At 36.1% G+C, this 71,911-nt stretch overlaps 5 protein-coding genes across 13 annotated transcripts; 2 read left to right on the forward strand and 3 right to left on the reverse strand.

The window, feature by feature from the left end:
• Positions 1–2,872: 2,872 nt before the first annotated feature.
• On the reverse strand, positions 2,873–8,792 carry LOC132623261 (histone chaperone ASF1B-like). The gene is made up of 3 exons (XM_060337992.1): positions 8,460–8,792; positions 3,648–3,763; positions 2,873–3,554 (listed from the first exon to the last, which is right to left on the reverse strand). The coding sequence occupies exons 1-3, from the start codon at positions 8,566–8,568 to the stop codon at positions 3,198–3,200; spliced, it is 582 nt and encodes a 193-aa protein (XP_060193975.1). The 5' UTR covers positions 8,569–8,792; the 3' UTR covers positions 2,873–3,197.
• A 1,438-nt stretch (positions 8,793–10,230) lies between these two features.
• On the reverse strand, positions 10,231–29,386 carry LOC132622464 (DNA ligase 6). 8 transcript variants are annotated; one of them, XR_009575909.1, is made up of 21 exons: positions 26,850–29,384; positions 26,597–26,714; positions 24,037–24,118; positions 23,213–23,315; positions 22,990–23,086; positions 21,742–21,844; positions 20,480–20,599; positions 20,080–20,127; positions 19,105–19,202; positions 18,922–18,987; positions 17,175–17,334; positions 16,170–16,277; positions 15,703–15,752; positions 14,019–14,053; positions 13,863–13,924; positions 13,612–13,773; positions 13,453–13,541; positions 12,974–13,285; positions 12,793–12,874; positions 12,577–12,676; positions 10,682–10,708 (listed from the first exon to the last, which is right to left on the reverse strand). XR_009575909.1 is itself a non-coding variant. In XM_060337068.1 (19 exons), the coding sequence occupies exons 1-19, from the start codon at positions 29,167–29,169 to the stop codon at positions 10,400–10,402; spliced, it is 4,230 nt and encodes a 1,409-aa protein (XP_060193051.1). In that variant the 5' UTR covers positions 29,170–29,376; the 3' UTR covers positions 10,231–10,399. The 8 variants fall into 8 exon arrangements, 4 of the variants coding, with proteins under 4 accessions (XP_060193051.1, XP_060193052.1, XP_060193055.1 ...); XR_009575908.1 differs by having other exon boundaries at positions 10,681–10,708; positions 12,793–13,285; XM_060337068.1 differs by lacking the exons at positions 12,793–12,874; positions 12,974–13,285 and having other exon boundaries at positions 10,231–10,708; positions 26,850–29,376.
• A 1,590-nt stretch (positions 29,387–30,976) lies between these two features.
• On the forward strand, positions 30,977–34,778 carry LOC132622841 (ATP synthase subunit beta, mitochondrial). Its single transcript, XM_060337510.1, has 9 exons — positions 30,977–31,668; positions 32,343–32,418; positions 32,578–32,666; positions 32,927–33,044; positions 33,141–33,244; positions 33,331–33,489; positions 33,596–33,820; positions 33,906–34,217; positions 34,405–34,778. Exons 1-9 carry the CDS (start codon positions 31,213–31,215, stop codon positions 34,516–34,518), a joined length of 1,653 nt encoding a protein of 550 aa, XP_060193493.1. The 5' UTR covers positions 30,977–31,212; the 3' UTR covers positions 34,519–34,778.
• A 511-nt stretch (positions 34,779–35,289) lies between these two features.
• Positions 35,290–38,806, reverse strand: LOC132624847 (loganic acid O-methyltransferase-like). The gene is made up of 4 exons (XM_060339579.1): positions 38,491–38,806; positions 37,874–38,201; positions 36,744–37,102; positions 35,290–35,874 (listed from the first exon to the last, which is right to left on the reverse strand). The coding sequence occupies exons 1-4, from the start codon at positions 38,560–38,562 to the stop codon at positions 35,503–35,505; spliced, it is 1,131 nt and encodes a 376-aa protein (XP_060195562.1). The 5' UTR covers positions 38,563–38,806; the 3' UTR covers positions 35,290–35,502.
• A 4,086-nt stretch (positions 38,807–42,892) lies between these two features.
• Positions 42,893–51,838, forward strand: LOC132623793 (integrin-linked protein kinase 1-like). 2 transcript variants are annotated; one of them, XM_060338606.1, is made up of 11 exons: positions 42,894–43,385; positions 44,003–44,095; positions 44,393–44,476; positions 44,680–44,747; positions 44,841–44,961; positions 45,281–45,354; positions 45,441–45,503; positions 49,062–49,153; positions 49,243–49,331; positions 50,673–50,785; positions 51,512–51,838. In XM_060338606.1, exons 1-11 carry the CDS (start codon positions 43,116–43,118, stop codon positions 51,648–51,650), a joined length of 1,206 nt encoding a protein of 401 aa, XP_060194589.1. In that variant the 5' UTR covers positions 42,894–43,115; the 3' UTR covers positions 51,651–51,838. The 2 variants fall into 2 exon arrangements, with proteins under 2 accessions (XP_060194590.1, XP_060194589.1); XM_060338607.1 differs by lacking the exon at positions 44,003–44,095 and having other exon boundaries at positions 42,893–43,385.
• The last annotated feature ends 20,073 nt before the right edge of the window (positions 51,839–71,911 follow it).

Below are 71,911 nucleotides of genomic sequence, written 5' to 3' on the forward strand. Positions count from 1 at the left end.
TGGTTAAATGTTACGTATTGGGAAGATGTTAAGGAATGTGTTGAACTCTTAGAAATTTTTTATAATGCAACTCTTGCTTTTTCTAAACGATTTTATCCCATGGTAACCGGAATTTTAGTCTACTTAGCGGAAATAGCTAGAGTTTTACAAGAGTATAAATATAAACCCGGTTATCAAACGGCTATTTTTGATATGACAACAAAATTTAAGAAGTACTTTTTTTCCATCCCAACTTTATTTATATTGGGTTCTCTTTTAAATCCTTGTTTAAAAGTGTCTTATACTAAAACATTGGTTAATCAAATTTATACATTTTTAGAAATTGAAGAGGGAGTTCAACCATCTTTAGCTGAAGCCGAACTCGCTATTGATGCCGAGTTTAGAATTTTTTTTACTCATTATTCTAATTTGGAAGAGCATGCTACACCCGTTGCTCCACGCCGTACTACTTCTCAAAGTAGCAAAAAGGGCTTGTCGGGTTTGTCGCATTTAAAAGTTTTACATTCACATCCAACTCCTTCTTGTAATGCAAACTTTGATGAATATAACTTTTATTTGATGTAGCCAAATGTGGATATCAAGGAACTAGATGATTTGGACCTTTTAGCATGGTGAAAAAATTACAAGGCAAGTCATCTGATACTCTCAAGAATGACTCGAGATATCCTTACGGTTCAAGTATCAACCGTGGTTTCGGAGAGCGCATTTAGCCAAGGAAGACAACAAATTGGAGATCACAGACACTCATTATCCGGCTTTATCTTGCAAGTACTAGTGTGCATTCGCGATTGGATTAGATCGGAGCGATGCAATCAAAACTTAGAAGCGGAGGAAGGCGAAGAGGAAGAGATTGAAGATTTGATAGCAAGTAGAGCGGACCAAATGGAAGACTTTGAAGATATCTCCATGACCGAATATGATATGGGGGAAATTAACCAAATGATTGAGAATTGGTGATTTTATTATTTTACTATTTCTTTACAACTCATGTATTATTTGCAAGTTAAAAAAAACTACAACTTGCAAATAAATGTTATCCAAGAATGAATAAAATATATGTCTCATTGAGCTTTCTTCTATTTACTTGTGTTCATATTTTTACTTATATTAAGTTAGGAATATACCTAAAATATACTAAGAATATACTTATAATATACATCTACTTAAATTAAAAACTAGAAAGTTATATACTTGAAAAATAACTAAAATATACTAAGAATATACTTAATTTATAAAATACGAATTTATAAACTTAGAAAAAAATTAAGCTATAAATAACTTAAGTTATAATATATAAGTATTTATATATATATATATATATATATATATATATATATATATATATATATATATATATATATATATATAATATGCAAAAAATAAAAAAAAGAGGTTTTTGACAGACCGGTCCGGTTTCGGTTATTTAACCGGTAAATCGGAACCGGTGGCCGATTCCGGTTTTTAAACCGAAAACCGGCCAGTTTGATAACCGATTACCGGTCCGGTCCGATTCAAACCGGTTAACAGGCTTAGGCGTCACTAGGCTTTGGGTTTTTTTTTGTTGTAACATAAGATAGCATTTTCTTGATGTCTCGAATTAAGTTTTTATTATGAAACAACTTCTTTTCTTTTCTTTTTCTTTTTTTAACATTAGATAGAGTACTAAATAAAGACCTCCATAAGGATAATTAGAGTGTTCAATAATATTGCATTGTCAAATCCTTTCATTTCTTGGTTTTAATTTTTTTTTTTTTTACAAAAAATAGCATTTTCTTGATGCTTCAAATCAAGTTTTATTATGACACTTGTTATTTCCTTTTCTTTTTCCCTTTTTAACATTATAATAATGATACTAGACAAAGACATGCAAATTGATGTTGTCCAACAAACTTGGGGCAAAAAGCCACACACCAATTGTAACCTAATGGGGTATATCTTTCTTTTCCATTGCTTATAGGTTTGACGAAACGCGCTCCACACATGTCAAGTTGGCTTTGACGTCTGAAAATGAGAAATGAAAACGACATTACCGCAAGAAGTGGGCAAATTTTGATTTTTGTGTCATGCTCATGCTTATTGAAGGAAACAAATATCCCGAGCCAAGTGGATATCTATATTTTTCTTGAAGGTTTCTACCCCATTTTGTGCCAGCTTTTCCTCGAGGTCATCATATATATTGGATTATCAATGTAAACGCAAGTTAATCGAAGAAAGTTGGCTTCGAAGTCATTCCAAAATAGGAGTCCAGAGGTTGTTGATATGTGAACCAACTAGATAAAAGCACTTCAATCAACATCAATATGTACCAAAGAGGCAACATCTGCATAATCATGTCTTGTTACTCCTCTTTTTTTTTTTTTTTCAGTCAAATAAAACACATCACTTCTTAAGAGATCCTAGATAATTTGGTGTTGATTAGTTGAATACAACTTTAGATGATATGCCTTGAAAGCCAATATAAAAGAAATATGCACAGATCTTGGCTATTTCTTTCATTTCTTTGTGACGTCAAAATGCTGGTTATGCCTTTATAACATCTTAAAAAAAAAAAAATCATTGTCCCTGATGGATAATATGTGAGTTTCGGACTAAGGATGAATAATTTGACTGTTCGTTAGATGGACCATATGTTCCATTAAATCACTTAATCCAATCGGAAGAAAAAAAGGACATGAAATGAACCACAAATATTGGATGAATTACTGACCCTTAAAATTAGCATACTGCTGAGGAGGAAGAATGAACCAACACTCATCTCGCGGAAATTTTCCTCATCTGATTAATGCGATTCAACTGATGCATGCCAACATAAAAAGATATCATTGCTTTGAGCGGAGCCTTGCTGATTGTAATTCAAATGCACAAAAAGACAGTCAGAATCATCACTTGATCAGTACCATAAGTTCATTGAGTCTGCATATCAACATTTTGGACCAAAATACAAAACCAAAATTGGCATCTAGTCTACATACAGTTTCTTCTACACCCTAAAAACCAGCTTCGTTAAATGCTTCAAAATGCAACTGGACTTTGATACATATATAACAAGAAAGAGAAAAAGGAAAAAGAAAAGAACAGGTTTTGATGATCAGACTTCAGACATCATCCACGAGAACCCAGGATGAGATATCACTTCCACGACAAAATACTGTCAAACAGAAACAGAAGGCATTAGACAAAAAGTTAACATCTTCATATTAGGCTCCATCTTCATCTGATTTACTCTTAGGCAAAGGCAATTGCCCTTCGTTTCGATCTTCTTCTTCAACCACATTGTCAGGTGCAGGGGCTTGTTCCTCTCTTTCACTATTTTCAGGGCGAAAGTTAATAGGGAACTTTGTTACTCTAGGTTTGTCCGTTAATATATTCCTTTGAACCCTATCAATTAGGACTTTCTGTGGAGGCTCTTCCCTCAGCTTCTCATCATCATAATCATTGTTCACATAGTAGCCAACTCGTACAAATTCCTGCCCCAAATATGAGCAGGTCAACAAGAGCACAGTAACACCAATAATGTCTTCTTCACGAATTTTTGAAGGATCTGGAGGGTCCGCCTAGCATCAAAGTTTGGAAAATATAACATAAATTCAATGAGGCAGACAAAATATTAGTTCCACAAGGAACAATTGGAATCCAGGAGATAATACCTGCAAGACAAAGCGGTAATTTCCAACATTTACGGGGCCAACAAGAACGCTTTCTAGAAGTTGGTCATATGTCTCATCCTCAGCTGATCCAACATATATGAGCTTCCATTCCAAATCTGCACAAGGCCACGAGCATATGGCAGAGATTATTGGATGCAACCAACATCAAATAAATCATACTTACAACATCAACAGAAACAACTAGGCCTCACTTCCAAGCTAATTGGGTTCAGCTACATAAGTCCTCACTAACCATGTCTCTCCATTTAGACCCATATCAATCAAATAAATACATTAAAAAATAAATAATAATAATAAAAAAAAAAAGGTGATACACTTGGTAGTTTAAATCTTGAAAACAGCCAGAATATATCCGGCTGGCAAAAAAAAAAAAAAATCAGTCTGGTGGAGAATTTCTATCTGCAAAGAATGTAGCTTCTATTCAAGGGTTCAACCAATCAACAGATCATTTTACCGAAACTTTGATCCTAAAAAGATAAAAGGGAACTGTGTTACCGAAACAAAAAGATGCCGAATAGGGTGGCTTTATTAAGCAAATATATGATCTCCCAACAGGTGTAACTACATGTAATAGCACATGAAAGAAGCAACGTATGCATCTAAAATAGAAAATCCTCAGCGGCAGTAGACTCTGCTCCCCCTAATTTTTAGCATATGACAAAGATATTTATCTCAATTAATTCAGCAGAAGCATGTATCTCCCAAAGTGATCACTGTTTGCAACAGACACACTCACAAAATTAAATTGACAGAAGCACCTGTAAGATAGAAGGTGCCCTAAAAATGCTAAAATATTTAGTCCATTCTCTCCCCTAGTTAACTACCTAAAGAGTCTAAAATGCTGGGACAGATGATTGAGGTCCTAATGATCATTTGCTGTTCTGATATGGAACCAAATAAAGCCAACCAGATTAGGAGAACTAACATCCGCCTTTGGTTTGACTTTACGGGTGAGTAAGCAACTGAACTACACTATCCAGAGGCGAATTTAGGTGTGAAAAAAAGGTCATGTGAACCCTTAGTCACCCGATTAAACTCGGTATATTATGTGTATAATTCTTGAAATATATCTAGTATTTCCTTTTGGAACCAATGCTACAAAAGGTTTAATGGTGCACTTGGTTGAAAGTTAAGTTATTTACCTAGAGGTTCAAGGATCAATTCCCCCTTTATGCATTTTCTTTCTCCTTTTTTTAGAAGTGCACCCATCTTCTACAAATCCCAGATTCGCCTCTGACACTATCATCTATCTGTTCTTTGAATTGAGGATTTGATGTCTGCCTCCTGGCAGATTAAAATTTCCCAGAGGGGATTATCCATACCATGGGTCATAAACTAATTCATCCCCTTCCAGACTTTTTCCAACCTCCGCCAACTATCATACCACTACACCAACTCCTATGAATTTTCTACAAAAATAGGAGATTTGATTGATTCAGAATGAAGGGACTCACTTTGCCCGTTACGAGTAGGTAACCCGTTCCCTGTCATTGTTTCAATTGCATTCCATATCTGTTCAGCGAGATTAGAAAATCACCGTCAATACCTCGGTCTGGGTCCAAGATAATCCTTTGTTCCATAGCCCTGGCGCTATTTAGTATTTACAACTAGCCAATTAAGAAGTCTCAGATGTATTAGCACTTTACTTTGTTATATTTTTATCTATAGCTTAATTGAAACTCAATAAGATGAACACCTGGTTTTCCACCCTGTATCCCACAAATGAAGCGAGGGATAAAGACATATTAATCCCCATATCCAGTTTTTCACCCAAATACGCATTTTTAATCCCCTCACAACAATCGATTTCACAAAAAACTTCTATCCAGATCCAGTCCCTAGTCTGATGGTATTATGTTACCCTCTAATCCCTTCAACAAATCAAACAGCCACAAAGGAAATAATGCAAAATAGGTTATCTGATTCATCTTATGCATTAGGATGCAGAACAGCAGAAATGCAGAAATGGAGGACTGTTGAATGTATTAATGCTGCGCATAAAACATGCTATTAAGTATATTATCTATACTATATTAAACGCACGAAGGGCCTTAGAAAGGTTGACTGAACTTTTTGCCCTTCATTAAAATACTCTACAATAGATAAAATTGTCATTTACTATTTTCCTCATTAATATGTTGTAATTATACATAAAAACTCATATTATACTATATTTTTTGGAAAGTAAAAAACTTCACCGCTAGTTTTGGTATATTTTTTTAGAAAAGTAAAAGAATCCACCACTTCCTAATATGTAGGACTTTATGCTAATACTTATATTACTTTCCACTCCAAATTACTTTCCAACTCAAATTATGGTAACACTTACATTATAAAGACATAAGTACGACATAAGTACGACATAAGTACTTTTTTTAGGACATAAATACTCCTCCGTTTACCAAAATGGTTTCAACTGTGTCTCTTTCATTTATTTTTTTTTAAATATCAGAATTCATTTATTTATGTTGTTTTATTGTAAAATTATGTAGGTACTGACGTTGTAAATGAATCAACATATTTGAGTCCAAAGGAATATTTACACGAAGAGGGTTGCTTTTGAAGTTTTCACACGTGTCGTCAATCTTGAATCATATTCAAGTATTTGTTCATAATAGTTTTATTCCATTAATTTGCTTAGTAATTTGTTTTAGTTGGTTTGTTCCGTCTATATATTCGACTTTTTCTTATATTATATTTAGTTATTTACACGGGGAGGGCTGCTTTTAAAGTTTCCACATCTATCGTTAGTCTTGAATCATTTTCCACATCTATCGTTAGTCTTGAATCATTCTCAGGTATTTGTTCATCATAGTTTTATTCGACTAATTTAATTTGTAATTTGCTTTAGTTGGTTTGGTCCAGCTATATTTCCGATTTTTCTTATGCTATTAGTATAGGTTTTGTTTAGAACAGAAGTGTATTTTAAGTTGGATAAAATTGTAATTATGCACAAAACCTAATACTATATATTTTTTAAGAAGTAAAAAGCTCCATTATTTTTGGTAAACTAACAACTGCCATAGGGAATATCTCTTTTTGGGAAAGTAAAAAACTCCCGTTATTTTTGGCAAACAAAAATTACCGTAGGAGTCCTTTTTTATAACACTAACAGCAAATATTTTTGGAATAATAAAGAATCTTTTTGCCCTATGATTCCTTTTTTGTAACACTAATAATACATATTTTTGGAATTATAAAGATTTAATCCAAAAGTCATACGTAGGTAAACCAACTAAAACTACAAAAAATAGATTATATTAGAAAATTTTATTATTTAATAATTTTTCTTAATACTAAAGACTTTGAAATCAACTAAAATGTTACTTATTAAACCTTTCATTTTTTTGAAATAAGAAGTTCCAAATATTTAAAAGTTCAAAATCGATCCAAATTGTACCATAAAATATATTCTAAATGAATTGTACTCACAAATAGAAACTCTCAATATTCTTTTATATATTAAGTTATTTCACTATTAAATGAGCATGAATTATCAACAGAAAGTTACCCAGTAAAATCCGTTGCTAATCTTATTTAGCGATGGATTAGTAACGAATTATCAAAAATATTTTCAGCTACGAGCAATTTAGTGATGGATCAACGACAACGTTCGTAGCTAAGTTTCATTTTTTCCCTATAGTGTTTGTTGTCAATGAGGTACAGGATTTGTTCACGCGCAAAGCACGCACACCAAAACTAGTACTATGAAATTCCTATAGCAGTAAATAATAGCAGTATGTTATGTACTTATCAGTTATAGAAAGGGAAAGCTTGAACTCTAAAGTTCCCTTTCTTGAAGCTGCTGCTGGAACTAACATCACGACACCACCTCCCCCACCTTGAACCAACTAGAAAGCATACTTTAAAAGGACATTGGCAAGATGCTTCATTGCTTTTAGGCACACGCAAATAATCTAAAGCATAGCAGATACATATTGCTAGAGACGATAACCGTCCAGTAGTTTGATGATCAAATAACCTCAAAAATATTTCCCTGCACACCAAATCTTTCGGCATTGTTAAGTTTCCCAGGTGACTCATAATCTTAGACTCAATCCAGGTACAAAGTGTGTCAAAGATTCCAACATGAAGAACCCACAAATTTTATCAGCTCCTAGGGCCGGTTACTCCCATAGTTTTCATTCGATTTCCTCCGAGCATTTGAAAATATGTAACATTGCTTATATAATGCTACCAATTACAGCAAAATATGATTGAAAGAATCACCTCACTAACAAGAACCCCACATCAACCAAATTTATGCACAACCTTTTTGTATATGATGTGATCTAGAAATTTAGCACGTGACTGCTCATGTGAATAGCCATTTACCCCAAGTGGTTTAGCTCATTTTAGCAAAATTACTTACGGTGTTGGTTAGCAGTGCAATTTAGCTTCTCTAGTAGAGATTAGCTAGGTCTAAAAATTACATCTTTTTTCATTCCATTGTAACTATATCTTTGAAGAAATGAAATAGTATTAGCCCTAGCTTAGCTCTTAGTTCTATATTTACTAATAAGTTGAGTGAGCCCCAAATTCCAGATTGTATCAGTATCTTTAAACTGAAATGCCCTCAAACCCTAAAATTCCAGATGTAAGCTCAAGCTCGACACATTTTATGTGACATCAACAAACAATTGAAGATATTCAAACAACCAGAAAATGGATCTGTAACCCACAATTTTCCAATAGCTTATAGATAAACTAAGGCCTCGAGTGAAATACGGAAATTAGTCAACTTTGTTGTATATGAAAACAAGCGCAATAGGTGAGGGAGAGGAAGAGTACCGTCTTGGAGAGGAGTGACGCACTCATAAGATATTTCAAACTGGAAAGGGGCCAAAAACGACGACGGGTTGTCTAATACCGCAACATTCGTGATGTTCACCGCACTCATTATTGATAACAACCCTTGGAATTGAAAACCTTTTGTCACAGAGAGCAACCTCTTTTCACCGCCATAACCAAATAAAGAAGAAAGCAGCTACTCAATGGGATGCTTCTTTTATACCGTATGTACTACCGGGCGTAGCAGGTTTCTAGTATTGGCGGGAGTTCTCACCTGGGTCATGTGGCATTTTCCTGCCCTACTCTATCATGCATGCCACCTTCAAAGGGCAAATTGTATTCAATGATTTATAACAAGGGTTTTACGGGTAATTTGGAATAAGGCGGGATATCTCGCGATAAAGTTTGGGATTAAGATATTATTGAACATATACTTAATTTCAGAATAAATTTATCCTTTAAACTTGATATTACAATATTATTTTATTTCCACCTGAATAGTGAGATAAATTAGTCTCAAAATTATAATCTCCTATAACACGAATTATATTTTAAATTATTCACCTCAATTATTTTACTGGTAAAATTTATAATTTTACAAGTTTTGACCTTTTAGTTCAAAGGTTTGATTTTTCTTCGAGACAATGTAAATTTTTATTTGCAATCATTTATCTACGCTAAATAGTTTATTTCATTTTAATTTTATGCACAAAATTAAGATCAGTAAGACATTATTCCACTGAATTTTTTTGCAAAGATAAATATTTATTATTACTCTATTCGCTATAGCACACCGCCATTGCCATCAGCTTCTAGTACACCAACCACCAACTCCTACAAATAGTCACTGCTAGGCAGCCTTTCACTTCAACTAGCCACCGTCATAAAATCACCTCTTTCGCCAACCTTCACCATGCAACCGTTACCTTTGACCAGTTCCAACATCAACTTTCAGTGCACAAAGACCGCAAATAACCGCATTCACTACAGCCACCACTACCAGTCATCATAGCATAACTATCACCTTTGATCACCATCGTACAGCCAGTCAGTCACCACCAAACAACCTCTTCTATAGATAACCCTCACTACCAAATGTCACCTCAGTTATCTTTTATATAGTATTCCGTCGAACAAACAATTTTACATCATACAAAACAATATTTTCTCGAATTTATTTAATTTTTATTTTATTTAAATTTGATACTTACTAATCTTTAGAAAAGAAAAATCATATATATGTTGAAAGAAATTGTCTTAATAACACAATTTTTAGTTCTAGAGATAGTATCTCTTAATGATAAAACATATATTGACATCTTAATCTCAAAAAAGAAAATGTAAGCATTACTTTATCTTGTGAGGATATTTCTTATCGTATGTTATACGGTTCGAGTCCGGCCCCTAGCATAGTCCGAACTGACCCCTTTTGTCATGTGCTAGCAGTTACATTGCGTGTTTCTTTGGATCAATAGATGCTTAATATCATGGGAGCTTCCAGTTCTCCTTCTAGGGTAAGCCAACTGCAAAGTTGAATCTGCAGGTAACAGAATCTTAGCATTTCTTTCAGTAAGATACAGAAGTGCAACAATCTATGACATTGTTTCAGCTTGTTAAACAATCTGCATGGATCTATTTTGTTTCCAACAATCTTGAGCTTGCACACGCACATAGCTATATGGAGAGCAAAACACACAGACGTTGAACTTTGGGACTCTTATCACAGCATAGGATGGCACCCCACAGTTCTGTACACATCGTGATGGTAATCTAAGCAAGTTCAGCTCTTTCCATAGTATATGCAGCAACACAAAGTTATCAGACACTACTGTCAGTGAACAATTCTATTTAAGCATTTACACGGGTGAGAGAGAGAGAGATAGATAGAGAGAGAGGGAGAGGGAGAGGGAGCTTCCTTGAGAATAAAACAATATATACAACTATTTTTCAAGATTCACATTCACTTTTCTAGTCTGAGAGTGGAACATGTCGGCTATATCTGCAGCTGTGCTACATTCCTCAGGTTTTCTATCTGACAAACACTGGATGAACCTGGGAAATCTGACAGAAATACCACGAGATGGATGGACTAAACCAATGGCTGCATGATGCACTGGTGACACCGTGAAGTCAGCACCCCGTATCTCCCACACAACTTCTGGAGACAACCACATATCCGGCACTTCTGCAGTTCGATAGTAGGGTGGCTTTTTCTGGAAGATTCTGTCCCCATCGAAGAAGTCTCTCATCTGAAAATGTTAAGTCAGCAAGTCCCAATTAGTTCTACTGAGTGCTCTGAAAGCAGATTTTCTTCCACTGTTATAAAACCATTTAGTGCCTTCTCTTTTTTTTTTTTTTTCTTAAAGATTTTTTTCTTAATTTTTCTTTTTTCTTAAAGATTCTCTTTTTATAGTATTCTTAGTTTTTCCTTTCCATGGTCATTAACCCCACATAGGTGATTTGAATTCAAGAGATGCACATTGATGATAAATACTACATAAATATGTTGCTGAGAGATGAAGGCCTACTGCATACACCATCTCTAAATGCACACATAAGAACTTGATATACGGATACATATTGACACATTCGTACACAAATGTCAACAAAAAGAAAAAGCAAAGTTACTTTAAGGGCAATGGTAAAAGCATGCTTCTATGTTGAAGTAGATATTTTTCACGAGACAACATTGACATGCCGAGTTTTCATTTACTTGTCCAGCTTACAATAGTTTACTTAATTCACAAGAATTTGAATGGAAGATAAAAGTTTTCAGACTACATAGAGCGTTTGTTCTGCTAAAGCTCTTCGCAATTCCCATAAACATTTTCGTTTGCTAAAGCTCTCTTGTCGTATACTTACCTTTTATTCTCATAACAGTGGTGTCTGGGCAAACTTACGGACACCTCGACTATATCAACCTAAATTTGGTACCTCCCATTAGCACAGGTATCAAGTAACTATGTCCACCAATGCTTACGCAAATGGAAAGAAATCACCTAGTGCTTTTGGTCCCATTGAAAGATAGCTTCATTCACCCCCCCACCCACCCACCCCCAACCCCCACAACAAAAAAAAATAAAAAAACCCCAACACACACCTCTCAAGTATAAAAAGATTTTAATTCTACTCTCTGTAATAACGCATGTTTTTAATACTCTCTTTTCAATGACGTCTGTCCAGGCAGCTTGCACGCACCTCGACTATTCCATCAGTACCTGTTACCTTCCACCAGCATAGGCAACGAGTGATTCTGTCCGCTGAGGCTTAGGCGTAGAAACGAGATCACCTAGTATTCTTGCCTCTGCTGAGATTTGAATCTGAAACCTCATGATTTTCCTCCCACTTCACTGATCACTAGGCCACACTCAATCAACTATTAATTTGCTAGAACATTTTGCGCATCCAACTTAAACAGAGTCTCTGGCTATACCTCAACAATAAGTTGGATCTTCTCAGACTAAGGGGTTAGAGACATTGAATACAAAAAACCCCACCTGTCACCTAAAAAAAGGTGACATAACGCTGTCGCAGTTTTACTAGATAGCCAACTCCTCTTACGTAGTGATCTATGTGCTCTATTTTGTGTTTATCGATAAATTTGTGAACCACATTCAAACTCAAAAACCTTGTGCACCTCAATATTTCAACAAAGCAAAGAAACAAATGATATAAATAACTGAGCTTCTTTAAATGAACAACTCCCAGTCACACAGTGACCTATGTCCCGATTTTGTCTTTATCTATAGATTTGTGAACCAAGGTCGAGTCAATAATTTAGCATGCCTCAAGGTTTCAAAATGAAAGATATCACCAACCAATGGTCCTCGAAATTCATAAAAACAGAATATGACTTACTAGGAGTAACAATATAAAAGGTTAGAGCAGAACAAATTTTCTTATAGCCAGAATAGGCTATTCTATAGACAAAATTGACTCAACGTAAGAAAATTCTGCAAGCATAAGAAATGGGATGAAGATCCAATAATTGAACTCCTATATCAAATTTAACTTGATTAGCAACATGAGCTAAAGGAATTAAATTAGACTTACATGCTATCAGAAGACAAATTCTTTTATAAGATCAGAAGACAAATTATATCATTATGGCACTCACCTCTACATAGAAGGAATCAGAAAACCCAGACATGACCCGGCAGACACTCTGGAATTCCTCTGTGTCAGGGTTGTAGCAGGCCATAAGGAAAGGACTATACCTGTAATTTAAAAGATGAATGCATAAATCATATGAAAGCATTCATGCACCAGAATCCAATGCAATTTATCAGCAGTGATAAGAGAAACAAATAAGGGAAGGGTGATGTTGTCTTACTTGTCCATACAATATACGCATTGCATATAGGAACACAAATTCACTTTTTTTTTTTTTTTTTTTTGTTAAGGTTAGAATGTTCCTAACCAAAAAAAAAAAAAGGTAACAATATTATATATCCTTAATACAACAGTTGTGCTAAGAGCCAAAATTGCAGTTAAAAAAGAGCAAAAGTATATACTTGTCCTCTTACAAGGATTCCATGATATCTAGCAATGAATCTACTTCATCTAGAAATTCTTCTTTACACCAAAAGTGAAACAAAAGCAAACGATTCATCTTGATCTTCTGAGGATTATTCATACAATGCACATCTTTGTAGCACTGAACTGTCAAAATGACAAACAGTAGCAGCAAAAATCCAACTTTATTGGTAACACTAGAAATTTCTGTACAGCACAATCATCTTTAGAATAGAAATTCCCACCAAGCTGTCTCAATTAATTTGGTGAAAATGCTCAAATTCCTGGGGATTTGCAGTTCGATTCCTTAACTGTCCACATAGTACATCTTTAGAATAGACATTCCCACTAAGCTATCTCAAGAACCTAAATAAGATTCCTGGGTGAAAAAAATGCTCAAATTTGTGGGAAATTGCAGTTTGATTCGTTAACTGTCTGCATAGAAGAAACCAAAAAGGAAAGAGAAATTGGTCAATACCATCCTGCTTTTCTTCCATTCCCGTACCAAGCACCAATTGGAACCAAGTCCAGGGAATCATTTAATCCTTCAACATAGTCTCTCTTGACCTGCAGAGAAGTCCAGGATTAGAACTAGAACTTTCATCTTGATGTAATATATGATTTTTAGAGGCAACACCTTTAACCATGCATCAGAGCGCTTTGATGGTGTGTACCCAGCATCTACATCAAGGGATTTCACCATGATCCCTTCACATGAAGAATGTAGTGCATCATCAAGAAAGCTGTTCATCCTAGCTAATGTGGCTTCATTATCTGTACAAGCATCATTGCGCTCTACCTAAAGAAGAAAGGTAAGCTACTAAAACACTGGCACTAGAATGCCCATACTAACCAGCAAAATAAAAATAAAACCAAGAAGAAGCTTACGGTCATTTCTGTCACGTACTCAAAATAACCCACTTTGACGTCACCAAATAAATCCTTCAAATCTGATTTTCAGACATCAACATTTAGAAGAATTAAGAGGACAGTAATATCATTTACTAAACTTCTACACTTGTGGGAAGAAATAAAGATGCATACATTTTCGCCTTTGACGGAGCGGCAGATTCAACAATCTGCAGACAGAGTTCTAACAGTTAAAGGCTAGCCTCCTCCCAAAAAAAAAAAAAAAAACAACAACAAAGACGCGAATGTCTCAAATGAAACATTAAAAGTGAGCAATATGAATCAGCTCGATACACATTTTGTTGAAGGACTCTATCTAGCCATAAAAGCCTCACAGTACCTGAATCAGCAAAATTTTGAAAGAAGCAGCCACATGGAAAGGTCTCCTCAAACCTCACTCCCAGGTTGAAGTAGAAACATGAAGGTTACTTTTCATATAGCGACATCACTGTCCAAACTAAGATCATGCACCTTTTTCAAGACTCTTGATCTAATTAAGAAAACTTTTTCCATCCAAAAACGAATGACACACTTCATAGTACGACGGTCGAATTCAACTCAAGTTGACTTGGCATTAGTTTTTTCTTGGTTCAGAGCAAATTTGTTTATTACCACATATAAAATAACATAAATCTTCCTACAAAACCAAATAATTTAGAAACAAAAATATTTTTAACATATTCAAGAACACTGTAATCAATGATAAAAAATAGTTCGGCACTTTGAATAGTAACTTTGCCATATAAATCAGATAGAGGGAGTATATTTTCATTTCTACTAGCTTCACATACTCTCTTCCCTTTCCATGTCTCATTTTTCTTAAGGATCGGATTTAACTGCCATCTATGTCTACAAATGTTAGAGCCATCTGAGTTGTGTAACCTAGAAGTCTAACTGCCCAACATTAAGGATAGAGCCATCTGAGTTATGTAACCTAGAAATCTAATTGCCCAACATTAAGGACTTCTTAATGAAATAAGATTACATTTTCAGTGTTATCTTTCAACACACACACCGAAAAAAAAAAAAAAAAAAAAAAAAAAAAAAAAAAGGCCATTGGCATCCTTGCACTGGATAAGTTAATCCGTAATATTTCTTCATTTATGGGTGGAATGGAATAGAGCTTGCTTTGAAGGAAAAATAGACCATATTTCTAGAATCAAGAACAAGTGTTTACATAATCTTTTCTTGTGGTGTAATAGTAGTTCTATTAGACATAATCAGCATACGGATTTCTTGGACTTGTTCGGAGGCAGATAGAGGAGCAGTCATGATGTCCTAGAAGTTTTGTTCTGCACTTCTGTTGTCTTGTAATGTTCGTACCATCTTGGTACCTTTATTAATAAAACTTTTACCATTTCCAAAAAAAAAAAAAAAAACATAAACAAATTGGCCATTTTGTTTAGAGTTATTAACTAGTAGCTCTTACCGCATGTTTTCCCCAATTCCACTCGGATAGAGAAGCAACAGGAATCACTACCACTGGTTAGTCAATGAGTTACCCAAAGTAAATCATTGATGATTCCTAGGATTTCCAGTCAAAATCTGGAGCAATGTTACAGTGAAATCTTAATGTGTTATAAGTTGGAGACCTTCTATTCACGCCACATACATTTGTGACTCATCACCAAGTAAATCCATTTATATTAACTGCCCCTAACTCATTAACGTGATGTTTCTCTCATCAATCAAAACTGGTGAGTGTTCACCCACGCACAAAAAAAGATATTATGTAATCAGTATTAGTGTAAAGGATAGCAATGTATAACATCAGGCATAGAGATCCAAAAACAATTGGAGAAATGGTTATAGTAATTACTGTTCTCCATTTGCAAACATGATATCGAAAACAAAAACGCATATCTCAACCTGCACAATGAATGGGAAAAGGAAGAGATGTCAGATACTAAAGAAGATCATTTTTACAAAGAGAAAACATCTTTAGGGAGACAGTGCACCACAGCCGCTGCAGAAAAACTTAGACGATTTGGTTTTATGCCCTTTGTTTATAAAATCTTATAACTTGATGAAAAGAAGAAGAAAAAAATTATCTGATTTAGTGTTGAATAATATACTTACTTTATTATATACTAAACACATCATGTGAAGAAGTTGCTCATTAATTTAGGATATGAAAAAGAATGAGGGGTCAGTCTGCTATGATAATTGCAGACATGGAGAAGGAGGGTAAGCCATCATCTTTCCATACACAACATCCTGCTGATAAATCAAATTTCGGAGACATCAGAAGGCTAACAACATCCTAATTGAGAATATTGACAGGACCTTAATTTTGTCTAACGCAATGATGGAATCTTTGGACCCTCTCTCTCGTGAAGATAGTTCTTGGAACGACATGAGCTTTGAACCATTTTGTCTATCAATTGCAACAACCTGAAAAAAATGGAGATCACTCCATAAACACCACAAGTTCATCAATAGCAATTAGTGGTTACTATTTCAGCCCACAGGTTGCAAGTACACGTCAATATGTCAAGTGGAAGCACACGAAGCACAGACATTAGACATAACATTATTGGTTATGATGGACACAGACACGGGCGCATTCTAGGTGAACTCCAGACACATGTTAAAACACATTTTATATCTTCCTTCATTCGTCATAGGACGAATGTGTCCTTTAATATGATACAAGTGCCCCTTGATTCGGACACGAGGTCCCATACTTATACCCTACATATGCCTAAAACTAGACAAGAATATAGGATTCTCAGTGAATTCAACCAAATCTTAGAAATAAAAAATCTCAAGGCCTAGCACATGCCAAGTTCCCCAGTTCACCACTTTTCGAACTGAACAATGACTAAAAACACAAATCGAACTTACAGAACAACCATTATTCTGGCCAAAAAAAGAACAAGGTCCGACCTTTTAATTCCCTCCTAATTAGTTATTGTTGTGTTTCAGAGTTAGTCTTCTCTTATTCTATTTCTTTTTCTTCTCAGCTTCTTTCACCCTATGACTTATGCTTATTCATTGCTATTATTTATTTCTATGGGCTGATTTTTCTTCTTAAACTGCTACATTATTTTTCTTTTCATTTGGCTATTATAATTTTTTTGCTGTGTCTTAGATATGCTTTACTCAGTATTTGATGTTCCGAAGCTCTTTTTTTTTTTTTTTTTTTTTTGGGGGGGGGGGGGGGGGGGGGTGTGGAGCAAGCATCTTGTAATCTGTATAGCCTCCCTCTTATTTTTCGAAATTTTCATGGCTTTGTGACAACCCCCAAATCCGTCTACTTAAAAGTGGAATCCCCCCATGAAGAAATACCTCTGCATCCAAGATAAATGTTGTTCCTCTGGGACCACATGATTCTGTAATTATGTTCACCAAATCCGGGAATCTAGATGTTGTTTCATCCCCATTCCGTGAAAATACGCGGACCGAACCATCAGCTAATTTATGAATCTGTGCTCGCTGACCATCATATCTGCAAATAGAGATCTTCGAAGATATAATTATATTCCAACATTCAACATCAAAAAGAAACACTTCAACATGGATAAAGCATATTGTAAGAATCTCTCTATAGATGTCTGCCAATTCATTCATCTATCTTTAATGCATAATTAAACAACAACAACATACCCAATGAAATCCCACAATGTGGGGTCTGGTGAGGGTAAAGTGTACGTAGACCTTACCCCTATCTCGGAAGATAGGGAGGCTGTTTCCGAAAGACCCTCGGCTCAAGAGAAAACACGACGAGAAAAGGTCAGATAAGCACAAGCAGTCCAAAGCAAAATGAAAATGAAACTAAAGAAAGCGAAAAAGTCATGATAGAGCAATCTAAGAAAAAGAAGCAGTGGTTACCACAGATAAATAAGATAATCGAAGTACAAAAAACAACATATAGTAGCAAGAATCAAAGGACAATAGACTATAGATCAAAACTGCGACTACCTACTAGCCTTCTACCCTAATCTGAGTCCTCCATAACCTCTTGTCTTTAATGCATAATTATTCAGATGAAATTCCAAGAAAGCTGCAACATATAACTGATATTAAAAATGATTGTTCCAAATCTTGGGTGATAACCCGCTAAAGCGAGAATTTCATGTGATAACTCAGGCACAAAAGTGTTGACTTAAAATGAAAGCACAAAAGAGGTAAAGCATCAAAAAGCGTCATTTCTTTTGAGCTTTTTGAACATAATTGACTCGTAAAAGACAATAGGCTACTAAATAGAGGACCGTGATACTACAAGGAGAAGCTTCACAATTCAAGAAACATGTGTTCCCAACAGTTCCTTTTCCCACAATGTCCATTTCATTACATCGAGGGATTACCTAACATGCCGAAGTACTCATATTTAAAAGTGATTTTAATTTATTTATTTTAAATAAGAGCACACCAGGAGAGATAGGATTAGGAATGAAGATATCCGGGATAAGGTTGGAGTAGCATCAGTGGAGGACAAGATGAGGGAAGCGAGGCTGAGATGGTTTGGGCATGTGAGGAGGAGAGGCGCAGATGCCCCAGTGCGGAGGTGTGAGAGGTTAGCTATGGATGGTTTCAGAAGAGGTCGGGGTAGGCCGAAAAAGTATTGGGGAGAGGTGCTGAGACGGGACATGGCGCAGGTTCAGCTTACCGAGGACATGACCTTAGATAGGAGGTTTTGGAGGACTCAGATTAGGGTAGAAGGCTAGTAGGTAGTCGTTGTTTCGATCTATAGCCTATTGTCCTTTGTTTTTTGCTACTATATGTTATTTCTTGTACTTCGATTATCTAATTTATCTGTGGTAGCTGCTCCCTTTTTTCAGACTACTCTATTTTGACTTATTCGCTTTCTTTAGTTTCATTTGCATTTTGCTTTGAACTGCTTGTGCTTATCTAACCTTTCTCGTTGTATTTTCTCTTGAGCCGAGGGTCTTTCGGAAACAGCCTCCCTATCTTTCGAGATAGGGGTAAGGTCTACGTACACTTTACCCTCCCCAGACCCCACATTGTGGGATTTCGCTGGGTATGTTGTTGTTGTTGTTGTAAGAGCCAAATGTCAGGTTTTGTTAGCGGTTACTTGTATTCACACGTAAAGGCTTTGTTCTGAAAGAGCTTCAGCACTTGAGGGGCACCATTAGTAATCCTATCACAAACAAAAATTGAGAAAGTATAAGATGTGGCTGTGTCATGAAAGAAGCAGCAGGATGAATTGTAGTACAGCAACAGTGAAATAAACACAAATACACAATAAGATATGTACTTTGCAAGCATTGGTTTGATGGGTATGCCTGGTGCCATTGACAATGTATTTGAAGAAAACTCAATCCCCTTCTCCATCAAAGAAGGAACAAGAACATCCTGGTCGAAACAGAGTACTAAATAAATTAGCACAAATGACAATCATTACATAGTCTAGGCAAATAATACTCAAATACTAATATGCTCCTGGAGAAGGATATAAGTGAGACTTGAAACACTTCATTATTTTTAAGTAGCTCATTAAACATTACCGAAGCAAAAAAGATTTAAAAAAAAAAATAGTCATTGTTTTCAACATTTGGAAAGCACAATTGAGTGATTTAGGATTCAGGAGAGCAATATGAAGCACTGAACAAGGTAGCAACATTGAACTGACAAGGAGAGTAATAAAAACAGAGCATTAGAAGAGCTTCTAAAGGAGATATGGTGAATGCTTCGGACGCAAACAAGGCCTTCACCGCCCCTTGGTGGAAACAGAATCTTGTTCCTTTAGTAACTTCTGCCTGACCTGGATATTAGTTGTATCATGTGTATCTTCTATCTTCACTTGAAAGTCATTCTTTTTCTAACCCAATGTAATCCCACAAGTGGGGTCTGGGGAGAGTCGAGTGTACGCAGCCCTTACCCCTACCTTGGGAGGTAGAGAGGCTGTTACCGATAGACCCTCGGCTCAAGGAAAAGCAATTCAAAGCAGTCCGAGACTTTGAAAAACATAAAATTGAATTAATGTCACCCAAGTGAAGATAGTAAAAGAACAACTTTCCATAGACCTGGACTTTATAAGCGGTTAGAGAGGGCAGAGATTTAGATTAAACTTTTAAAGTTAATAATGCAACACTTCAATCTAAAAATAAATAAACTTTTCGATGAGATGAGATGGTCAACCACTTCAAAACAATAATCAGAAACACAAATCACAGCTTATATATTCGTGAACACTTAAAACAAAGAATACCACTTGATGAGTGAAGCTTACCAAGCTGGGAAGGATGTTATATGCTTCAACTACGTCTGCTGAAAGTTGCTAACAGCAAGGAAATGAAAAAGTACTAGTTAGTAGGAAAACCACTGAGACAACATAATGAGTTAGAAACAAAAGGGAAAAGCACAAGATATGGATAGTAGAAATATAAATCAAAGAAATCAAGACATTGTTTCCCACTTCAATCAATAACAGAGCAGCTCAGCAGTCATAAACATCAACTGCCAGACAGTTTACTCATGTCCTCAAAGGAGCAGCATCTTCAAGTGTAGTCCAAAGGAAAAGCATGGGACCCAAGGTGAAAACGTTCAAGAACAATGGACCTTCTTACAGAATGAAACAAAAGACAGATTACTGATCATCCCGTCAACCTCAAGAGGAATAGAATACAAACCTGCAGACATTCTTTCAGGTTTTCGACCAGTCCTTCATAAGGAGTAGAATTGAACACAACAGCTTGAGCTAATGCAGGAAGAACAGTTCTCATCATGGCTCCAATGCGCAAATTCCGAACCTAATTTGCAACAGAAAAGGTAAATAGAGGTGAAATAGTGAGAAAAAGGCAAGAAATCTGCCACAAATCATTTTCCACTATAAGTCAACAAATTATGTACTTTGAAATTGGCAGAACAAGAAAAGGAGCTTGCTTAGGTCTTTTATTTTGATTAATGTGTTCTCCAGGGGTAGCTAACTCAACATTAGTCTGAAACCTGGTAAACTCTATGACCATGCAACCGAATCCACGAAACCTTTTTCTTTTTTAATACCGAGAACTCCACTAGAACCAGTGGCGCCAGGTTCGGAACCCGGTGGATAATGAACCCGCTCCTCTATCTTTCTCCACGTAATTACCAGGCTTTTTGCAGGGTTCAAACCCGTGACGTGCAACTACCCACATATCACACACTCCACACTTACCACTTGCCGGGGGGCTTAATCCACAAATCTTACTCCTCTCCTAACGCCGACACTGAAATAATACCAATCAAGAACTGTGGATGGCAGCTAGATTCACTAAAGATGCTTAATATTTTTCAATATCCAGATGCTGTATGGAAAGCATAAAGGAAGTTGTGGAAGTGTGTGAACATCTCATCTTAAAGCTTAAGCTGTTAAAGAGAGAGCACTTCTATTATTTAATTATATTCTCAAATGCCCCCTCACATGCGGGCTTGATTCTTTTTCTTCAAATTCTTTTTGATAATGGGTGGCGGTGATATTCGATCCCAGGACCTCTGCCTGCTTTGTTACCATGTTAAAGTGTGTGACCATCTCATCTAAAACCTTAAGCTGTTAGAGAGAGCACACCTTTATTATTTAATTATAGTCTCAGTAGAAGCAAACTTTCAACTGTGCGTATGTAAAGAAGTTTTTAAATTAAACCATGCTTTAACAGAGAATGAGGGAAGAAAATCCACTGTAGATTAATATGGATTTGGTACAGAGATTGGACTTGAAAGCTCAACACTCCAGTGATTGAACTGTTCTATTAGGTTGAGTTTGCCAACAAGGGCAAGTTAAATCAATCTAGAGGCAACTGGTTGAGGGGAACATGGAAAAAAAGATGATCTAGAAAGTAATCCTATTATACATTTATGACTCTACAACACCGAAAAACGGATTTTAATTCCTTGAAGACTGAAAGCTTTAACTTACCAAAGTTCTCACAAGAAACTTCATCTCCTTCTCTCTACACGAACACATGAGTTTGACAATAAGGCTTTTCTTTCGGATCGCGCTCCCACTACCTGCTTGCAAACTGATGGATTGTATAAAGAAATCATAGTTGTCATGGAAAGCTTACAGCATAACAAGAAAAAAAGTATGGTAAAAATGTATTACAGAGGTAAATTGATGAAATTGCTATATCTCAATATGTGTATGTTCAAGATAAAACTATCCTAGTTGTATATTTGCAAGTAAAACCAAAATACTAAAAAAATGCAGGACTCCAGGTTTTACCCTTTATCCTGTGTTTATGTATATATATATATACACAGATGTGATCTACATTTAACCTCGTGACACAAATATTATAGCAATATAAACTAGACTCCATGTTTTTTTCTTGTTACAAATGACAGGTCTAACAGACCACAGTTAGTGTTATCTAGGCCTCTCAATACACATTTTGATAACCAAACCAGGTCAATTACCTGTAACAAAATTTATAGGTATAACGAAAATGAACGGAAATATACTTGTAAGTGGATAGGCATCTCCCCCTCAATACAATAGAATCTTGATGAGGTACTTTTCAGAAAATAGACTGCGAAAGTTGGTATACTTCCAAATATATAAAGTCAATCTTACATCTAAAGTAAAAAAGAAATAGTCCAACTGTTATGCCCTATGTTGCTCGGATTCTTCAAAAATGTTGATGGGTGTGTGTCGGATTCTCCAAAAGTAGTGTATTTTTGGAGGATCCGACACGGGTGCGGTAGCATTTTTGGAAAGTCCGAGCAACATATGTTATGCCGTCCAGTCCCCAAACAAAGAAAAAGAAGTCACAAAGACAATGATCAGAACCAAATAACGAGCTCTATGACCATGGACAGAAACCATTTACATCTAAAACTTGTAACATTTTTTTAATGTTCTATCCTCTTTCATCTTACACAGACTTCATCCCCTGAATAAGATAAAATTCAAAAGCATACTGATAGAACCTTGACATAAAAGAAGGATAGTGTGGCCTGAAATTCAAGAAAAGGATTTGCATTAAATACAAAGAAAAGATAGGAAAACGATGCAGAAATACAGCAGTCTACGTGGTTGGGGAAATAGGCTCTGGTCTAGGAGTCAAACAGAGTCAATGAAGAGAATCCATCCTGAATAATAAAGGACTACACGTTCTCATCAAAAGATCAGCAATGAAACCAGAAAGAGGAGTCAAAATCATACCTTATCCTTCTAAGAGCAGCATATACACCCCTAACTGTAAGTGCCACCGGAGGAGCAAGTAATGACTGTGTTTGTCGGCAAAGTTGAGCAACATCACCTAATAAAAAAGACAGTCAACAAAGTCTAACCCTGTAATGGAAGCAGCCAACCAACCAAAGCAAGGAGAAAAATGAAAATGCATGCTATCAATTGCCCAGCAACCTAAAATGATAAATGCTCCTACCAAGATCACCCAGGCTGTTGTATAGTTCTCGTACTTTCGATTTCTTTGTTCCGCATGCCTCTTCTAGTGCTGCTACAACAGTACTACCCCCAATGCTCAATTCCTGGATCATGAAGATCAAAGTTGAAACACTGCTCTTGAAAATTGAAATAATAAAACAGAACAGAAGTAACAACATGATGTATAAGATCATGCACAGATATTTATTTATTTTTGGTAAGATCATGCACAGATATTTTTTTGATTGATAAGATCATGCATAGATATTTTTTTGATTGATGAGAGCATGCACAGATATCCAACGAATTTAATCACAAAAATGAGGCTTTGACGGTAACCATTTGGTACTACAAACATCAATAATATTATTTTTCTTATCAAAATAAACAAGAAAATATTTATTGATGTTTGTAGTCAGTAGACCAGTACATGGATTTTCAGGAGTTGTTAGGAAGGAAAAAGTAGCAGTTTGTTTGGTTGATCTCTGCATGAATTTTTGTATCCTTCTGTACCATCTTCGTACTCTTCCAATAGAACTTTACTTCATAAAAAAAAAAAAAAAAAAAGATAAAAGAGACAAAATTGCAGTGGAAGAAGAAAATTTAAAAGCAATGTTACCATATGACAACTAAAGCCATGGCCGGAACTTAAGGTTGTCAAGTCACAGAAGTAGCCAATAAATACATACTCCCGGGCATCATTAGTAAAATCAAAATAATAGATACACAAAAATAGTAAGAAGAAAAATGCATCAAGATATTTGCAACAACTCGAGCAGTGACCAAGAGGCAAAATCATACAGACAATAAGGGCATTAAACTAACCATATTTTCATGGTCGGGAGCTATCTTGTTTGTGCACAAGTACACTGCAGGAAGCACATCCTCTGGAGACAAGGCCAGCAAGCTGCCAATGATCAGTAATTCATCAACTGAAACTGTTCAATAACTTCAGAGGTTTCTCAGAAGAAACAGCACTTTCTTCTGGATTAGACGGTGGACAATGATTGGTCTAATCCGAAACCCCCACCCCAACCCCAATCCACCAAAAAAAAAAAAAAAAAAAAAAGAGGCTACTGATGTGAGATTGTATTATTTTACTGGCAGTGGTGCTGCAGGGGCAGAACCTCAAAATCAGGCGTAAACTACCAATTTAACCATCATTCATCCTACCATCCCTGCTCCCCTCCCCCTCCCTCTCCATCTCCCCGACCTTTTTCCCAAACAAATAATAGAGCAATGTTCCTTTTCAGTTTTGAGATGTTAATTTGCTTTGACAGCAAACATGATACGATATCGACAGGCACAATTCATTCAAGACACTCCATCCAAGGTCAAGTCAAGGAGTTCCGAACCTTACAAGCAATATGGATACAAAGAGAGGCTTTGGAGACCCACACGAGCCACCTACGACGTGTGGAAGATTGCTTGGAAGGATGATGAAGATGGAAGCATGAGAATGGAAGCCACAAAAAGTGGCTAGAATTGCACTTGGACGTGTGAGACCCAATTTTGGGCTATTTTCGCAAGAGGCCACTTTTGGGCCTCAAATGTAATAGGCAAGACTATAAATAGATGCCTTAGCCTCATTTCATTCCTAAGCTTGAATATTGATGAAAACTCTTTTTTTTTTTGGTAAAGTAATAAAATTCATTAGTAAAACATCAAGAAGATGCAAGGTTACAGATGGGAAAAGCTGACAGGCTTGGCAAAACCTATAGAACAATCTAAAGATATCCTATCTCTACTGAACTAGAGAAAAGGAGCTGATAAAATCTAGAAAGTTACCCACATTGTTTACAGGGGCAAAAAAATGCCAACTAAAAAAACTAACTAAACACCTAGACTTTAGAGAGCAAATAGGAGTTGAGATTCCTTCAAAGCATCTGTTGTTTCTCTCCTTCCATAGGGTCCAAAAAATTACTGCTGGGATCATTCTCCAAATTCTTTTAATGGATTTGTCAACTCTCCAGAGTATCCATATGCATCTTTGATGTTGAAGGGCATTACCCATTGTAGACCAAGCATAGAGTAGAAGAAAAACCAGAGGCTAGCTGCTGCAGGGCAGTGCAAAAATAGATGGTTGACACTTTCATTGGTCTGCTTGCACATGGTACACATGTTAACAACTATTACACCTCTCCTTCTAAGATTGTCTTGTGTTAGGCATGCTTCTTTCAGTGCAGTCCAAGTGAAGCAAGTAACTCTGAGAGGCTGTCTGGTTCTCCATACAAGCTTCCAAGGCCAAACCTCTAAAAGGCTATTTTGAGAGCACCAGTTGTTGTAACATTCCTTCACAGTGAAAATCTTTTCCTTAGAATTGCCCCAGAGTATTCTGTCCTGAAAATCTGCCACCAAAGTACTTTGTCCCAAACTTTCTAATAGAGAAAGAAAATCATCAACTTCCCAATCCTGTAAGTTTCTCCTTAAAATTGGTGTCCAACAGTTGTTAACTCTATATTGAGCTAATGTTGCTTCTTTGTTAGAAGCTATCAGAAATAGTGAGGGAAATAAATCTTTTACTAAAGTGTCCCCAAGCCATTTGTCCTGCCAAAATCTGATCTTGAGCCCATTTCCAGCCTTGAATGAGACAGCCTGGAAGAATTCCTCTTGGAGACTACTGATGTGTTTCCATACTCCAACACCATGTGGTTCATTGCTTTTCTTTGCAGTCCAGTGGTCTTGAATACGATATTTAGCTTTGATGATTTCCTTCCAGTACCCTGCCTCATTTTGACCATATCTCCAAAGCCACTTGATGAAAACTCTTTGAGTGATAGTTTGTTTAGATAGTTAATCATAGTTATCTTAGTTAATTGTAGTTGTGGAATCCATTGTTGGAATTGCAAACCTCGTCCTTGAATTTCATTTGGAGTTGCTCATTTGTGGATTCAAATTAGTGTCTCCTTCTTGAATTCAATTAGCATAGGTTCGTTAGTAGGAGTCGATTAGGAGGGTTTGGGTTTCATATACCTAAATTTGCCTATAATTCCCATACTAATTGGGTCTTACTCTATCTCGCTTCTTCTCATCTAAATTTCTTGCTATTTGGTTTGATTCGTAGAGTTTCACTCTAAATATCGTATCAAAGCATATAGTTGTATGAAAGTTCAACCCAAATAGAAGCCAAGTCGTCTTCATCAAAAAAACAAAAAAATTAGAAGCCAAGTCTTGATCCAATAAACCAAATGTAGAACAGAAGGTATCAAAACATTCCATGCTTAAACTATAACCTGACAATTTTATAACCTATTAAAAAGATAATGATACCATACCGGATAATTATGTCAACAACATGCTGCCGTGTATCTAATATGATAAAATATAATGAGCCATCTTAAACCTACAACAGACTAGAGATTAGAAAGAGTAATAAGCAACAAACCTGCGAAACATATTGCACAACATTGATGTTGCTTTTATCTTGCCTTTTTCTTCCTCTACCAATCCAAAAGTTCGTGCAAGATGTATGTATGGAGCAGCCTGCCCCTTACTCCAGCAAGCTGGAGAATAGAATCAAAGAAGGGGAAAAAAAAGCAATATTTTACTAGAGAACAAATTTCAGTTAGGTGCAAAAATTTGGACTGCTGGAATACATCCAAAAATTACATAATTAATTGTAATTACAAGACACCAACCATGTTCCACGGGAGAATATTTCCCGGGTGGAAGTGATACATAATTTACAGCATTATCCGCAACGGGAACTCCACACAACAATAAATCAGCATCATCTCCCAACATTTTGGGCAATTTATCATCTTTGGGAGAAGGGCAAACCTCTTTAGCACATAGAGGTTGCTCCAATTTGATTGTTTTAGGAATCCCATCTCCATTAGTCTCTCCTACATCTTTGCATTCTGCAAAATAAATATCAAGTGCCATACTTATGTCTCCTTTAGTCTTCACTAGTACTGTGGTAGCATAACTTCTTAATGACTCATCTCCATCCATAATCTGAATAAACCGATCAGCTTCCTCTTTATAACTCTCAATAGAGACATTCAGTGGCACGCTGTTATCATCGTGGAAATTTTTACTATCAGCTTCACTGTTTAAATTCTGCAAAGAATGAGGCACCGGTTTACTGAAGAATTTTGTTATAGTACATTGCTTCGGTCCACCAGATTCCATACGTGCATGTCCCTTTGCTTTCTTAGATGACTTGTTTCCAGTACTTCTCTTCCTTTTACCTGGAGAAATGTTTTTGCTACTAGAACTGTACATGATGGGCAGTTTAAAGGTTTTACTTGATGCAGTTGTCTCATCCTGCTGCGGGCTTTTACCAAGACATGGTTTGGAAGGCAATGCAGACCCATTTGCTGAGTTGGCCTCAAATGAAGAGGTAACAGAATTACTTGCAGTGACCTGTTCACGATATTCTGTTTCATGTTCGTAAAAGTTTGTGACTGCATCAACAACATTTTTTCCCGAAATACTAAGGAGATACAACATCTGTACTTTAGTGACCCAAGTGGGCAAACAGTCTTGAAGTTCTTTTAGTATTTCCTCCATATCGCCTTCACTTATTTTTTCTAAACCTCGCGACACAGGTTCTCCTAGAGGAAATGAGGAATGGTCAACAGTATCCCTATCAGCAGCATTGCAGCTTTTAGCATCTGATGGAGTATCCTCATTTTCTTGCTTGATGATACTGACTAAAGTATGAGCAGATTCATTTGTGTTTTCTTGCTCGGTGATACTAACTAAAGCAAGACCAGATTTTTTCGCATCTACATCCTCCTCCCCTTGGACACAACGATGAAAACCTAAAAGAAATTCTTGCTTGATGGCCATCTCATCGACCAAGCCAGCAAAATGCTTCCGCATGGCATTAGCATGTTTGCTGTCCAGCTTCTCAACATCTGTACCTACAGTTGGTATAACACGCTTTGGTTTCAAAAACTTCACATACTGTCTAAGCTCATCATAATTTGAATGTTCACTATACGGAACAAGATGTATCTCAAAGGAATCTTTCTTCCTCACTGAAAACTTATTCCGCTTCACTTCATAAGTCCAACCTGTTGGGACAAAACCAACCACCTTGGAATACCCTTTCTCATTCATAATCTTATCCATTTTCTCAAAATTGGGTCTGAAATATGGCCACGTCTCACCCAATACGTTCCACCCAACCACATGAACATCAGTTTCAGATTCATCAGTAGTAAACACCCCATCCTCCTCATGACCTAATACATTCAAAACATCCATTTTTCTGCCATCAACGTAGATCTTTCTCCGACACCTCCGTGAAACCTCCACCAAGATCTTCTCTTTCCCAATAACATAAGTAGCAATAAGAAACAAGATATTTTTCAATGAACCCTCATTCTCTATAACTCCAACTATATAATCAATTGACTCTTGTTGACTAGGGAATATAAACTTGGGGTGGCAATAAGTAGTATCCAAAAACACAGCATCAGCACCAACAAATGCATCCATTACAGGCTCTAATTTCATGTCATCACAATAACGAAAATCACCTGTATGAACATACCTCTCAAACTTCCCATTACTAACCGGAACTTTAAACAAAAATTGCACAGCACCGGGACAATGATTAGCATCAACTAAAAAAACCTCAGAACCGTCAATTAAAACCTTTTTCGACAGCGGCAAAGACACTACAAACTGCTTTGGAACATTGAGGACTTTGATAAGTAGGTTAGCAGTGATGGAAGAGCAGAAAATGATACCTTTAGACCAATTAGAGGAAAGGCCAGTATAGTGATCGGAGTGGAAATGTGAGAGGAAGTATGAAACGGAGAAATCGTTAGCGTATTTGAAACCGTCGATGATGAAGCGAGTTTTAGGGATGAGTTTTGGTTGAGGGATTGAAGAAGGGATCGGGGAGAGGGATAGTGAGACTGAATTTGATGAGGATTTGTTCAGAGCTGTTGTGTATAGAGTGGTGGAGGTTAGGGTTAGGGTTCCGGTGTCGGAGGACATGGCCGCCGGCGAGAATGATAGTTAAAGTGGAAATTGTACGACTACGCGGAGCATGATGGAAGGGATTTTTAGTACTTTGAGGCGGTTGGAATGGCGCCAGAAGCAGTACGGGTTTCTTGGAATTAGTACTCTGGTACTCTTTCTTTGGAAAATAAGAAATTAACCCCTGATTTTTTATTTTTTTGTTTTTTTATTTTTTTTGGGAAACTGGTAATGTAATTAACCCCTGATAGTTTTGCTATGAGCCTATGAGTGCGACACAATGTGGTAGACAGCTAGTAGTAAGAATTGCTTGTCGTCATTGATACTAGTATTAGGTACGCGCTCAGGGGCGGACCTAGACGAGAGATGGCACGTGCTTTCAGTAATTTCAGAAAAAAATCTGTATATATGTGTGTCTATATCTTAAATATTTATCATCTATCATATATTTGAAAAGACCCCTCAAGCATATCTGCTGGAGTGATCCATTTGGTCAGCGTGCCCTTAGGCCCTTGTTCTCGACCACGCAACCCCAGTTCGAAACTAGGCTGCAAGATTTATTTTGCATTTTCATTTTTAGTTGATAATTGAAAAAAATGTAGAAAAAGAATGTGTTGTTTCCAGGCTTCAAACAAGCAACCTTTTGTTTGTAAAGGAGTGTCCACACCACCAGTCCGTGGAACGAGTTTTATGTAAATATACCATTTAATTTGTATTTATACGCTAGTACATTAGTTCTATGGGTGTTTTAGTAAAATTTTAAGACGGTATTGTGTGACATCTCTTCGACTAACGTGCATCTGCCTTTGGTGGTGTCCTGTCATCTTCAAATCCTGGATCTGCCTCTGGGTACGCCCTAATAGTTATTGATTAATGTTACTATTGACTTGAACAAATCTAGGTTCCGGTGCAAATTTTTATGTTTGTCCTCATAGTTGATTTTATCAATTGTATACTTTTTAATATTTAAATTTTGTAACATTAAAAAACTTAGTATGTAATACTTTAGTTGGCCATTTTCTCGACCTTCTAAGATTGAGAATCAACAACGAAAAAAATTATTTGAGTTATTGTCTAGAATTTCTCTGCATGCACACTATAATCATTATTTTTTAATAAAGAAAACAAATATTTATTTTAGAATTGTACAAGATGTTCAACCTAAAGCTACTTAATTATCTATAACGAACACAAATATATAAGAAATGATATAGTAGGATCACTACATGTTGCAACATGAGGTAACTTTATGTATATACAAATCCTAAAAAGAGAGAAATATTAACGATATTTAGACATTAAAAAAAAATAGTAATAATACAAGGATAAAATGTGCAACTAAACGAGAAAATGACAAAATAGTCCCTTATGTTTGAGGGTACGTTCAAAATAGTTTCTTAAGTGTGCACTAAACGGTTTTGATCCTTTAAGTTTGTCAAAATTAATATTTTTAATTTTCGTTAAATATTTACCGATCTCTATCGATTAGATTTGACCTAAACTATAAAAGAAAAAAATATCGGGAACTTACATTTAGAGGCATAAGTTTTTTTATTTTTTACTATTTTTAGGGTTACTCCAGACCTCACGATGTGGGATTTCACTGAATTGTTGTTGTTATTGTACTATTTTTAGGGTTAGGGGTAATTTTTTTGAGGTACAATTTATGCTATTTGAGGATTTGATGGGTTGTCTCGGTGTTTCTGGTTAAATCTCTTTTTCCGTTGTTTCCGTCAACGTAACAACATAAATTATACTGCTATTTAGCGGTGCCCGTGAACTTAAAGGATCAAAATAGTTGTGTGTATACTTACGGAACTATTTTAAACTTACATCTCAAATGTAGCGGGTCATTTTCTCGCGGCTAAACTGAAAAGAACAAAAAGAGCGGCGAATAAACAGCCAATGATACGAACACGTGGTGCTCCAACATTGTTTGAACGAGGTCTCAGCAGAATAAACCGTTCCTCTTCAAACTGATCACTCTCTTTTATTCACTTCATCACTCACACGTACAAATGTAATATCACCTGCACCGAGTTTGTCACTCTGATCACACTAATGGCTTCTAGAAGGTTCCTCTCCTCCATGCTCCGCTCATCCTTACGTCACTCCTCCTCAAAATTAAGCCCTATTCACCGCCCTTCCCCTGCCGGCCACCTTCTCCACCGCGCCGTCAACTACGCCACCGCTGCGGCGGCGAAGGCGGCAGCGCCACCACAGAAAAAATATGTTCCTCCGACGGTTAAGGATACCGGCGGTAAGGTCACCGATCAGTACACCGGCGCCGGTGCAATTGGGAGTGTATGTCAGGTGATCGGTGCTGTTGTGGATGTTCGGTTTGATGAAGGGCTGCCGCCTATTTTGACGGCGTTAGAGGTGTTGGATAATGATATTAGACTGGTACTTGAGGTAGCTCAACATTTGGGAGAAAATATGGTTAGGACTATTGCTATGGATGGTACCGAAGGGCTTGTGCGTGGTCAAAGAGTCCTCAATACTGGATCACCTATCACAGTAACTTCATTATCTCGCTTATTACTTTCTATGCATTTTATTTACAAGCTATATTTCGTTACACAGGATCCTTAGCTAGCGTTTGGCCATAGAATTTGTGGAACTTGAAAAAAAGAGTTTTTGAACTTGTGTTGAAAAAAGTACTACTGCTAGTTTTTGGAACTTGAAGTTGTGTTTGGACATGAATTTTACTAGGAAAAAATTTGAAGTTTTGTGAGTGGAAGAAAAATTTCACCCAAAAATTGGTCCAAACCAGTTTCAATTTTTTTTCAAAAGCTGATCAAATTCCATGGACAAACAATGTTTTCAATTTTTTTGAAAAAGAGTTTCCAAAATCTATGGCCAAAATGGGAATCTTCCTTGAAGTACCCGTGTCGGATAGATGTGATTTGGGTATCGATTTGTGTGGATTTTTCGAAATACTCTAAACATTGGGAAAAATGTTACACTTATCATACCATTAGTCACTTAGGTTACTATATATTGTCTCTCAATTAGTTGACCATAAAACTGTGGTCTTTTGTGATACTTATCGGTCTGTATGTGTCTTTAAAAAGGATTTTTATCCCCGTATTTATTTTATTTCAGGATCATATAGGGTCTTTTTCTCTGAAGAGTATGTTTGCTAGTTTGGTGCGCTTGTAATCCTTCTAATCTTGGTTTTGCAATGGCAGGTGCCTGTTGGCAGGGATACACTTGGTCGTATTATGAATGTCATTGGAGAGCCCATTGATGAAAGGGGTGATATAAGTAAGAATCTGCCCATTAGCTAAAATCATTTGTTTTGCTGTTAATGGTACTAAAAATATGTGATATGTAGCTTTGCTTTTTCCTATTTCATTTTTCATCTTGATTTGATGAGCCTTTTCTTTTTAATGCTTGCTTGATTGAGATGCTGTGGATCTACAGAAACGGAACATTTTCTCCCGATTCACCGTGAAGCTCCATCTTTTGTTGAGCAAGCAACTGAGCAACAGATCCTTGTGACTGGAATCAAGGCATGTGATACTTATTTGTATATTAGGAGCTCAACACATCGCAATCTTACAGTTTCAAGTCATCTGTCGTATCTCTATACTTTTGGTGGAAACAAAACAGGAATAGCAAATATATGATTAGCCTGTGTAATTTACTAAGTATATATTTTCATGTGGAAATTCTTTTGGAAGACGATATACAAATCATTTGCTGTTGAATGCATAAATCATGTTGTTGTCTACTGTCTCTGGTAGTATGATTTAGCTGCTTTTGATGACAGGTGGTGGATCTACTAGCTCCGTATCAAAGAGGTGGAAAGATTGGACTTTTTGGTGGTGCAGGTGTTGGAAAGACAGTGCTTATTATGGAGCTTATTAACAACGTTGCGAAGGCTCATGGTTTGTTACTAGTGTCACTAGGAGTAAAAAAAAGAATCTTCATGTATTCTCTTTTTTTAAGTTAATTTTGGTTTTATGTTTGCTTCTTGTCCTCAGGTGGTTTCTCAGTGTTTGCTGGTGTTGGTGAACGTACTCGGGAGGGTAACGATTTGTACAGAGAAATGATTGAGAGTGGTGTTATTAAGCTTGGTGACAAGCAGGTCTCTATAGATAACATTTGCTTTTCTATACATAGTGCCAGACATTTCTTGCAATTGGCTGATTTTGTATGTACATTTATTCTCAGGGTGAAAGCAAATGTGCGTTGGTATATGGTCAGATGAATGAACCTCCTGGTGCTCGTGCTCGTGTTGGGCTCACTGGGCTGACAGTTGCCGAACACTTCCGAGATGCTGAAGGACAAGATGTGCTCCTTTTCATTGACAATATTTTTCGCTTCACTCAAGTGAGCTATCTTTTCACATTCCTTAATTATATTTTTCTTTTTTAATTGCTTAAACTTTGGTAAAATGATTTCTCATTCTTTCCCTCTTTCGCTATGACTGCTCTAGGCCAACTCTGAGGTGTCTGCTCTGCTCGGTCGTATTCCCTCTGCCGTCGGTTACCAGCCAACTTTGGCTACAGATCTTGGAGGGCTTCAAGAGAGGATTACTACGACCAAGAAGGGTTCTATCACATCAGTCCAAGCTATCTATGTGCCTGCTGATGATTTGACTGATCCAGCCCCTGCTACCACCTTTGCTCACCTTGATGCTACAACTGTGTTGTCTCGGCAGGTTATTTTCTTATATTGGCAATTATGTTTCAGAAAAACACTTTCACCCTATTTTTATTTACAACATTCCTTTTCTCCCTATGCAGATTTCTGAGCTTGGTATTTATCCTGCGGTGGATCCTTTAGATTCTACGTCCCGTATGCTTTCTCCTCACATCCTAGGTGAAGATCATTACAACACTGCACGAGGTGTACAAAAGGTTCTCCAGAACTACAAGAATCTCCAGGATATTATTGCCATTCTGGGAATGGATGAACTGAGTGAAGATGACAAATTAACTGTTGCTCGTGCACGTAAAATTCAGAGGTTCTTGAGCCAGCCTTTCCACGTTGCAGAAGTATTTACTGGTGCCCCTGGAAAGTATGTGGAGTTGAAAGAGAGCATCCAAAGTTTTCAGGTAACGAAGAGCTACTTTCTTACTGATTCACCGCTCTCATGATGTATCATTGTAGGAACAAATATGTGTATCCACTTCATTCTTCTGCTGAAATTTAACCATCATCTGCTATTGTCTTCATTGAGCAGAAATTCATTCTGTATATAACTTTAAACTACATTTTCATTTGGATTTTCATTCTGTGCAGGGTGTCCTGGATGGGAAATATGATGACCTATCAGAGCAATCGTTCTACATGGTTGGGGGTATAGAAGAAGTCATTGCTAAGGCTGAGAAGATAGCAAAGGAGTCAGCTAGTTGATTATTTAGCTGCAGTTTCTTGTTTCTCCTTTTGTTTTGTTTTTCCTATTTGGATAGATAGCTCATTAAATGGTAGAGAGACTGGAGATGCTCAAACGGCTTTTTAGTTCTTATAATTTAGTCTACACTAAGCATTGGTTTAATTCTCTTCTCCTCGTAGTTTTCTAGCTAAGTTGATTTGAAATGAGTTACAGGATGTTAGAAGCTCATTGCTTCTTTTCCATGATGCTCTTCAATACTATGGATCAATGTGTTTTGACCTTTTCTGCCTGCCAAATAATGAACTTGATACATCTATGATTTATATACAAAGTCTAGAACCTCTAGTAATTTTTGGGACGAATGAGGATATCTCAATCCTCCTTTATCTATCTGTTTAGGGTTGCGCCCAAAATTTGTAGGAAATTTACTTAATCGTCATTTTATTAACGGATCTTTGGTTTTGCTTTGGTGGAAGTCAAGTCAATATCTGGTTTCCATGTCCTTATATCACAGTTTCTCCAAACATTACATACTCAGTTTGGTCATGAACATCCTCTTGCAGCAGTTTAGTTTTCTGTTTTTATTTCCAGAAAAGTTGGAATTACCATATAAAATTTCAACTCCAGAGGGGGTTGTCTTCCTTCATTAGACAGACGAGCAAAGGCAGATTCTGTCAGTTTAACTGAGCTTCTTCTTTCTTTTTTTTTTCTTCTTTATATATATATATATATATATATATATATATATATATATATATATATATATATATATATATATATATATATATATATTTTATAGCAAAGCCTCAGTAAAATCCGATATGATCATATGTTTAACTGAGCTCATTGTTCTCCCCTCGAACTATTTATGCCATATGCAGAAAAAAATTAAAATTCACAAATACAACACGATCACACGCTTTCTGAATGCCCCGACTCTATGTCTTGGATTCGCCTTTGCAAACAGGTGCACAATAACAAAGTGTTGAGGCACATGATAAGTTTTAAGAACCAACGTAGGTTCCTGATTTGGATGTTTTGGTTTTACGCTTGAGAAACACAAAGTAGCTGGCCTCTGTTCGATATTTATCATCGTATATAACTGGATGTGATTCAAACTTTTCAGCGCAACGTCGAAACAATTCCTCAGTAATGTCTTTCCCGAAGTGTTGCTCAAATAGTGCCTCTGTCACTACTCGTATAGATAAGATTACAGTTTGGACATCATGTACAACTTGCCTCAGTGGAGAAGGAAGCTTCTCAAACCTTGCGATGTCAAAGCATCCATGTGCCTTTATCAGTGTTTCCAATTCCATTTGAGATGTGTAATAGTATGGAAGGTTGAAAGAGTCCAACTTTTCTTCAGATACAGTGCCCTGCAATGGAAGTTCCATCATTTTAGCTTTCGATTAGTTCAAGTTCCATGGATTGAATTTGCAAGAACAATCGAGAGACATGAACTTCGAATTGAACTCTGTAGTTATGTCAAATAAGGATCTTAAGTTTCCTGTTCTCTTTTTTTTTTTTTTTTTTTTTTTCGGATAACGGTGGTACACTGGATTAACTTATGCACACCTCAACTATTTCATCAATTATTTGTTACCCTCCCCGTGTGGAGTAATTCTGCGATTCAAAAGCATACTGATAGAAGCTTGACATAAAAGAAGGATAGCGTGGTCTGAAATTCAAGAAAAGGATTTGCATTAAATAAAAAGAAAAGATAGGAAAACGATGCAGAAATACAGCAGTCTACGTGGTTGGGGAAATAGGAAAGATAGGAAAGCTTGATCAAGGCTTAAGTAAATGAACAAAATCACCTAACTTTTTTTTTTCTCGGCTAGTATTTGAACCCCTGATTGTTTCATCCTACTTCATTGGCAACTTAGACTACACCCTTGGGTGCAAAGAAGATTATGTTACATGGCAGTGTAAATGTTTTACAATATTTTGTAGATTTTAACTTTGTGACATCAAATTAGTTACCATTTTAACATATTATCAATAAATATTTATTATAAAGATTTACCTAGATCGAATTACCTTATAAATGACTTTATTGTGTAGTACTTTTTACACCACATATACCTAAAACTTAAACTCTTCAAATAAGCTCTTAAATATTTATTTTATACCGTAGCAAGTAGTTTGATCGATCATTTGTCTCTTAAACTATCTTTCTTTCATTTTCTCTGTGGGGTTCGGAGGAGGATATCTTAATTAATTAATTAGGTGGTTAAATAATTACCATGTTGGCCATATCATGTAGGCAAGATCCAATAATGCTGAAAGTGACCCCCATGGCACACTCAGAAGCAAGCACTCCCTCAAGAAGACCAAGAGTTATGATCACCATTAATCCTCCTGGAACCAGCTCTTCAGCCCTTGCGTCCAAAAAGGATTCTACATCTTTTCTGAACTGATTTGAATATGCTGCCTCTACTTCTTTTGCTGCCCCACTGCAACTGTAATGAATTCTTCCCTTGTTCCATGCTGCTGACTTTCTATCCATGACCTTTTCGGGAATCCTTGACAGATATAGTAGTGCCGTAGAGCTGTGGGCAAAGTGTAGGAAAGCCTTTGGAAATACTCTTCCATGGAAAGAACCTAGACATAGTAGATTAGGATGTTTGGCCTTACAAATACTTGTTAGAAAAGCAATATAAGTTATATATATCGTCAGTAAAAAACTTTTACTTATCATATCACACATATAATATCTACATATAATCCTTTTTAAAATATGAAATTTGTAGTCTCGAAATAAAACATAAAATGGTGTAAAATTTTCCTACACTAGCAGTCTATATAACTTAAACTATACTAAAAGTAACATATAAAAATTAGTGAAGGGAAAATTCACTAACAGCACTTATAATGACTAACTTTTTGTCGTCATTAATGACAATCAACGATGGAATCTTCGATCGCTAGAAGGAGGTATAATGATGTCACTTAAAGTTTTTTAACGACCACAATGCGGTATCATGAACTAACACCCAACATGGGTGCATTAGCATTTCAATTTGGAAATCATAAACTTTTTTAACGACCGAATTGAAATCAAATCGTATACGTATAATAACTATGCTTTTAACTACCGGTGAGGGTTAATTTTCTTTCAATCTTATTTGACTAATAGCAATCTGACTAGGACTTTTAGTTATCGTATTTTTCCTCACTAAAGGCTATTTGTTTTCTAGTAATGACATGTTTTCTAGTTAGTATGTCAACTTTTTATCGACCGAACTAGACTATCTACCGTTTTATACTCCATTTACGTTGCCTTGCGTACATAATTACGTTTAACAATCCTACAGGGGGTTTGACTTTTATTCTACATATAAATAAATTAAAAAACCTAAATACTATAAGTACCTGGGACTCCTGCAATGAAGTAGTTTGGTTTGTTGCTATCTATGTAATTGAAAAGGGTGTTGAAATCGTTTTGGACTAGATCATTAAAGAACATAAGGAATTCTGGTACTAATTGAGGGTTCTCTTGGTCTTCTTCATTAGACTTATACTTTTGTTCCACTGCTTCAATTATATTTTGAGCAGCAAGATAGGTGTTTCGTCCGATAGAGCACCCAAAATCTGCAATACGAAATGGGTTACAAGGATCAAAATGAGGGTTTATTCCCACATCAAGCTGCTGGTCAATCAACTCATCGATTAATTTCTTCGAATATCCAACTAGTTGTTTCTGCAAAAAAAAAAAAAAAAAAAAAAAAAGCTCGAATTCAAAATCCAGAATCACTACGGTCAGACTAATTATATACGATGAATTATATACCATTCAAATTTTTTGTGCATGCATATTCATGATTTGAATGGATTCAATTGAACCCCTAAGAACTGCTTTAGCACCGCCTCTACTGGTGAACTTATTTAGATGCATTAACTGTGCATTTATACTATCAATATGATCCTACTTTGTTAATACATCATCGCGAACCTAATCCTCGATTTAACATACAAGATAATTATATCACCTGGAATTCAGAATTTTTAGCGTAGCTCTTAGGGCCATCACCTCCATTCATGTGAATTTTCTGGTTATCCATACTTGCTATTTTTAGTTTTGTATGGAGGATATTTGAGCCTTTAATTTGTGAGTCGAAGACTGGGATAATTTCCAAAGCTAGAGAATCATGCTACATTTATAGGAGATTGACCACAGAAGTTCATTGGCAAAAAAGAAAAAAAAAAACTAGTCAATCTAATTAGGTTCACTACAAAAATGTCTTTTTGTGAACTTCATAGGATGGGAAATAGATTCCCTTTCTCATCATAATAATTAAACTAATCACTATGCTCGTGAATCAACTTGGTGTTTACATAAGAAGGCAATCATCAATTACTTCAAATAAGTTGTATGCCGTGAAATTTTGTTGTATGGTCAGTTGGCGCTAACTTTAATGATCCTCGAGAGGATTAATTACTTAATAGTCCCCTTCGACCCAATTTATGTGATATTCATTTCTTTTTAGTTAGTCCACAGAAAATGATAATTTTCTGTATTTAGTACAATAACAATTTAACTTTAAACTTTACATTTTACTCTAATAGATGATTTATAGCCATATAAATATCTACGACTTATTTTGAATCACAAGTTTGAAAAACCTTCCTTTCATTCTTAAATTTCGTATCGAGTCAAACACCTTCACATAAATTAGAACGAAAAGAGTAGTTAATTAAAATGTGTTACAATTCAAACTGGCAGTGTCACGAGTTCGAATTTGATTACTTTAATGGCTACTGTAATGGACCTCTTCTTACCCTGTAAAAGATATGCAACCATAAACAAAATACTGTAGATTTGATGGATATTTCCGTACTACGTAGAAATATTAATGAGTTCCTACTGATTATTATAAGAATTTTTTACTCCTAATTATATTGGTAAAATGGATATACAAGATCATTTCGTTGTTATTTCATCCTTTTCACACCACCAGACATACCAATACATATATAATCACAAACTTTATTACTTGGCTATCGCCTATCAAGATCAACATATTAAATTGCTTTCATCGTCTAATTTAATTGTAAGAACGCATGCCAGCTATTATCATGAGGGTATGGTTTCAGATATTGTTGCTCACGTGAAACATGATAGGAATACCTTATTATGAAAATTTGTAGTTTGTGGAGCTACGCATAAAAGATTTCAACACCATAGCAAACGTAAGACAAAGATCCTTTGATTAGTTTGGCAATTGGGTCTTAATCGATCGTACGTTTGTTGATTTGCGTGATAAACAATTGAATTATTGATCGGACTGTGACTTTGAATTAATATTTCAAGATTTCCTTATTGCCAATTTGCATTAGGGTGAAAATCGTTTTCACTCCCCAACTTTACTTTAAAAATCAAATCCCCCTCCCCCCGCCTCAACTTTTTAAAATTCCTATTTTACCCTTAGATTATCTACTTTTCTTTTTTTCTTTTACTTTTTAAAATCATGATTTCTTTATCTCTTTAATCTATGTAACAAATTGTCTATAAAAAAAAATATTTTATTTTCGAGACAGAAAAGAAAAGTGAGAAACACTAGTTGAGTATATAACTTAATGTCATCCTATAATGAAATAAATGAGAAGCATAAGAATTTTCTTTTACTAATAACATGTAAAAATAATTTTATAAATATATTTCAATGAATGTAATGTAAAATAATTAAGAAAAATAGAGTTATATTCTATAACAAATTCCTTAAAACTATCTATTTTTATCACAAATGAATTTTAATTCATAATTTAAAATATTCCATTAATGACAATCAAAACTCGTTTATATATTGACAATAGAGAATAAGAGAGAAGTGAAACTTAACTATACATATACACACATGCATATTTGTGTGTGTGCAAAAATAAACGGTAATTTGTGTTGTGTGTGTGTATATATATACACACTTAATGCATGTAATATTAAAATCCATAAATCATAAAAAGTAATATTTGATTTTGTGATAAATCCATAAATGGATCATTCTACTTATAATATGAATTTAAATAAAAATGTATAAATATCTAGGTTAAAATAAATAAATTTTATATAATATAGAAAGGTATTACATAGATGGAGCATTGAAAATGCCAAGGGTCAAATAGACAGTGCCTAGGAAAAAAGGGAGAGAATGTTTATTTTTCATAGTTGAGAGGGAAGTTTGATTTTTGAAGTAAAGTTGGGGGTGAAAATGATTTTTACCCACTTGCATTAACATTATTTTTTATGTTTTACCTTATATATCTTTTATTTATATTCTGTGAGAAAATACATTAATATTGACCCTATGCATGTTCTCCTACCATACGTTTTTCCTTATAGATTACTATTACATTAATGTAACATTATATTTATATTTTGTGGAAAAATATATTCATATTTAGCTGTTCAATATATGACGGACCACAATGTTTCATTTTCACACTCTCTCATTTATTTGGATGGGATGCTACTAATAGGACCACAAATAATTAGTGTTACACAATTTCAAATAGCTTTTTGTGGACCACATCTATTAATTTTTAATAAATATGTACGAAATAATTTCTATTACGCGATTGATACATCATGATTTGATGTTTAGGAAAGGATTCTCTGTTTCAATTTGTTTGAATGTATTTCCTTTTTAGTTCGTGTCAAAATGAATTACTTTTTTTCTAATTTGAAAATAAATTCACTTTATGAATGATTTACAGCCACACAAATTTTCAAGGCTTATTTTGAACCACAAGTTTCAAAAGTCTTTCCTCTTTCTTAAATGTCGTGCTTAATCAAATGGGTTCATATAAATTGAAATGGAGGGAGTATACAATATGTATAGCAGGGGATAAAAAACAGTAAGGGGTCATTTCATAGATAGTCGAAATTGTAATCTCGGGACTAATTTATCCCAATATAAGTGGAATAAGAAGGTATAAGCTGAGATATCCCAACACTAATTTTTGTACCATATTTGATACAAGGTATAAATTTATCTCTACCAAATATGGTATAAAAATTAGTGTTGGAATATCCTAACTTATACCTTCTACCAAACGACCCCAACTGGCATTTGGGTGGAGAGGAAGTCCACCGGCAGTCCAATCATATGGCATTTTCAACTTGTCAAGAATATGTAATATATATATTAAGTAAAAAATTAATTAGATCATTGTAATTTGTTTACTATAGTTGGTATATAGGTTCCTATCACCCTGCTTGGACAGATTATTTGATAAACAAAGAAGAAAAACAGAAATTCGAAGAAATTTGTGCACTTGTATTTTGTAATCCTTTAATTATTAGTAGTTAATTCTTTATTTTCTAGTGAAGATCTCTTACATTATGACCACAGGTGAATTTACTCAACAAAAGGACTACTCCCTGCGTTTACCTTAATAAAAATCGATACTCCTATGTGTTTACTGTTTACCACAATATTCATATTAATTGATGTTTAGTTTTACGTCTTGAGAAGTGATCTGGGCAACAAGTAATTAATGTTAAAAATAAAAAATGAGAAAAATATATTTTTCTCTTGATAAGCTGAAAATGACAAGTAAAAGTGAAAATATATTTTTAGTATAGTAAAAGTGAAAATATATTTTTAATACACTGGCCAAGTAAAACGAACGGAGCAACTGCTATTAAGCAAGTACAGTCAAACCTCTCTATGATTGCTATTTGTTATAACACCATTTCACTATAAAGGCTTGATTTTCTCCTGAACTGATTTTCATGTTATATTTTACTTATCTATAACAACATTCTATCTATAAAAGCAGTGACATTCATTATAGCGGTATACTCTTTATAAAATTACCTCTTTATAACAGTCATGCTCAAATATCGTGTTGGAGAAATACCGAAATTCTATCTACATATGACAACCCCAATGTTAATAGTGAAAATTTAGAACTTGTGAGGATGTTGGTAGTGTATCATCACTTATAGCCCAAATCTCATCTCATAACACCAATCAAGCAATGGATGCTACCACTTATATGGAGTTTTGATGCAACACTTTCGATCCTTGAAACTTACACTAATAAAGAGATTATTGCACAAGTAATTGTAGAATTCTAACGTCAAACTTTAATTATTTAAATTCTTAATTAATTTTAAATGCATATGTTCCTTAAAATTTAATTCTTTATCAGTAAAGTACAACTAGCTATGAATTTATTAGTAATTTATTAGTCTTTTCTATTTTTAATTAATGGGATATTAATGATTTTAAAATTAATAAGTATATAGTTTTCGATTGTAACATAATAGTGCAGGAAAAAAAATTATTTAAATATTTTAATTTATAACAGTAAAATGAGGTCTGATATGTATACGTGCACCTGCACCAGTAAAGAGATTTGACTGTACAAGAAATAAGTCGTGCACGCCTCAGTTTGGATATTAGGAATCGAAAACACCAAAATGAAGAAGAATCTTAAGAATCTTGGATTGAGGAATCTGGACCGGAGGGTGGGGTCGAAGAATATACAAGAACTAAGCAAACTTCGTGAAAACCCAAAATCCATTTCTTCGACAACATCACCATGACAAGAAACGTCTTTCTTTATGTTACATTTCCTCACACAGTGTTGAAACTTAAATTCTTGAGATATGGAGAGTCCATTAATATTAATGCGGCATAAAGATTCTTCAGATGGGCGTATAGACATGCAGATGATAGGCACCTTCTTGAGTTTCGCATCAAGGGGTGACAGAGTTGGTCTTAACCAGATGTTGAGGCAGGGTATTTCTCCCAATGTGCAGGACTATGATAAAAGAACTGCCCTCCATCTTGCTGCCAGTGAAGGCCACGCCTCTATTGTTGAGCTTCTTTTGGCTTATAAGGCTGATGTTAATCTCAAAGATAGGTGGCGCCGTACTGTGAGTACTTGAATATATTAGTGATACTGTAACCGCATTCATACTATATGTTGAACATAAAACTTAGGGGTCGTTTGGTTGTTGGTTAGAGAGGCAGGTATTAGTGATCCAAGTATATAGTAGTATTATTTTATGCAGGATTTAGTCATTCATGTATTTGTTGTTCCATCTTCTATTTTACATCGATTCCCTCATAACTTATAGTACATGTATTGATTTCTAAATTGCAAACCAAATACCGTATTAGATGTGTTGAATTTTATACATAGCAAAAGAATGCTACCAAACATGGTACTGTATTATTTATGCAAGATTAAAAACATGAATAAATTAGCTCCTAACCAGCAACCAAATGACCCCTTATAGTGCAAGAACTTTTAATGCGGTGAGACTCTATGAAAGTAGGTTAGTTACCATTTTTAACAAATAATTACTTGATGCTTATCATATAGATTTACTTGTAATTACCTTATAAGTGACCTGATTGTATAGATATGTTTTTACGCTAAAATGCATAGAACTTAAACTATGCTTTTGAAAGTATACGCTTTTCAGTTATAACATGATATGATGAGGAATTGACCATCATTATTTCCCTTTCAATTGGTGCTGTTAAGCCCTTAACAGATGCAAAATTGTACGGGCACCGTGACATATGCAGGATCCTTGAGGTCTGTGGTGGCAAGGATTCCAACAGTGATAATCCTTTGGTAAGTCGTCATGGTTCATGTTGAAAATGCATTATAGATGAATTGAGGGCAACAACATTGGGAATAAATTTGAATTTAATTCCAAATAAAAGGACACAAAGCACCAGTTAAGCTAAAAAGCATAAGTTTGCACTCATAAAAGTTCCAAGCCTATTGGTGCAGTCTGCAGTAAATTAATGAACATCAGAATTTACACATGAAACTGCAGTTTCCATTTACTCCTCTCTATTGTTTTTGCTAATTAATCTTTGTAAGAAATGTATTTTGATATGATAAGTTGAATTCTATGACATGCAGACTGTTCGGCATGAAGGGGATTCAATTGAAGTGAATATTGACATATCTGAACTTAATATGCAGCACTCATCAATGATTGAGCAGGTATTAATTGGGTATTCCAAAGCTTGAAATATCACGGTGCTCAGTATCTTCAAGGAAACTTTCCAATAGAATGTACAACTATATTTATCCTCTAGATAAACAAGTGTCAAGCGTATAGAAACGAGAATTCTATCAGAAGAAGGGCTGTTTCTTTTACTTAGCATTTAGCTTTGAAGGAACTTAGGCTTTTGTTTATTTTACAGGGCTTATTTGGGGAGTCTGAAAAGGTCAAATGGCGTGGAACATGGGTGGTCAAAACAGCAATCAAAAGGCATTCAATTATTTTTTTGGTACTATTTTAATGATCTAAAAAGGCTTTCTGGATTAATTCTTCCTTTAACTATTTTCAATATACTTGCCGCAGGGTGTTTTCTGCAAAGGTTAATACTTTACTGAGGGAACTTCGACATCCAAATATTTTACAGTTTCTTGGATCAATTGTGCATGGTGACGAAATGATCTTGATCACAGAGTATTTGCCAAAAGTATGTTGGTTTTTTACCATCAATAATATTGACAGAAACAGTTTAGATGTTTTTATTGTAGGAGGCCACCTAATTAATGCCAATAAACATGATGATCTCTAGTTAGGAATGACATTGTTATTCAATTTCAATAATGATATAGAAGCGAAATATGATACTTAAATAAGTGTATGCTAATTGTTATAGGACTTAAGACTCTGTATTAAGCTTAAACATTGATCTTCAGAAACGAAAACCCAAGATCTTTCAGTAATTTGCTACAACTGGTACTTGATATCCTAAACATGATTTTCTTATTCTGTTTTCTCTTGTATGTCAGGGAAACTTGCAAGATATTTTAAGAAAGCGTCTTGACCCCCCAACCGCTTTGCGTTATGCACTCGACATTGCTAGGTACAACATTTCACTTCTTTTATGTTAGGTTGATTTTGTTTTATTTTGTGAAGAACAAATCACATTAGTGCTCATGTGGAACACAGGGGAATGAATTACATCCATCGGCACAAGCCCTTGCCTATCGTTCACAGTAACTTGCATCCGAAGTATGTTTATTCGATTTTACCTTATTAAAATCTCATTTCTATTTTTCTTTATTATCTTCTATTTTTTTGAATTGTAGCTGAGTCCGCTTTCCAATCATAGGATTGTTGGTGTAAACGGCCCAAAGATACTCTTAACATGATGTGATATTGTCCGCTTTGGGCCAAGCTCGCACGGTTTTTCCCAAAAGGCCTCACATCATTAAGAGTATCCAACTCCTTATAAGTAGCTCCTTTTTCTTTTCAGCTACCAATGTGGTACTTTGTTCGCACACCCAAAAATCTCCCCCTCGAACTAAGTTCCACGTGGCTCATTATCACACCACGGGTCAAAGATTCAACATGTCTGTGTGCCACCCATATCGTCAGAGTATTTACGGTCACCGAATCCCAAAGGCTGTGAATGCGTCTTCAAAGCTACGGGTAAAGGTCATAAACCGGCTCATAGACGGGCAAAGGCAGTGAGTCGGGCCCCACACCACACTCCGCCTTCTTCATACTCATCCCACCAAACCATTGGCTCTGATATCAGTTGTTGGGATAAAACAGCCAGAGTTTGCGAGAGTGATCATCAATAAAAGTCACAAAGTAAAGTGCACCACCACGAGAGCTTACTTTAAAAGGACCACACAAATCAGAATGTACCAACTCCAGTAAATCATGCTTTCTTGAAGGCGAATGACTTTGAAAGGAAACTTTTTTCTGTTTTCCGGCTAAGCAATGAACACATCTCATTAACTTTGCTTGTTTCACTCCAGAAAACAAATTCTTCTTAGCCAAGTTGTCAATCCCCTTCTCGCTCATATGACGCAGCCTTCTATGCCATAACTCTGATGAAGTATCATTCTCCACCAAATTTATTGAGTCACCACAAATGGAGCCCTGAAATAAGTACAAGTCAGATATCTTGTAACCTCGAGCCATAACCATCGAACCTCGAAGAAGCTTCCACTGGCCACCACCAACGGTTTGATCATAACCCTCATCATCAAGCTTTCTTACAGAAATTAAATTCAGACGAACATCTGGAGCATGCTTGACATTGTTAAGAACCAACCTCGAACTATTCTTACTTTTCAAGCAAACTGTGCCAATACCAAATACCTTAACCTCACTATCATTGCCCATTCGTAACATTCCAAAATTACCTGGAGTATAAGAAGAAAATAATTTCTTCTTTGGCGTGACATGAGAAGTGGCACCTAAATCCACAAACCAGGTAGACTCATCACAAACAAGATTGATATCATTTTTACCACAAGCAACAAGAAGATCATTTTCAGCAACAATAGCAACACGATTTTCATTATCGCCTTCTTTCTTTTTCTTTTTTCTAGTCTCTCTTAAACTTGTAGCAATGTTTCTTAATGTGCCCTTTCAAGTGACAATAGTCACATGTAAGATTCTTGTACCTGGAGGATCTTGACTTGCTTCTACTTTTACCTCTATCATTTTGACCTCTGAAATTGCTTCTCCCTCTGTCTTCGATAACCAAAACATCAGAGTGTGAAGCTGAAGAAGACGAAGCTTGAGATCTTCTTCTCATCTCTTCATTCAAAACACCACTCTTAGCATATTCCATAGTTACACCATCACTGGGAGCAGAATTAGTCAAAGAGACTCTAAGGGTTTCCCAAGAGTCTAGCAAAGTATTAAGAAGCCAAAGTCCTTGTATTTCTTCATCAAACTTGACACCCATTCCAGATAGCTGATCAAGGACACCCTGAAAATCATTTATATGATCAGAAATAGAACTGCTCTCTTTGTATCTAATATTCATCAATTGTTTCATTAGAAACAACTTATTATTGCCAGTCTTCGAAGCATAAAGTGTCTCGAGCTTTTCCCACAAGCTTTTAGCATTTGTCTCATTCACAATATGATTTTGAACATTATCTTTAACTCATTGCCTAATATAGCCACAAACCTGTAAGTGCTCAAATTCCTAATCCTCATCTTCAATAGACTCGGGTTTCTTAGAAGCGCACACAGGTAAATGCAATTTCTTGACAAATAGAAGATCTTTCATCTTGCTTTTTCCAAATATGATAATTACTACCATTTAAACAAACCATCTTGCTCATATTTGCTTTCATCATTCAAATAGACGATCAACACAACCAAATACAACCACAAGCTCTGATACCACTTTGTTGGGAAGAAACAAGCAATAACCAAATTGCACGACGAGGTAACAGCGGAAGAAATACCAAGTCAAAAACTTCCCACACTATTTGAACCAAGAGAAGACAATATACACTAGCACAAATGGAAATTCGGACAGCAATTATACCAACAACAAAATAGCAAAGCAAGCAAAATAAATCAATTTGCAAAAGACACCAAATTTACGTGGTAAAACCCCTTCAAGATGAAGAGGAAACATCCACGGGTCCAAAAGCTCCACTATATCAAATGAGAGAGTTACAAAGTTCTCAAAAATGGCTACAATATGAATGCCAAATGCGGAGCAACAATAACAACAAGAACAACCATCAAACAAGAGAAAATAGGGAGAAAGTCACCCAAAAACGCAGCTACTGTTCACCGACTAAAATCCACCTATGTCAGTTCCCAATCAAAGATTAAGATGAAAGGAACACGCCGTCCAAAAATCAGCTCAATCGGACAAGAAATGAAGCGGGAATCGACAAAACAAGTTGGCTGCACAAACTGATTTTTAAGAAGAAAAAATCTGCACTTTCTCTCTCAATTTTTGGTTGAAAGGCTGCTCACTATCACTCTATTACTTGCCCCCAAATCAGACCTAATAGGTCTTTTAATGTATGGGCTGAAAAATATATGTGGGCTGGACCAAGTTGGGTATTTATTTATCCACGTAGAAAGGGAAAAAGCCCAAAACCCAACAAGGATCAGAGAAAATAACTAACTTTTAGTTTAGATCTTGGTTTGTGCTGAATTCTTATGATTATTCTAGTATCAGTATCTTGGTGTTTAATCACTTTAATAGATAGTTGTTAGAGAAAACTGAGTGCTTCATTTCTTTCAGTTTGTCTGTCAATGATTTTCTGCAGCAGATTCTAGAGAGTTTTTTTGTTTGTAACAGTATTGTCAAAGCAGTAGGTTGTTCGCATCTGTGCATTATGTGCCTTGCTAAGCTGGCTCAAGTATTTTAGCCTCTTGAATGATCAACTGGTTTATTACTAAATAACTCAGAGCATTTAGGTATGTCCATGTTTTACTGCCAGAATATTCCATTATCGAGGACATGAAAATGCCTTTTATCTTAAAGAATTCCAATTATCAGTAGAACTTTGAGTTAACATGCAGTTTGACGTCAAGGTTTTAACTTATGCATCATTCATTTGAATGAATGGCGCAAGTAGGGTATCTGTTCATTTTTCTTTGAATATGTTGATGACTACACGCCAACTGTTGGTGAGCCTATGAAAGCATTTTAACCCACTTTACTATGCTGTTTCTATCTGTGTGACAAGTCAGTAAAGTGATATATGCTGAAATGAAAACTAATTTGCTTAGTTTATGAAGAAATTTCTAAATAATCTAGATAAGCTGAAGTCTTTTCTTAATTTGGTCCAGGAATTTGTTACTAGATGAAGGTGGGCACTTGAAGATTGGTGAATATTGGGTTCAAATATTGGATAATCAGATATATGCAAATCAAGACTGTTGTACGACGACCTTTTGGTTCTTGCTAATTATTTATTCATTTATTTTGGGTCACATACTGCAGCTTATAATGAATGTCTTTCTTTTTCAGGCCAAGTAAACAACGGATGTAACTTTATCAGCCATTTGTGTCATGACATCAGCAAAGATATTTATTCATTTGGCCTCATCTTTTACCAGGTACATTCAAGGAGTTCTGTTATCATATATGTATCAGCATATGAAAATAATCCTCTTCTCTTCTCTTAACTGCTTTTTGTTAATAGCATATTTTACTAGATTGAAGAGGTGGCTGCTATGACTATAGGCCAGCTTCTCCTCAAGTTCTTTGGTTTACTATTACGGTGTTTGAATTTTCAACCTAATAAATGAGCTTCTTTAAGTGATTGAATGTTGGTCTGTCGTCTGCAGTTCAGAAAAGATTGTCTAATTTTTAGATGCAAATGAGGGAAAAGTTCTCCAATATGGCATTGATTGATCACGGGCATATCCCTTGATTATCGGTGTGTATGTGTTAGTATATAGAAGAAAATCAGATTTTTTTTTAAGGAGTGCATATATGTAGTTATCACATATTGATGATATTTGAACGACAATCATTATAGAAAATTGAGCTTTAAATATTTCAGTCCATCAATTATCAACATGTGATGCATAAACCGATCCAACTTTTGGACTACCTTGAATTTGTTGGATCTTCTTAAAACTAGTAACAAAATTCACATAAAATGGTGATAGATTGATAAATTGAAACAAAGGATTGTTACTTTAGCTGAACTTTAGAATTCCACTCATTATTATTATTCGGTCTCAATGCTGCTACTTGGTTCAGGCATTAATTCTTGACCATTTTACGAGTTTGATGAGCATCATATAGATTGGCTAACTTGAAAAACTACGGAGAACTTAAAATTATTTTATAAAGAACTTGGTGACATTCATTGGAGAACACTGATCAGACCGTTAAGTCTCATTTGCTGAAGTATTTAAGAAGTCCCTCCACTACTTAAAGATGGGAAGTGGATGATCATAAACCTTTTTTATGCATCATGAAAAGGGTAGCTGGACCTTTAATTATTTATTCTGAAGAAGGACCTAGCTGGATTTACCCAATACCTAGGATTAGACTAAGCTGAATTTCAGTTTGAGTTTCCAGTAATCAAGAGGACGAGTTTGGGTCCTCTATATTCCAAATAGTCTCTAGCATAAGCTTTCCTTCAGTTGTATGCCCAATTTGTTTCTCGTTAGATGGAAGTTCTTTCCCCACAGTGAAAGCTCAAACCAATGGAAAAATAGTGACGGAATGAGCATGATCTAATGTTGTTTGATGCGTAAACTCAACATAGCGGTAGTTTGCTGTCGCTTGTACTGGTAGAACTTTTTCTTTGGTTCATTGTAGTGAAAAATTGTTGCGTTGAATATCGAGTAAGTCATCTTTCTGCTTACTTCTTCTTACCTTGACTCGACTGTTATCACATATGCTTCTATTAATATTCAGTACTAACAGTGGAAATGCTGCAGATGCTGGAAGGAAGACAAATAACTGACAGGACCAGTTCTGAGCCCATGCATATCAAGTCTATTGATTTGGAGAAAAAGTTGTATACAGGTCGATACCCCAGTAGAATTCTTCAGTAAGTCAATCCACTCAATCGTGAAGCTTTTTTTAACTTCTCCATTACATGTCTCTTACTCCAGCTGCAATTGATCTACAAGCGATCACTCTGTTAATGCCCGAAAGGATTGTCTTGTACTGAGCTAACTTTGTATGCAAGTAGTTCTAGCCACATCACCAGAACATCCGAGCTTTCCATTTCTTCTCTTTCCACTGCTTCTTATACTGTAATCCGCCTTGGTCCCTATCTTGCTCTCTTTCTTTACAATATTGTCTATTCTATTTGGTCTAAGCATCTATGTTCTTTAGTTAGTTTTTTTTCCCCTCTCTTTTTGTACAGAGAATGTGTTAGCTAGTTAGTGGCTTCTAAGTAATTCATATGAAATGAAGAATATGTCAATTAGCTAACTCATGGTATGTGTAGAATCATTCTCACCTTATTGAAAAAGGAAAGAAATGACATCAGGATCCATTTTGATAAGAATTTTAGTGATGCTAGACTATCTGGTTAGAACAACTCAGTATATGTTGAGATGATAGTACTGCCAGAAATACTGCTGCTCCTAAGCATTCATTATTTCAAGATTTACATGAATGCAAAAGGCACAATATCTTGATTCTTATCTAATGTTACCCTTCTAAGGGCATGCAACTATGAATAATCGAATGCTTTTGTTTTTCGAAGATGATTTTTATAATATTGGACTTTGTAGCTACATTGACAGCATACTGTTATTCTTTGCAGGTTAATAGAGGACTGCACCAGTACAGTTCCTTCTACAAGGCCATCATTTTCTACAATCATAGAAATTCTAGAAGAAGTCTCTTTATTATCAAGAAAAACAGGTTGCCCACCTTGCAATAAAAGCAACAGCCCCAAGTAAAGGAATTTGCTAGTGAAGGATATGTTTTTTAATTTTAATATAAGGATATGCTTGATATACCATAATTTTGAAAAAGTCTGAAGAACACTTCTGATCCTGGTTCATGAATTGTAATTTGTAAAGTATATCTCTGAGTTTCCCTAGTTGACTTTCATCTATTTGACTTTGTTTGTAACTTATGAATTTAATTCTTCTTCTTTTTCCTAAACTTTCTGTTATCTTTTTGTATTAAATATGATTTGACCTGCACATATTAAAATTAATACTAAAATGTTGGAGTGGGAAAGAAGATTTTGTGTTTGACTTAGATGTACTTATAGATTAACACAAGGAAGAGAAACAAAGAAACAGCTGTACAATTCTAAGGTTTACTTTGCAGCCATACATAGCTGTAATTATTTTATACTCCACATATTTAGCGAATGAGGAATTTTCTTTATTAGGATTTTGTTTTGAATTTGACGGTGGCAATTGGCAAAGAGCAGTTGATGTCATCCGATATGGAATATGGAAGTAATCACCAATCATTATCTGCATATCTGAAAATTGAAAAAAAATAAAAATACATCGAAGTCAGAAACTACGAGGATCTCTATAGGAAACTCGGATAAAAAGATCTTGAATCAAAATAATTCAGAAGATCCTCTTAATTTCGATCATATATCAACTATATATGTCTCATTTTTAAATTAGTTATTGTTGATTATATGAACATTTCTATTAGAAGTGATTTTGTTATACTGACAAATTTTACATTAGTCATCAACACGTGTCACCCTCTTTCTTTATCTTAAAAACTAGGAGTACATTTTTTACATACGCAGAAAAGTAGTAAACTAAACCCTCAGAGATTGTTAAATAATCATCTAATTTCTAAAAACAAATTATTCTCTTAATCGATTCATCTTCGGCAAAAGAGGACGGTGAGTAGAGGATATGTGAATATGAGATGTCTTCTCAACAACGCCAAACGATTTTAGAAGTGGCAATAGTAAGATGGAAAACCAATTATTAGGAAACAAACAAAACATATAGGAAAATTATACTAATAATTTCAAGAACATTATTTTTTTAATCAGGGAATAGAAGAATTATTAATTGATGTTCTTTTCTAGTGAAGGTTATGCATATGATCTTGAGACGCTGCTACCATCCCGTCACGATTCTCGGAGTTGCTCTTTCTTGGGAATTGGCTGTTCGTTCTAATATGAAGAAACAAATTACCCCTCCGTTCACTTTTGACTTTTCACGTTATTTAAGAAATAATAAGTAAAGTGTGTATTTTACCATGATGCTCATATTAACTGATATATAATGGTATTGGTTTTGAAAAATGATTTGGAATGAGCAATTAATGTTAAGGGCAAAACAGGAAAAAAGAATTTGTCTTATCTTGATATGTGAAAAATGTCAAGTAAAAATGAAAATCTATTTTAGGAATAATAGACAAGTAAAAGTGAACGGAGGGAATAAATAGTTGTATAATTGAAACCAAATTCAACTGTGAAGGTGGATCCGAGTTCACAAAATTATTCATCTTTACGCTTACTTAAAGGTAACCATTTCCACACATAAATCTTCACCTGCAGCTGATTATCATATGATATGTAAAATTCAACTTAGTGGAATTTTGGATAACACGCTAGTTGCAACAAATTTTAGCTTTATTCAAGTTCTGGAGATTATAGTAATTTCTAAGTAACTCTCCTAACCTCATAGAGGTTGGGAGATAAATAACACAATGCTCCCGTCCCGTCACCCACGTGAAATTTAATTCCAACCATCAAACTTAGTAGGCATGTTGGTCCAATTTATGGAGGAAATCGACTTCTAAATTCTCAGAAACTGCACATTTATATAGTCAAAAGGAAATAGTCAAAGATGGAGGCAGAATTTTTCAAGGAAATTGAAACAAAATACGAAAAAGCCAAGAGAATTCAACACATAATATATACTTATCTATCTATATATAATATAAAGCTAGAAATTAAAGAAGTGATGTGGCACCTCTCTTTGCCCAAGAATCATGTTTATCTTTTTTCTCATTTTTTTGACATTTTTCCTACATTTTTATTACTTATTATTGTACAAAAATAAATGTGTCAATTACTACTCCTCTATTCATTCTTATTCTTTAATGTTTATATTTAAATGTCTCAATATTTACTACTCCACTCATTCCTATTCAATATTTTAGTTCTTCTTGCCTCCCATTATTCATGACATTACAAAAGTAACTACCCCATTAATTAGATTTATTTGGAGTATTATTCCAACATGCCTAACGTGGTGACCATGGAGGAATAAAACGGCACATACACTTTCAATTGTAATAAACTCATTGAGGGGTTATGATGTTGGAAAGATGTGAATTATGGAGTGCTATATATAACTTGTAGTTGTTGGGTCATCACCCATTGCATCCACGAAAATCCTCATGACTCAATAATAACGAATTAGGGAAAGGAGAGAAACCAAGCATAGGGAGCACAATTTTTTTTTTGGATGTGCTGGTTGATAATGAGTTTAGAGATTATTATGAGATAATTACTAATCTATTTGTGGTATTTTTATTTTCTGAATATCTTTCTATTTGTATGCGTGTCTTATTTTACAACTATTATATCTATAAAAGTTAAATATTGTTGTATCTTTCTACTCCCTGCTAACTTAGGTCAATGTTAGTGGTTCGCTATGATTTGACTTAAACAAGATTAGCATATAATGACTGTATATAAAGTCACTTGGCTATGATATTTTGCTATAGGATCAAGTTTAACAAGCAATTTTAGATGCACGTGTTATTTTAAAGATCATAACAAATACATATTACTTCCCTATAGGTGTATCATATGATTAGGAAGGTTTTTTACTTGATATTACGCATTATAATTCGAAAAATGAGTGGTTAAATATCTAAAAAAGAACAATAAACTTTGAGAAAGCATTTATCGTAAACATATTGATAGTAATGACTAAGAATATACTAACAATATAGTTGGTCAAAGAGGGTACCTCCGGCATCATAAATTGAGGTCTCTAAGATAAGTGACAATACCGACTTTTTTATATTTTTACTTTTTACTATAGAACACATGTAATTTATAAAGCGGCAAAGGCTCAAATATGCCCCTAACCTTTGCGAAATTGTGCACATATACCCGTCATTAAAAGGTTGGCTCGAGTATGCCCCCAACGTTTTTTTTTTGCGCCATATCTGCCCTTATGCTAACGGTGCCCACAAAAACTCGGGTCCTCCTCTTTTTATGACCCGTACCCGCTGCCCCGCCCGAACCCAACAAATTTAATACCAACGTTATTATTTTCTCTCATTTCACTCTCTCTCTTCTCTTAGTTTAGGCGACCCATTTCACTAGGGTTTGCGTCGTCGTATTAGCTAAGGTCTGAGTTGTTGTTTGATCGGAGAAGGATCGTCGTTGTTGTTTTCCGATCGTATTAGCTAAGGTCTAAGTTTTTATTTCATCTATTTATCATTTTGTATGCTAGTTAGGTTTTTTCTGAACTGTTTGTGTGTGGGTTAAGTTAGGGTTTTATATAGTAAGAGAGATTCCAGTATTTTATTGTGTCTTTAGGCATCTATTTCTGATTTAAATATGCCCGTTAGTGTTTTTTTCAAGTGATTGTGTGTGGGTTCAGTTAGGGTTTTATATAGTAAGTGAGATTCGAGTATTTTATTCTTGTTTATAGTTGTTTGTATACGTTTAAATACTAAAGAACACATATCTGGTCATTAAACTTGATTTTTTTTTTAGGTTGTTGTGGTTCATAATCAAGTAAAGTATTCCTTTTTTAGCTGTTTGTCATTAAAGGTGTGTTTTTTTTTTAGCTATTGTGGTCCTTTAAAGGTGGTGATGTTTTGGTAGTTGGGAACACTTTGTCTGGTTTTGATGTTTTATGGCTTTATTTACTGATGTGGTCCCCCATTTGTGTTCGCTTTTTCTATTGTTTTCATGTGTTGTCCGTGAAGATGATTGAGAAAGTGGATTTGGTCTTCCACTATGGGGGTAATTGGGTCTTTTCACATGACATAGTCTATAATAGGAAGTTGATGCACACTTTGGTTGGTTGTGAAGCTTGTATGATTGAAGAATTTACAAAACATTGTGGGTTTAGAGTTGTTAAACAACTTCTAGTGACTGGCCCCTCTGGGAGGTATTACTTGGTTACTGCTGATGAGGGTATAAGGACTCTATAATGCTTATTCTCTAAAGAATTCAAGGATATTAACTTCTTTGCTGTTGATGCATCTGAACTAAAGGTTTTTGCTCGAAATATCACTCACCACACAAAAACCTTTTCCATAGACTTTGATTAGCCTCTGAATGTGATGAAGAAAAAACAGATGATTCTTCTGAATCTGATTCTGCAGATAATGAAGTGTCAATGAAAGAAAAAAAGAGGGTTGTAACTGATAAGTTGGAACAGTTTCAAGAGTTAGAGATAGGCATGACTTTCAAGGATGTTTATGAAGCTAGATCTGCAGTTAACTTGTATGCACTGGTCAATAAGAAAGGGCTGGTTTAAAAAAAAAAACAGATAGAACTAGGGCTAGTTACAAATGTCAGGAGGGTTGCCCCTTTAGGTTGTATATCTCAACAGATAACAAAAAGAATAGTACTTGTTTGAGCATCAAGACCTTTATTGATAAACACACATGTCAACCAGCTTTCAAGAATCCTAGGGTTGATCAGAATACTTTAGCTCAGTTGTTTAAGAAAAAGGTTCAATGCAATCCTAAGTACAAGGTAAAAGACTTGAGAGGGGAGTTAGAGAATAATTTTGATTTAAATGTGACTAAGGCTAAGCTCAAAAGGGCCATGGTGTTGGCTCTTCAGAAGTTAGGGGAAGTTTTGTTGATGATTACAAGAAACTTGAGGCATATGGGCAAGAAGTTAGACAATCTAATCCTGGCACTGATGTTGTGATAAATATATCAAGAAGTGCTCTTGAAGAAGGTAAAAGAGAATTTTTGAGGATGTACATATGCTTCAATGCATTAAAGAAGGGTTCGAAAAGTGGGTTGAGACCATTGATAGTGTCACGACCCAGCCCCGTGGGCCGCGACTGGTGCCCTACTTGGGCACCCAAACGGACATACAAACTAAATCATCATAGCAAAGCTTAACACGGATTTCATATCCATCATTTTTAAACAGAGTTGGGAACAAATATTATCTTGCGCGATTGCGCGTACAAAACATCATATCAGAATCAAAAGAGGCGGCGGAATGTACATCGCCGAACACATGCACATATCTCAAAAAGCCGGCAAGGCTATCAAATATGTCAAAAACCGACAAGGCTGTCATATATGTCAAAAGCCGACAAGGCTGTCAATTGGCACAACGGTCCAAAACACAGATACAAATGCACGCCGACAAGGCTGCCATAACGAATAGCATCATACAAACACATCGGAACAGAAGTAGGCACACACACACACACAACTAAGTCTACAGACCTCTAAACAGACCGATCAAAACATATGGCGGGACAGGGCCCCGCCGTACCCCTGAACAACCATATACATACATAGCGAACAAAATATATATCAACATATATGCTCTGAAATGAGAAGAGCACTCCAAATCGCAGAATGGGGATGTTCTAAACTGGTGAATCACCAAACTGTGCGTCTGTACCTGCAGGCATGAAACGCAGCCCCCGAAGAACGGGGGTCAGTACGAAATGTGTACTGAGTATGCAAAGCAGAATATACAGAAATCAAACCTGAGACATAAACGAAACAGAAGTGCCGAACATAAGTGCAAATCCAACCATATCAAAATGTTTAGTTTCAAACATGTAAGTCATGCATAGGGTACAGAAGAATATGGTCGCCCGCCCGTCGATGGCGCCATAACACAGCATAACACCAGAAAGTTTCAAATTTCCGTATCCCCTTCACATATCACATCACCGCATAACGCCAAATATAAGTGGAACCCGACCCTCTTTTGCGAGTAGCTCGGTGAACCATAAACACAGCATAACTCCGGAGTATAACAAAGTGCGCACGACAACAGAACCGGCCCGGGACTCGGCGAAAGGAATAACAGAATGCACGAGTAGAGTCGTGAGTAGTCATATGCATAAAATCATTATCATAACCTCAAACATAAGTAAAATGATCATACTTGCAAATCGAAGTAATAGTCATATCAAATTCTTTCAAAAGTTCTCCGAATTACATAAAAGAAAGTCGCGGGACCCACGGGTGGTTATTTACCCGCGTTGGGCCCGCCTATGGAAAACATACCTATCATATGTCATATAGACTTCTACAAAAATTTTGGAGTAATCCGAGCATATTTGTGCAAGATATGGCATTCCAAAAATTTCGAACTTCTTTAAAGGGAACCCTTTTTATGCAAAATTCAGAAAGCGATTATTTCAAAGACATAAGGGTTCATAGTTCATCAAATCATACATAAGAGTGCCAAGGAACATATACGGATCATAACATGCTCGGATTTCGGATTTGGAATTTTCCTTAAGGCTCTAATTTAGCCTATGTAAACTAAGGCATGCCAAAAGAAAGAAGGTTGCTTCACATACCTCGTACGCACTCCAAGATGGCCAATCTAAAGTATTTTCCGATCTACGCCTCGGGCTCCCCAAGGTCTACAAATACGCCAATGAATACCAAACATTAGCTAAGGGCACTTAAGCCATTCATTCCAACTAATCGTTAAATTCTACAGAAAATTCGGCAGGCAAAATAACATTAATAGCTCTCTTTTTCATCATTCGACAAATTTCCAATTATTCAACTCAATGGCTTACTTTCAAGCCACAATATCGTTCGTACATTCGATTATTCACCCAAATCCATACTAACAACATTCAAGAACATTCTAAATAATTCACATAATTTTTCCAACAATCAAATAATTTTTTCTCCAAGTGGCCGAAAACAGTTCCCTTAGCCGAGAGCAGCCCCCTATTTTCTTTCCTCATTTTCAAGTCATATTTTGTATCACGATCCACAATATATCGATATACTTTTCATAGATATACGAATTACATCAAACGCGCAATGATCCTCAATTCAGCCCACAAATCTCAACATCATTCTTGAGTCACTTAAACACTTATTTCCAACTAGAACTCGTAGCGACGACAACTAAAATACTAAGCGATAGTAATGCGATCTTCGACACATTATAAGACTCAAATTCGTCCACACTACACATATACATATGTTAATGGTTCTTATTTATAAGGATTGCATTAAGTGCACCAAGTTCTCCAAATCAGTCTGCAACGCTTACTATATCAATTCAGGACATTAACTCTCATTTCCAACATAGAAGTCATCACAATAACCATTTCGACGCTAAGCGATATTAATGAGTTCTTTGCCAAACATTTGGGACCATGCACGGCCACACCCACATATATACATATAGATGGTTCTAATTTATTTCTTCGCTCTACGACAATCAAACATGCTACAAGGAATTTAATTCATCAATTTTGTCACAACACCCATTTACATAACCACACCCATACACACGGCTAGAACACCCATCACACAACCCACTTCCAACATGCTATATTTCATGATTTCCATCCATATTAACATACCACATTGTGCACAAAACATTCACAACTCATAAAGCAAGAGAAATTCTAACCTTTCTTCTTTACTCCGCCATTAGGCTAGGGTTTGAAATCCACAAATTTGATGGCTTGCTCGCTCCAACGACACTTCCACGTTACTTAGGGACCTCTAATTAGTGGGTTTGTACCAAAGAATTAATTTTGGAGAGGCAAAATTTGGACTTGATTTTTTCCATGTCCAAGCCGTGAGCCTCCATGGCTTGTTGCTCTCTCTCTTTTTTTTTTTTTTTTTTTTCTAAGTGATAAAGTGATGAGAAGATGACTTGAAGTCATCTTTTAAGTCCCTTAAAATATCTCCTTATTGCCTTTGGCCCACACAATGTGTTGGACCAATTAAAATTGGCCACACAATGTGTGGGACCTTTTTGTGGACCACACGGCTACAATGCCTTTTTTGGGCAAGATTTTTAATTCTAATTTTATGAATTGTGGTCCCAATTTTTCCTAAGTGTTCAATGCCATCAATTTCATATATAACTTATATCTCAAAATAAAATCAAAGGTCGAAAGTCCCGACTTCAAATCCCGGAATAGTCTTCGCCTTGAATTATCATATTTAATCCGGGTTGTCCCAATGTATAAAAAATACGGGACGTAACATCCTCCCCCCCTTAAGAACATTCGTCCTCGAATGTTGGATTAATGCTACTAATCTTACTCAAATTCGGGGGAGTTTTTTTTATAGCCATCATATACAAATCGATCACGAATCAACATAATCAAACAAAGAATTTGGATTACCTGAAGGTGCCGAAAATAGGTGAGGATACCTTTTTCATCATCTGCTCCTCAGCCTCCCTGGTTAATTCCTTTCGATTATTATTCTGCCACAACACTTTAACAGAAATCACATCTTTATTCTGCCATTTTCTTACATGACGATCCAATATGGCTATAGGCTGCTCTTTATAGGACTGCTCCTCTGTGACCCGTATATCATCTGTAGGAAAAAATCTGGAAGGGTCACCAATACACTTACGAAGCGTAGAAACATGGAGTACCGGGTGAACCGCTCCCAAATCAGCTGGCAAATCCAATTCGTAGGCCACCTTGCCTATTTTACGAATAATCAGATAAGGCCCTATATATTTCGGACTGAACTCTCCTTTCTTGCCAAATCGCATAACACCTTTCATTGGTGACACTTCCAGGAAAACCCAATCGCCAATCTGAAACTCTAACGGTCGACGTCGTTATCAGCATAAGATTTCTGTCGACTCTGGGCCGCTAATAACCGCTCTCGAATCAGTTTCACTTTATCGACTGCCTGCTGGACCACATCTGGACCAATTAATTGTATCTCACCCACGTCAAACCAACCAATCAGAGAATCTGTACTCCCTACCGCACCAAGCTTCATATGGTGCCATCTGAATACTGGAGTGATAACGATTTTTATTATAAATGAATTCAATTAGCGACAATGATCACCCCAACAACCTCTGAAATCAATAACTCAGGCCCATAGCATATCTTCCGGCATCTGAATAGCACACTCGGCCTATCCGTCGGACTGAGGATGAAATATTGTGCTATGACTCATCTGAGTCTCCAGTCCTTCCTGGGACGATCTTCAGAAGTTAGCCGTAAACTGAGCACCTCAGCCGATTATAATAAATATAGGGGTCCCGTGAAGTCTTATTATCTCATTAATATACGCTCTGTCATAACCTTCAACCGAATAAGTAGTCCTGACTGGAAGAAAATGGGCTGATTTCATTAGTCTATCAGCAATACTCCGAATAGAATCGTATCCGCGTTGAGTGCGCGGTAAGCCTATAATGAAGTTCATGCGAATCGTTCCTCGTTTCCAAACTGAAATTTCTAATTCCTGAAGCAATCTGCCGGGCCTTTGATACTCGATCTTGACTAACTGACAATTTTGGCATTGGCCAACAAACTCTGCAGTGTCCCTTATTCATACCATCCCATCAGCATAAATATTTAAAATCATGATACATTTTTGTGGATTCAAAATGAACAGAATGTCGAACATTTTGTACTTCGCCCATAATTAATCATCACAGCCCTGCAACGTCAGGCACACATAATCTGCCTCCGGAAAATAATACCCCTTTTCAGACGAAATTTCAAACTAAGTCTTTTCTTTATCAAAGGTCGTATCTTTGTACTGTACCAACATAGGACTATCAAATCGGCGCTGTTTTACCTCTTCCATAATTGATGACTCAATAATTTCTCGAACAGAAATTCCAGTATCTCTAGAATCTGTCCAACGGGCTCCGAAGCTGGCTAACTGATAAATTTCCACGAACCAATTCTTTCTCATCAAACTGCACATCAGTCAAACTGTCCATGGACTTACGGCTAAGTGCATTAGCTACCACATTGGCTTTTCCGGGATGATACAGAATATCGACATTATAATCTTTCAATAATTCAAGCCATTTATGCAGCAGATTTAGCTCCCTTTTTGCTTAAAAATATACTGGGGCTCTTATGGTCCGTATAAATATCAGCGTAGACCCCATGTAAGTAATGCCGCCACATTCTCAAAACATGAATCGCCGCGGCTAATTCCAGATTATGTATGGGATAATTTCTCTCGTGCGATTTAAACTGCCGGGGAGTCTAGGTCATAACTTAACTGTGCTGCACCAATTCATAACCTATCCCAATACCAAAAGCATCATAATAAGTAACATACCCAACTGGCCCTCGGGAAGAGATAGACTGGAGCCGAAATAAACTTTCCCTCCAGTACTGGAAACTGCCTTCACACGTACTGGTTCACCGAAATTTCACGGCCCTCTGAGTTAGCTTCGTTAATAGTGCCGTAATAGAAGCAAAGTCCCTCACAAATTTTTCTGTAATACCTGGCTAATCCCCGAAAACTGCGTATCTCGGTCTATGTCGAAGACCTAGGCCATCCTTTTTATCGCTTCAATCTTTTGTGTGTCAATTGTTTCTATTCCTACTTACTTTACTTCACTTTCATCCGCTCCCCCTCTTTTGGGGTTGTGCTTATACCGTATACATGTTTTTCCTTTATAATCCATAACTTGATTACCTTCGTACGAGATCTTAACAAAATTACGAAGTGATGAAGTTCTCAATCATATAGTACAAATCTTATCTGATAGCTAGCACTCGAATAATTTAATTAATATAGCAATTTATCCTTTAAAAATCATATCCTTCCTTCCTACCCGTTCCTTATCCGTCGTTCTATTTTTCTCGATAGTCAATTTACTTAATATTCGCATGATTCATCATTCCATGCCATAGGTTTTCCTTTGCCCTGCACTATTACACTTAAGTTCGTTTTCGCAAATAATTTCGTATTTTGCCTGTCGACCTTCTTGGGGCTCTGCTTAAATAGGTTTCTTACTTTTCAATTTTCTGGCATTTTGATCTCCTTATCTTATACTCAATTACTCTCTTTTCCTTCCAAAATATCGTCGTATTAGAATCTTCCATATTCTATACTCGATGAGTACCAATACGCAGTGGGGGAGTTAATCCCATTTTCTAAGAGCGAATGAGTCCATACTTATTTATCATTAGAAAGACCTATTCGTAATAATTTGAGTTTAGTCATTCTGTCTCTCTTTATGAATTTTGAGAACCTATGGATAAAATATCTCAACCAGTAGCAAAATAAATATCGGTTCATTTCGTGACATCTGTACCATATCTTCGCTTTGTCTCATAAATTCGGTTCTGTTAATGTCTCCCATATATTATAACGCTGTCTATTAAGGTTCGCCAATCGATCGGCAACATCATAAATGGGGGGGGGGGGGGGGAGGGTCATATACATACATATATATCACTGCCATTTCTTTCACAAGGCATCTGCACTCATTTGTTCAAACTCACTTTAATTCTAGAGCTGCGTTGCTCTTTCTCCCTTTTTCACTAATCTAATCCGTCTTAGCCCACGTGACCTTTATAAAGTTTCTAATCATTCCACGTACCCTAATTTCCGTTTAGGTTACTCCAAATTTCCTATTCGTCTCTTGTATCCATATTTGCGAAAAATTTTGTACATTTCCCAGGGGGTCACCCATCCCAGAATTGCTCTGGCCCTGGCACGCTTAACCTTACAACTTTAATGCATTTAGACGCGTTAAGGCCGATATAATTGCATCAATTTCCCCGCACGACTTTTATCACGTAATTTAAGGCAAATCGGGGTCTTAACAGCTTTTGAAGCATTCTCGTAGCGGGTCCCACCCCACTCTAGAGAGAATTCTTTTTACTTTTCTTACTATACAATTACCGTGTCGCCCCAGTAAATCCTCGATATTTTACCTTCATGCATAAACATATATAATTTTAAACAGCCCACAATTTAAGTTTTTGTTCCACAAATTCCATCTCCAATTAGTCGATGAAGACTGATAAAATATTACTGTAAGGCATTTTCCAACCACCTGAAAAAAAAAACACTAGAATCCGACGAACATCGCGAACACCTTTAGTACTTAATTCACATGATTACCTCCATATTTATACATGTATATATATATATATATATATATATATATATATATATATATATATATATATATATATATATATATAAGCGAACCATTCAATTCTCAACTGCCTGTTATACATTTAGTATTCTTCAAATGAATTGAAACTTAATCATTGGACATTTCTGCCCTTCAACATAGGCTTTTCTGAAGCACGATGTGGTTGGAACGCATTTTGGTCCGTTTAAATGGAGTGCAAATTTGTTGCTCATAAATGCTTTCTCGGAATAAAATTTTCCAAACAAGAATGATACTTCTTACGAATGACACGGAGGGTATCCCTTAAACTTTAATCCCACATAATGGATTTACCCTATCGGTATCGACTTTCAAAACACGTTAAGAACTTATATCTCATTTTCCCCCTTTATATTTCTGGAAATATTTGGGCAGAGGTTCCTCTGTATTTCTTACTATTCCAAAACCTGTACACAGGAAATACCAACCATGCCTCACAGGGCCAACACATATACGTATTTATATATCATATCACATCGTAGCCACACAGGGCTAACAATTACAAATAAAAGTATACAGATGTCAAGACTTACCTCACATGCCCATCTCAAACGGCACCGGTGACATTTCCCGGTTTATTTTCTTTTCAACCTTCAACTTTATATTTCCATCATACTTCAAATAGCTTCCCCCGACATACATCTTTCATACACTTGTTTACCTGAGTACTGTATAGCTTCCAATATCATCAGTCATTATCTTCTGTCGACGCTGTTCTTTGGCTGAAATCAAAAGTTAGTAGGAAGGAATTCATTTCCTACGGCTGACTCTATCGCACGATCTAAGATTCAAAGGAAGGAAACACCCTAAATGTCATGTAGCCTCCTGTTTATAGGTGTGGTGCACAACACACCGATAAACAAGACCCTACGAGACACGGTCTGTAGACATCCCAAAGACAAACCGCTCTGATACCACTTCTGTCACGACCCAGCCCCGTGGGCCGCGACTGGTGCCCTACTTGGGCACCCAAACGGACATACAAACTAAATCATCATAGCAAAGCTTAACACGGATTTCATATCCATCATTTTTAAACAGAGTTGGGAACAAATATTATCTTGCGCGATTGCGCGTACAAAACATCATATCAGAATCAAAAGAGGCGGCGGAATGTACATCGCCGAACACATGCACATATCTCAAAAAGCCGGCAAGGCTATCAAATATGTCAAAAACCGACAAGGCTGTCATATATGTCAAAAGCCGACAAGGCTGTCAATTGGCACAACGGTCCAAAACACAGATACAAATGCACGCCGACAAGGCTGCCATAACGAATAGCATCATACAAACACATCGGAACAGAAGTAGGCACACACACACACACAACTAAGTCTACAGACCTCTAAACAGACCGATCAAAACATATGGCGGGACAGGGCCCCGCCGTACCCCTGAACAACCATATACATACATAGCGAACAAAATATATATCAACATATATGCTCTGAAATGAGAAGAGCACTCCAAATCGCAGAATGGGGATGTTCTAAACTGGTGAATCACCAAACTGTGCGTCTGTACCTGCGGGCATGAAACGCAGCCCCCGAAGAACGGGGGTCAGTACGAAATGTGTACTGAGTATGCAAAGCAGAATATACAGAAATCAAACCTGAGACATAAACGAAACAGAAGTGCCGAACATAAGTGCAAATCCAACCATATCAAAATGTTTAGTTTCAAACATGTAAGTCATGCATAGGGTACAGAAGAATATGGTCGCCCGCCCGTCGATGGCGCCATAACACAGCATAACACCAGAAAGTTTCAAATTTCCGTATCCCCTTCACATATCACATCACCGCATAACGCCAAATATAAGTGGAACCCGACCCTCTTTTGCGAGTAGCTCGGTGAACCATAAACACAGCATAACTCCGGAGTATAACAAAGTGCGCACGACAACAGAACCGGCCCGGGACTCGGCGAAAGGAATAACAGAATGCACGAGTAGAGTCGTGAGTAGTCATATGCATAAAATCATTATCATAACCTCAAACATAAGTAAAATGATCATACTTGCAAATCGAAGTAATAGTCATATCAAATTCTTTCAAAAGTTCTCCGAATTACATAAAAGAAAGTCGTGGGACCCACAGGTGGTTATTTACCCGCGTTGGGCCCGCCTATGGAAAACATACCTATCATATGTCATATAGACTTCTACAAAAAATTTGGAGTAATCCGAGCATATTTGTGCAAGATATGGCATTCCAAAAATTTCGAACTTCTTTAAAGGGAACCCTTTTTATGCAAAATTCAGAAAGCGATTATTTCAAAGACATAAGGGTTCATAGTTCATCAAATCATACATAAGAGTGCCAAGGAACATATACGGATCATAACATGCTCGGATTTCGGATTTGGAATTTTCCTTAAGGCTCTAATTTAGCCTATGTAAACTAAGGCATGCCAAAAGAAAGAAGGTTGCTTCACATACCTCGTACGCACTCCAAGATGGCCAATCTAAAGTATTTTCCGATCTACGCCTCGGGCTCCCCAAGGTCTACAAATACGCCAATGAATACCAAACATTAGCTAAGGGCACTTAAGTCATTCATTCCAACTAATCGTTAAATTCTACAGAAAATTTGGCAGGCAAAATAACATTAATAGCTCTCTTTTTCATCATTCGACAAATTTCCAATTATTCAACTCAATGGCTTACTTTCAAGCCACAATATCGTTCGTACATTCGATTATTCACCCAAATCCATACTAACAACATTCAAGAACATTCTAAACAATTCACATAATTTTTCCAACAATCAAATAATTTTTTCTCCAAGTGGCCGAAAACAGTCCCCTTAGCCGAGAGCAGCCCCCTATTTTCTTTCCTCATTTTCAAGTCATATTTTGTATCACGATCCACAATATATCGATATACTTTTCATAGATATACGAATTACATCAAACGCGCAATGATCCTCAATTCAGCCCACAAATCTCAACATCATTCTTGAGTCACTTAAACACTTATTTCCATCTAGAACTCGTAGCGACGACAACTAAAATACTAAGCGATAGTAATGCGATCTTCGACACATTATAAGACTCAAATTCGTCCACACTACACATATACATATGTTAATGGTTCTTATTTATAAGGATTGCATTAAGTGCACCAAGTTCTCCAAATCAGTCTGCAACGCTTACTATATCAATTCAGGACATTAACTCTCATTTCCAACATAGAAGTCATCACAATAACCATTTCGACGCTAAGCGATATTAATGAGTTCTTTGCCAAACATTTGGGACCATGCACGGCCACACCCACATATATACATATATATGGTTCTAATTTATTTCTTCGCTCTACGACAATCAAACATGCTACAAGGAATTTAATTCATCAATTTTGTCACAACACCCATTTACATAACCACACCCATACACACGGCTAGAACACCCATCACACAACCCACTTCCAACATGCTATATTTCATGATTTCCATCCATATTAACATACCACATTGTGCACAAAACATTCACAACTCATAAAGCAAGAGAAATTCTAACCTTTCTTCTTTACTCCGCCATTAGGCTAGGGTTTGAAATCCACAAATTTGATGGCTTGCTCGCTCCAACGACACTTCCACGTTACTTAGGGACCTCTAATTAGTGGGTTTGTACCAAAGAATTAATTTTGGAGAGGCAAAATTTGGACTTGATTTTTTCCATGTCCAAGCCGTGAGCCTCCATGGCTTGTTGCTCTCTCTCTTTTTTTTTTTTTTTTTTTTTTTCTAAGTGATAAAGTGATGAGAAGATGACTTGAAGTCATCTTTTAAGTCCCTTAAAATATCTCCTTATTGCCTTTGGCCCACACAATGTGTTGGACCAATTAAAATTGGCCACACAATGTGTGGGACCTTTTTGTGGACCACACGGCTACAATGCCATTTTTGGGCAAGATTTTTAATTCTAATTTTATGAATTGTGGTCCCAATTTTTCCTAAGTGTTCAATGCCATCAATTTCATATATAACTTATATCTCAAAATAAAATCAAAGGTCGAAAGTCCCGACTTCAAATCCCGGAATAGTCTTCGCCTTGAATTATCATAGTTAATCCGGGTTGTCCCAATGTATAAAAAATACGGGACGTAACAGATAGGAGTTGATGGTACATTTCTGAAGGGTAGATATAAGGGTCAGATGTTAGTGGCCCTTGCTCAAGACTCCATGAATCAATTATATCCCCTTACTTGGGCTGTGGTAGACAAAGAAACAACCATGACTTAGACTTGGTTTTTTGAGTGTTTGAAGATGTCTTTGGAACTAAAAGATGGACTAGGGGTGACTTTCATCTCAAATATGCAAAAGGTAACATTTTTAGTTTTTTGAGTGTTTTCCTTTTGATTTAGTATCAAATTATTCACTGTGTGTTTCTGTTTTTGTCATAGGGATTGGTTGATGCTGTGAAGAATACATTGCCTAACTCTCATCATAGATACTGTGTGAGACACATTGAGGCCAATTGGCAAAAGAAGTGGAGAAGTGGACAAATGAAGAAGTTGATGTGGTGGTATGCTTTGAGCACTTATGAAGAAGAGTTCAAAGACCAACTTAAAAAGTTGGGTGAATTATCCATGGAAGATAAGTATTCTGCTGCCAAGGATCTGTTACACTATCCTCCACAATCTTGGTGTAGAGCATATTTAGACACTAAGTGTAAAAACATGATGGTTGACAATAATTTCACTGAGTCATTTAATTCATGGATTCTTCAAGCTAGAAAAATGCCAATCATCAAGATGCTGGAGGAAATTAGGACAAAGGTTATGAGGTTGTTGGTTAAAAATGAAGATGAAATCAGGAAATGGGATGGTGACTTTAGTCCAGAATCTCTGAAGTTGTATGATGACTACAGGGCAATTGCTCATTACTGCAAGGTTGAGTATAATGGTGACTATGGTTATGAAATATCTGAAGGTGAAGATAGGCATATCGTTGATCTTTCACAGAAAAGATGCACATGTAGAGTTTGGCAATTATCTGGAATCCCTTGCCCCCATGCTATCAAAGCTATCATGTATGAAAAGGTATCAAATTAGTGTAATGCAAGTTTTTTTTTTTTTTTGGGGGGGGGGGGGGGGGGGTTGTTTAGAAGTTTTATCTAGTTAACTACTTGGTGGTATTTATTTGTTTTGAAGGGTGAACCTATGGATGAAATGCACTGGTTCTACAACAAGGAGGCATATTCCTTGACTTACAAGAACAAGTTGCAACCTGTTAGAGGACAGCAGTTCTGGAAGATTACTGAAGTTCAAGCCATGGATCCACCTGATGTTGCCAAGATTGTGGGCAGGTCTAAAGAGAGAAGAAATAGAGAACCTGATGAAGCAAGGAAAAGGAAGGGAGAGTGGAGTCTATCAAGAAGGGGTATGGTTATGACATGCAGCAAATGTGGTGGAGAGAACCACAATGCTAAAGGTTGTTTCAAGGTAAGACAGTTTTTTAATTTCTCCATTCAGAATTTATTCATGTAAAATTCTTAAACATTTATCCTTTGTTAATAACAGAAGGTTGATAAAATAAAGCAAAAGGGTGCCTCAAACATTGCATCATCCTCCACACAACCTGAAGCTCAAGACTTTGATGATTGGTTGGAAGATTTCTTCCACACTGATGCTGCAACTGAAGAAGATATGACACAAGACTCTTCTCAAGCCACCACACAACAGTCATAAGTCTATAGTCCATATATTGGCCATGAGGAAGATCCAGTGCTGAGGCCCTTAATTATCTCTGAGTCACAGACAAGACTGAAGGTAAGAAAACTGCAAGTAAGGCCACCAATTGGTACAAGAAGAATTCAGTTTACTGAAGGTGCTGATGGAGTGTCAATGCCTACAGACTTGCCATATTCACCAACTAAAACAACTTGGGGGAGGCAATGCAGCACTTACACCCAAGCAGCTTGAACTCAAGCAAGAAGAAAGAGGAAGAAGATTGGATCAAAAGGGAATGCAGCTGCTGTACCAGATTCTTAGTATAACATGTGTTGCAACTTTTTGGTTACCTTTTTGGACAAATGTTTAATGATGGTTGATGGACAACCTTTAAGCTTATCTTAGCTGCTGTAGCAGATTTTTTTTTATGAATTCATTGACACATTTGACATGTCGACTGTTGACATGTGAATGTGATTATGAATTTCAGGTTGAATGTGAATGTGAATGTGAATATAAATTTCAGTTGACTGTTAATGTTGACATGTGAATGTGAATGTGATAATGAATTTCATGTGAATATGAATTTCAGTGACAGTTTTAGACGTGTTATGGTCTTGGTAGTTTCATCCTTTATGAATGTATGTTGGATGTTGGTTTCAACATTGTCAGTGTCAAGTATTTGACCGTGTAGATAGGGACATTTATGTGGTCAAACCATTAAATAGTTGGTTGGGGGGTTAGATGTTGGTAATTACTCATTTATTTGGTGAAGATAATAACTCACAAGGCATTATAAATTAGTGGCCCTTGCTCAGATTTGTTAACACACCCCACAGAATCCATCTTGTCTCTCCCATTCTAGCAGCCCTATCTCCAACAAAAATGACCGACATTCTAGTGACGTTTGACAAAAAATTAACCAAATCGTACGTCGAAAATGACGATTTCATCTTTCCTCCTGATGTTTTCCAATTTCTACCAAGATACAACCGGGAAGCAGTCGTGCTTTACGACGGTGGTGCGCACTACATGAAGTATAAGGTTGGCAGATACAAGCGCTTATGTAAAGGTTGGAAAAATTTATCGACGCTAACAACCTGACAATAGGAATGGTGTTACGTTTTCAAGCTTGCGAAGTTGAAGAGCGCATAACCTTCTTTGTTAATGTTGAGACGGAAATCATAGAAATAGAGGATTAGGTCTCTGTATTTCTATTTAAGTAACCGTTTTATTTATGTAATCTCTTTCCGCTTTAAATGTTAGAAACAAAATTTGAAAGATGAAGTAACGATGCAAGTGTTTTAGACATTGATATGAAGTAAAGATCCTAATTCCAATCAAAATTTGCAACAAAACCATAAAGGAACAAGAACATGAAGACACAAAAACATTAGGGATCAAACTTTCATTGCATTCCAAACGCCAAAAGAGTTGCAACGAAACCATTACATAACATTACCTAACATCAAAAACACTTGTAATGAAAACATTACCTAACATCAAAAACACTTGTGATGAAAACATTACCTAACATCAAAACACTAGCAACAAAACCATTACATCGCATTGCATCTAAATAGCAGAACTACTAAAGCCACAAACCAAATGTTCCAACCCTTACATTAGATCAATTTTTCAAATCTTCCCTCATAACGTGTAACTAAACACAAACCAAACAAAGCAACACAATAATACAAGATAAACTTTTACCGACAAATTCCAAACACTTCCACCAATACAAGAAGCATCAACCACATCCACTACTTCTTTAAAATCTTCATTATCGATAGAAGAAGCCTCAAGCTCATGCACAACGTCCTTAAAAGTCACATTATCAATAGTTGAAGAATCCTCAAGTTCATCAACAATTTCCTTAAAATCATCATTATGAATTGTTGAAGAGTTCGCCTCAAGTTCATCGACAATTTCCTTCAAAGCTTCAAGTTGAAGAAACTCAACTTTATCCTTCAAAAATTTGTTTTCGTTAATAAGCGCATCATTTTCACTCCTCAAAATATTGTTTTCACTAATGAGAGCATCCTTTTCACATTTCAATTTGTTGATCACTTGGATAGCTCTTGCTGAAATTTTTTTGTCTTCCCATACCCAGTATCCACGAGATAATGCCTTCGACAAGCAGAATATTAACGGCAAAACAAAAAAAAATCAAAATCAACCACAAAATAAATTACACCATGAAAAAGAAAAAAACTAGCTTACATCGGGCTTATGGCACCTGAAAAGGCGTCTACCGGAATTATTTGGAGTCCACGAAGTCAATTGGAGTGCAGCAACTCCACAACCACAAACCCGACCATGGCTAGTTGACGAGCTCGAATTTTGAGACATTTCAAGAGCAATAATGAGTAAAATCAAACAATAGAGCTAAACTAGTTAAAATGTCATTCAAT

The sequence above is a fragment of the Lycium barbarum genome, chromosome 12, assembly GCF_019175385.1.
Source record: "Lycium barbarum isolate Lr01 chromosome 12, ASM1917538v2, whole genome shotgun sequence".
Lineage (NCBI taxonomy): Eukaryota > Viridiplantae > Streptophyta > Magnoliopsida > Solanales > Solanaceae > Lycium > Lycium barbarum.

What these genes read in the sequence shown, in the direction of transcription:
- LOC132623261 (XM_060337992.1), bottom strand. Translation starts at nt 8,568, where the DNA reads ATGAGTGCGGTGAACATCACGAATGTTGCGGTATTAGACAACCCGTCG. An exon ending in CGTCACTCCTCTCCAAGACG is followed by an intron (nt 3,764 to 8,459) that starts GTACTCTTCCTC and finishes GGCCTTGTGCAG; the next exon opens with ATTTGGAATGGAAGCTCATA. An exon ending in ATTACCGCTTTGTCTTGCAG is followed by an intron (nt 3,555 to 3,647) that starts GTATTATCTCCT and finishes CTTTGATGCTAG; the next exon opens with GCGGACCCTCCAGATCCTTC.
- LOC132622464 (XM_060337068.1), bottom strand. Translation starts at nt 29,169, where the DNA reads ATGTCCTCCGACACCGGAACCCTAACCCTAACCTCCACCACTCTATAC. An exon ending in TTGTGCAATATGTTTCGCAG is followed by an intron (nt 24,119 to 26,596) that starts GTTTGTTGCTTA and finishes GATCATTGGCAG; the next exon opens with CTTGCTGGCCTTGTCTCCAG. An exon ending in TTGCGTTAGACAAAATTAAG is followed by an intron (nt 15,753 to 16,169) that starts GTCCTGTCAATA and finishes TTCATTGTGCAG; the next exon opens with GTTGAGATATGCGTTTTTGT.
- LOC132622841 (XM_060337510.1), top strand. Translation starts at nt 31,213, where the DNA reads ATGGCTTCTAGAAGGTTCCTCTCCTCCATGCTCCGCTCATCCTTACGT. An exon ending in TTAAGCTTGGTGACAAGCAG is followed by an intron (nt 33,245 to 33,330) that starts GTCTCTATAGAT and finishes ATTTATTCTCAG; the next exon opens with GGTGAAAGCAAATGTGCGTT. An exon ending in ATATTTTTCGCTTCACTCAA is followed by an intron (nt 33,490 to 33,595) that starts GTGAGCTATCTT and finishes TGACTGCTCTAG; the next exon opens with GCCAACTCTGAGGTGTCTGC.
- LOC132624847 (XM_060339579.1), bottom strand. Translation starts at nt 38,562, where the DNA reads ATGGATAACCAGAAAATTCACATGAATGGAGGTGATGGCCCTAAGAGC. An exon ending in CTAAAAATTCTGAATTCCAG is followed by an intron (nt 38,202 to 38,490) that starts GTGATATAATTA and finishes TTTTTTTTGCAG; the next exon opens with AAACAACTAGTTGGATATTC. An exon ending in CTTCATTGCAGGAGTCCCAG is followed by an intron (nt 37,103 to 37,873) that starts GTACTTATAGTA and finishes TACTATGTCTAG; the next exon opens with GTTCTTTCCATGGAAGAGTA.
- LOC132623793 (XM_060338606.1), top strand. Translation starts at nt 43,116, where the DNA reads ATGGAGAGTCCATTAATATTAATGCGGCATAAAGATTCTTCAGATGGG. An exon ending in CACAGTAACTTGCATCCGAA is followed by an intron (nt 45,504 to 49,061) that starts GTATGTTTATTC and finishes AATTTGGTCCAG; the next exon opens with GAATTTGTTACTAGATGAAG. An exon ending in TACCCCAGTAGAATTCTTCA is followed by an intron (nt 50,786 to 51,511) that starts GTAAGTCAATCC and finishes TATTCTTTGCAG; the next exon opens with GTTAATAGAGGACTGCACCA.